We start from the raw sequence: 62,145 nt of genomic DNA, 5'->3' as shown, positions 1-62,145 counted from the left end.
CTGTAATTTCATGTCCTAACGCTTAAGTCATCCATCGCGTCATTAAGGGCGTTTTGGTCATTTGTTTTGGACGTGGGGTCGCATGCGTGCGTTGGAGCAAGTCGAGGGTGTTTTCGTAATTTGGTAAGGAAACCCGAAACCCTCCCCCCGCTTTCTCGCACAAGGAAAAGGCCAAGCACTTTCCATATAATTACCTACCGCGCCGATTCCCTCAATAATTCGGCGACTTGAGAAGGTAAGATCGGGTTCGGACTCTGGCGTTGGGAGCCCGAACTGATTAAATTATTTGGGTGACGGGCCCAGTTTGAAATCATGGCGGGTCTGGTCCAGGATCTAAGCATTACGGTATCCAATAAAATAAACGTTGTCGGATAGTTGGATCTGACTCTGATTGGATCTGGTAATTACGTAGGAATAGGATCCTGTACAACTCGACAGGCAAGTGTCTGGATCAGTCCACCTGGATTCTGATCCATTTGTATTGAACGCCTTTTCTCGTTGGGTCCAAACGATTATCAGATCTCGAATCCATGCAGGTTCTTATCAGATTTACGGACCACCACTGCTTCTAAATATACAACGTAATTTGAGTAATTGGCTTATACTATATCACCTTTTCCAACTGAAATTCGGGTCTGGACCCAATTGTTGCAAACATGTATAAATTGAGTCTGGGTCGGGTACAGATCCGAAAACCCACGAGGGAAAGAGACGGTTCAAAGCCGTACTGCCACGGCCAAACCTCATAATTGTCAAAAAGAAAAGTCAGGGAGGGGAGGCCATTTGAGGAAAGCGCTAGGGTTAAAAAGGTAAATTCTCCAAGAGGTTGCCCCCTTGAACACGCTGCTTCGGTGTGACTTGCCGCGGGTTGAAAAGAGACGGGGATGACGGAGACGTTGACGGAAGAAGGGGTGTTGGGCTAACGGCCGTTAGGTCGCCATTATTGCAAGAAGGTCGCCCAACTAGCAGCTACTGTTCCAACTAACACATGCCGATGGGAATCGCCCAGTGATCTCTCATTCAGATCCATACCCGAAACTGTCCCCACGACGCAGAAAATGGATCCAATTTCCGGCTCTCAAAATTTCAACACATATAGTTTTAAATTAAAATTAATCAGACGGTTCGTTTATAAATATTTACATAATTTTAGTGCATTTATAATTGTCTTATATATATAATATAAAAATACGAGCGCCAGCTCTAATATAGTCTTAGATTTTGGTAGCAAATCTGAAAATAGTGGGATTTGTCATTTTTGTATCTGATCCGAACGCAGTTTAGGACCATACTTTGAAGATTTGGATCCTGAAATGGTCCGTGATATTAGGGGTTGCAAATGATTTCGAACCAGTTTGAAGATTTGGTTTCTTTCTATTATGTTTGGGTCTTAACTTTAGTACCTTTTACTTCTTCCAGATCCGATCCGTTCTCGGTCCACTTTACTCCATTGATGACCAATTGACAAGTCTCCGTCTGACTCGGTCCAAACAATGTATCAAAATCCATGTCCCCAGTAAAAGGAGAGGGAGTTAGGTTTACTTTTGGATTATTAGAGAATAGAATTTTACTTTTGAATCGTAGAGACCGGAGACTCGCTGTTCTGGTCCAAATTTTGCTTTTCTCGCTTCTGATACGTTTCACGCTTCACATCGCTTCCGCAAGGGGTGAGCGTTATATTTTCCAAGGAAAATCGCTTCCCCGCTTCCACACCACGTTCCAATCTCCTGCAAAAAGATCTGGATCCTCAGCCAGATCCAGATGTAAACCACCCGATAGCGGAGGACCGTCCACGTGTGGCTGAAGTTGAGAGGCTCTAACTAGTCTATAAGTAGCTACTGGGTAGTCGAGAAAAAGGTGTTGAAGATGCTTTAAATTATAACCGGTCCAAAATAAATTTGGGCCCAAAACTTTTTGTCAGTCTGCAGATCCAATCAAGATCCAAAGTTGATCAAGTGCATGAACAGATCGCGTGGATCAAGTGCATGAACAGATCGCGTGGTCTTTTTATTTTTCTCCTCCTTCCGAGGAGAAATTACATTCTCTTATAGGTTTATTCACTTTTTCGGAACTTAAAATTCTTCAGAAATTTTTCATAAGAAAAGTTGAATTAAAGTTTTTAAAATTTGACACCGAAGGGCCCATGTGGGTCTCCCCTTAGCTCTGCCCCTGGATTTGGCCCAAGTCCGCTTTCGGACTTAATCGTAAGTCAAGATGTATAAACCCCGAGACCATTCTTTTGCACCTTGGTCTTCTACTTCGTCGGCTTTCATCATGCACTTCTAAGATTTGAACCAGTGACTGCCTGCTTATTTGGCAGTTGACCAACTAGTTGTGGACTATTTCACCCGGTAACTTTCATCCCAAATCATTCAATTGTATGCAAAAATTCAATTGATCGCAATCATACAATTTCACCAAGCTATCAAACACACCCTCAAAGTTTATTTTATTAAAAAACAAAAACAAGGATCGAAACATTTTAATTTTAATTAATGTGCAGAGCTAAAAAATTTCTGACTGAGAAGCACTAATGCTTCAATTAAAACTTGTAAGGGATAATAAGTGAAAGTTAAGGTACATTTATTTCGTAGAAGAAATTGTCCGCAGATAACTTTATCTAGTGACGGGTATTGACTGCGTTTGGTGAAAGAATATATATATATATATAGACTTTTGTTTTCACGTGTCCATGGGGTAAGTGCCTGCAGTGGGGGAGCCACATGGGGGCTGTTGGTGGCATTTGCCCACACTAGCCACAATAGTCTTCAAATATACATTATTAATACCTTGGACTATTTGCTCCTTTGGTGTATATATTGGTGAATTAAGAATCTAAACTTGTCTCGCTTGATGCCTTTCAATCGACAACTTCTGGCTCCGCTATTAAATCCCACTTACCCATGCATTTTCCAAAAGAGGGATAGAGAACAAGTAGGACCCTTCCACGGTGGACTTTTTCGACGTCTTTTTCCGAATAAAAGGTGCTCATGAATTGTTCCGTGTTTGCTTTTCCCATGTCTTACACCCAAAAGCAGGGATAATCCCACCCAAGGAAACGTTCAGCTATGAGAAAAGTTTGTTTCTTTTAATAATATTTCTTCTTAAAGTGCATGGGCTGATCAGTGATTACGTGCAAAAACATGACAAGATTGTCTTGATTTTCTTCCAAATAACCAAAGGCATAATATATATATATATATATATATATATATATAGAGAGAGAGAGAGAGAGAGAGAGAGAGAGAAAGTGCGTTTTAAATGTACTTTTAACTTAATCTACATATTACACACATATACATCTAATGTGGGTTGTCAATCTCATGCAAATGTTTGGTTGAGAGAAAAACATGAAAAAAAAGATAAAAACAAATACTAAATGATAAAAATGTCCATTACTTTTTTCTTTGTTTTTTCTTAAATTTTTATTATAATATATAAGACAATTTTGATTAGATGACTAACTGACTTAAAAAACTTGAGTTAACATTCAATTTTTATATATATATATATTCCCATCAAATATAAAAGTTGTTGATTTGTTCGTGGCTTAAAATGTATATCTAAAGTGAAAAGTAACTGATACTGATGTGAGAGAGATAGAGAGAGAATCTGTGTTTGTGGTAGCGAGGTAGGAGAGAGACAAAAAGTTGCAGAAAGTCCTTTAATAGTGTGACCATGTCAAACCCTTTTAAATAAAAAAAGTAAAAAGAAACTAAAAGATTAATAATGTAACATGGAGCTTTTCTCTTTTTGACGCATATAATTTGTGTACTAGTGCAATAACTTTTGTTTATTCATGTCCTTGATCGAATTTGTTTTTTCTAAATAAAATAACAACCGATGAAGGTTGCAGTGAAAATAGCAAGGTAGCTCTTTAATACTTTAATTTGATCATCTGTGCCTAAAATCCAACAAAAATTGTTGATCCAGACAAAATAAAGACAAAATAAATTTAGTATCCAGCCAATTCTGATCCAATATTAGCTCCTTTATTAATAAACTGAATTGAGTGGAGAAAGTTTAAGCAAAATAATAGACGGCATCTATGTATAGATAGGCATGTTCCATTTCAATGTTCAATTTGGACCCAAATCCAATTAATTGAGTTCAGTAAGAAAATTCGAACTTGAACTTGATTTTTCGATAGACATCTAAAGCTGATTACTGCCAAAACTTGAACTTATTTTAGCAATTAAGCACAGTGGATTTGAAAAAATTCGAACTTCAAGACTAATTAAGCAATATCAGAAGAAGTAGTCAGACACAGTAATAGCTATATCTCATCAGATTGACATCCCTTCTATCCCGACTTGGGGAGATAACCCACTTGGGGCAATACCCGAGAAGCCGAAGCCTCCTCCTACCCCTGCCTCCTGGGTTTTAGGGACTGTTTCGAGACCTAATTGTTTTTTGCGCCACTGTTTGCAATCCAAAGGTATAGCACCTACTGGAATCGAACCAATGACAAGTTGTTTATATGCCGCATGACTAGACCAGCTATGCTATGCCCTTCGATGCAAATGGGTCTGTGGTTGGATTTTCGGCAAATAAGAAAAACATTTCTTGCATATTTACCTTCTCGTGGGAGAGGCGTGTACCTCATGCAACTGCAAACCAAATATGGCAGTTTCTCTTAAAGAATTAGTATATAACAACAAAAAATGTTCCTTAGATGTCATCAAACACAGGACCACCTTTGAAAGTTGGGTCTAAATGTTGCTGAATGCAGGCTTTGCCGCCATCATGTTGCGTCACTAAAGAGAATATCCTCTGCAGCTGCCCCATTGCCTTGGTTTGTCTTGAAATCAGTTTGGGTCTTCCTTGAGTGGCAGCTTTTATTCCACCACTTTGCTTTTAGCAACTCTTGAAACACCAACTTTTATCAGGAAAATCCGCGAATTAGCAACTGCCCACATCAGCTAATATATGGGTCCGCCACTGTGACTTAGCGGCTCTCGCATTGAGTTGATTTGGATCCAATATTTTTGCGGTCCAGGGTTCGCATTGTAGTTTAATGTGCCTTGGTAAATCTTCTCATTCATGGAAGCCTGCCAAGATCAACATCTTTGCTTTTTTTGGGGCAAGTATTGCTTAAATAGTTAGTAAGGGAGTTCTTTTTCTGCCAAGATCAGCAACCAGTAAGAGCCTGCAAAGACTGACATCTTTATGCTGGAATCAACAAGCTGCCAAGCAATTGCATTAGATTTAGCAAAAGCAGTTTCAAAGAGTTCCTTTTGTTTTTGCTCTTTATGGATAAGTTGGGGTTAAGAAACTCACTAGACATTGAACTTTTGAGTGTATTTAACCTTAAGAGGCGTTTGATGTTTTGTAGATGTGAAATGTTTCTCAGAAAGCGTGAGAGATTTTGATCTGAGTTCATCCCTAAAATTTTTGCCCATTTAAACTGAGTGAAGTGAGTGGGGAAATATTAACATTTCAGTACCTTTTTTGGAAGGTAGCTGTGTGGCAAGTGTTCCTTACAGGGCGTTCTCAAGGACAATATGGTGTTACTGAAACATATGTTCTTATAAAAATACATGATTTAAGAACATTTGGTTTTTGATCCAAGAAACATAATGTGTCCTACACATGTTGTAGGAACATATGTTCTAAAAGCATAATATTCTTTTTACCAAACACCCTTACGGTGTTAAGCCAGACACCGCAAGCAGGGGCCGACCCAAGATTATTTTGACTGAAAGGTGCTATAGTCACAGCCCCGTATGTCAGTGGTGGAGTCAGGGGGCGGCAAGGGCTTTAGCCCCCCTTCAAAATTTCAAAAAAAAAGAAAAATTGTATGTAAATTACAAAAAAATTCATTTATCTTATGTAAAAATTTTGAGAAGTTGTATTTCTGTCCTTGTTAAAATTTTGAAACTATAATTTGCCCTTCCTCATAAAAAGTTTATGACTCCTCCTGCAGTGTCTATTATGGGCATCTTATGTAATTTTTGAAGCATCACAGTGTGATTATTAATCCTTACAATATATTTTTTTTTCAAAGTGGCCCACACTAGTCCCCATGTATATAGGAAAGCATAAATAAAGAGCTGATATAAATTGTAAGAAGGTGCCATTCTTACATAGGATAACATGGGTCATAAGATTCATATATGGTTCTTTAAATTAGGAAGATACTACCAAAGAAACTTAGAGGAATCGACAACAAAAAACTAATGAAGTATCGGCGAGCTTCCAAATTATTGAACTTTTAAATAATTAATTTCCTTGTTTCCATAGTTGTTTTTATATACCACTTAATTATTTGAAAATTTTTCATATTTTAAAACTATAATTTTTTGTGATTCTTTTTAGGGACCATATGTTTGAGAATGGCGCGCATGTGGTTCAGTGGTTGATTTGGGCGTAAAGCAGAGGCGCATTCGTGGCCGTCCATCCTTCCACACGTACGCTTGCCACTAGATATAAATGGATACGTTTTGGCTCGTTCACATCTAACACCAGACATCAAGCAAAGAGGCCTACGTAATCAATAGTTTCACTTTTTTCCACAAGTCAAATACAAGAGTTTCCATTTGAGTTACCATTAATACACAGACAACTTAGCAAAATCAAAATGTAAGTCTGGTGACTCGGCATGAACTCAATTCATAATCTTATACTTCTCTTTCCATGCCAAATTTATATTTTTTTTTTCTTCAATATAAGAGGTCAGCTGAAAACTTTAGAGGAGTGTTTGGATTGGCACCAAAACATGAGTTTATGGTAGAATTTGCCTCCAAAATTAGGTTTTTGGGGTGTTTGAGCTTCATCAAAACTGGGTTAGAATAAAACCTCATTTGACAAAACTTGGTTTTGTAGAAGGGAGTGAAAACCAGGATTTGCCTTCAAAATTAGGATTTTGGGGGTGTTTGGATGTCAATTAAACTGGTTTAGAACAAGGTTAGAGTCAAGGTAGGGCAAGTAGGGCCCCACCTAAAAAAAAAACATGTAAAATTTTTAAAATTTCACTTGTCTTATATGAAAATTTTAAAAAATGATATTTAGACCCACGTTAAAATTTTAAAACTTTAATTCCACCCCCCCTTTCCATGAAAAATTTCTAGCTTCATTCTCAAATTAAAGAAAAATCTAGTTTAACAAAACCTAGTTTTGTAAAAGGAAGCGAAAAACCTGGTTCTCCTTAGAACTAGGTTTGAGTGTGTCAAAAAAAAAAAAAAAACCAATGTTTTAAAAGTTCTTTAAGGAAAATATTATCATAAAACCAAGTTTTTATAAATCTGCGTTAAACTAGAATGTCGTCCAAACTCCCCCTAAAGAGCTTGGGACTGCCTTTATAAGTGAACTATATTAAAAAGTTGGCGAAGTTCGATGTGTCCTCTTTTTATTTCTTCATTACGGCAGTACTTCCACAAGAAAAAAAACTATACTTTTCCTGCAGTTCAGCTGTTTCTTCCCTGTTCATAGATCGATGGTGACTTCTAAAAACTGTTTTTTCTACCTGCCAACATCAGGAAAGCTAGAAGAATTCTAAACTGTACATTACGGAAAAGCAACTCATTGATGGTACTGAGCCGTCCAGATCATAGTTGTCTGTGGGAAGTACAAGGGAGAAGATCACCACGGCCAGCTCTCTGCTCTAGGCTGACCCACATAAATGGCGAAACCGTAGTCCTCATCATCACAAGGCAGAATCAGATCTACAATCGTCGGCATCATGAAGAATATGCCGTAAAAATCCATGCTAAGAAAACAAAAAGTACGGTTCGGTAAAGCAATAATCTTTTCTGGGCACAGCTTAAGGAAGTGACAGGTGATCTTCATGGATACAAATGATTTGATGCAGATATTACATTGAAAGAAAAGAAACACTTCCAAAAAGGTCATGCGTTGGATTTTGTGCTGCATCTTCTTTAAATGGGGCCTCAGTAAGTTTATGCATTTTTTATGTACATCTTGGAGTGCACCAGCAAAGTTATATTATAAAATACGGAGAATTCAGTGATCAACAATCATTTGTGAACTGAGAGTGGGGACAATGATCAACAATTACCACAGAAGTCCACTGCCAACCATGAGTTGGTGGTTTTCTCAGCATGTACTAGAGAGAGTAAATATGTAACTGTAGTATTTAGCCATTGCCAACCTTCTGCAAGTAGCCTTCATGATAAGTGACTCCTACATATTGTTGCCAATCAAGAAAATGGTGAACAGCTTTTGAGAGAAAGGGACTGTCCCGAGATTAATGGTCCCTTGTTTGCTTATCAAAAGAAAAGTACTCAGATGCCCTTGAAGGGCAAGATGTCAGGCAAAATGTCGGCTTCCTTCTGAACTTTAATAATATCTTAAGAGATTCATTCATTTAATTTACATGACACTTTTTGGTTTGCATGGTTTCACAGAACAGCGTCAGTCATTTGCTTGAGCAATTAGGAAAAGCGCATTCCTTGTCCCTTTTGCAGGTCGCAATTACTAACGATCGGCCAATCATTCCTTCCAAGAAGCAGATATTGTTCTGATCATAACTAAAAAAAAATAAAGCTTTTGATCTTGGGAACTTGTGCATAATGATTGGCTCTATAAATGTTGGTGGTGTTTGTTGAAACTTTAGAAAAGGTGGAATTCGATGCCAAGGGAGAATTTCTTTACGTGGCTAAATAGACCGGCTTGAATTGGTTTGAATAAACAAAGAATACGACTGACAGAAAATTGTGTCCAAGTTGAACTTAGAACAAAAGCACATGGAATTCAAGTTTTTCATGATTGAGAATCAGGTCCCGCATTAGAAAAAAAAAAAAAAAAACTGTCCAAGTTCTGTTTTCTACAATCGAAGTTTCACCTGTACGGAATCAAAGTTTTTTAGTGTTCATCGGCCGGAGCAGACAACGATGGCTGAGCCATAAATTTTTGGTTACGGAGTATTCCTTTTAAAAATTTTTTAGACATAATAAAACAATTAAGGGGCACTAAGCAAATATTTAAGGAGCACATTATAGATGAATAAACAATTGGTGGCAACCACTAATCTGAGTGTAAATAAAAGAAATCTGCAGGACTGTGTGTGGGCAACTGCCCATACATGCCCACATATGGCTCCGCCCCTTAGCCAACACGGTAGGCAGCACCCTTCCCGCCTGTTCCCACACGCCTGAAGGACGTGGAGACCAAGAACTCGAAGTGCAATGAAGATTTCAAAACTAAAAAATGGCTTCAATTAGTTTAATGACTTATTTAATCAATAAGTATTGGCCAGTAAGCAAACAAAGAAAAGCACATCCATGATCCAACAGTTTAGGTCTCCCAAGAAAAACAAAAGAACTTCTTACGAAAGCATGCTTAAGCTTTGTGGTACAAAAAGAACCTTTTTAACTTTATTTTTTATTCAGTTAAATGTTTTTTTATGTAAGGTTTAGGTGGTTAGATAAAAGAAATCAAGACTTAAGCAAGCTTTTAGTAATTCATTAAAAAACGAGTATGTTTTTTGTAAAATTTTCAAAAAAAAGTTTTTTTTTTCCCGTTAGGAACCTTGTATGGCATTGGTTGGCCTTACTACCAGCAGATCATGCCTCAACCAATCACCTGCCAACAGTTTACTTTATTTTAAGGAAATACATCAACTTTGAATTTCATGTGCTTTATAAGTGGACTATGGTCAGCTATTTCGGCTGGTACCAATGAGCTGAGACTAACTTGTTTGGCTGAGCTACCTGATGAACAACTCTGTGAAACCCATTCCGTAATCGCGGTGGGCTAGCTCAACCTAGCCTTGTTTTTGGAATTATGCTTTGGTCGTAGTAATATGTTTTCAATTGAAATTTTGTTTATATTACAATTTGGGCCAAGCGACATTTTTACTTGCAGAAGTACTGCATAAAACCACTTCCCTATCCAGATATATTCTGTCGATTAGAATATCCTGAAGTTTTAAGAATGGAGGCCATTTTCTTTACAAAGCATAAGCCTCTCTCTCTCTCTCTCTTTATATAGCTTCCACCTGAACTGAACTCTTTCTAGTTAAAGAATCCCTTTCTATCTGCTCTGGAACAATTAAAAGACCCTTTAGAAGAAATACAGAGTTGTGCTTTGGTGGCAACATATTATTGAGTGGTAGTTCCACTTATTGGGTAAAAAACAATGCGTTTTAAGAATAAAAGATCTGAATATCAATTTCATTGATGTCGTCCATCTCATAAATATCATACTAAATCCCATCAATTCAGCCACTTTTTTTCAAAAGTAGTAGACATCTAAGTCGTACAAGTAAAGAGATATTTGATAAGGGGAAAAAAGTGAACAGTGATTGATTGATTCAAAAGGTGAGTTTGTTTTCTTTTGTTTGTCCATTCACATGGTAATGTTAATGTTTTTTTTGGAATAGAGACGAGACTGAGTAAGCTACTATTTTCCTTGTTTGCTGAGCTCCTTTGATTTTATAGTGTCCATTTCTTCGATGACTAATTTTCAACGAAACAAAAAATCTTTTTTATTGAACACAAATTTATCATGAATTTTGCACAATGTTTTCAATGCCGGTCTACATATCACATTGGCAGCAGAATAGTGGAAGGACCCGAAATGTCACCTTCAAAATACCAGCCAATGTGGAGCCGATGCAATTAATACGATGACATCATTTTTTAAAAATTTTTGATTATTTTTTTTATAGACGATAAAGCCCAACTTTTTGATGATTCAGATACCAGACAGGATTCGAACACCGACAGTCTGAAAACAGTGAGCCACATCGTAGTTAATCGATGTGCTATCACTGGAAGATTTCATCGTTATGCACCGGCAATCACTGAATATTCATCGTAAATTAAAATATACAATAAATTCGTTATATATTTAAAAAAGCAAGAAATTCTGCTTACTTTGTTGCTCTCGCTTGAAGGAGGGAGTACAACAAATTAGCATCAGAAAAAAATGGGAAATCTTTTCGTGCAATTTTGAAGAAAAGAAAGCCTCAAGGCAAGATTGTGGCTGGTTGGAATAGGGGCATGTAAAGTAGATTTGTGATTTGATTCATATTCCGAGTGTTAAGTGGTAGGCCACAGTACATAAATTAAATCATTGGTGACACTAATGCAGCCTAGGGCTCTAAAGGTAAGTGTTAAAGATTAAGTGGTAGGACACAATACATAACATGAAAGTATAACATGAAAGTATACCGCTACCATTGCTGATACCAACGCAACCAGGACTCTAGAGGTATGAGAATAAATTTAAAAGTATAAAGAAAAGAAGAAAAAACAAGGCCTGCTTTGGCACGGAATGTTTGGTTGAGTGAATCTAGACTAATAGAAACAGAAAGTATAGTAGCCCAGGACCCTCGAGGTAGGGGAATAAAAGAGCCAAGAAGCTCATTGAAATGTTACACTGTTTCTAGCAAATGCGGTGGTATAGTGAGGATGGGTTGGGTTCCCAAGTAGCGACCATAAAAAAGGCGGATTTCTCTTCAATGAGTAAAAAGCGGACTGGGAGGGAATGAATACTAATCGATCCTCAATCCCAGAAGGGAGGTGATGCTAGAGAGGTTCAGATCTTTGTCCTGGAGAAAGCAGTACCTTCTAGATGGGAAGCAACAGATTTTGGTTAAATTCATCATATTTGGACCAACCGTGTGCACAGTAGCAGATGGCACCAGTAGAGCATCATTTGTTCCAGATTGGAGGAATCAGAACGCATTAGAGTCTTAACAGCAATAGCATTGGCAGTTCGACCTCATGAATGTGGCTTCAGGCATTTAGCCTTCCTTTCACATATATCTTGATAAAAGCACTAGTAGCCGCAAGCATGTATCCGTATACACACATACACATACACTGCTGACCATCAATGTGGAATTCCAACGAGCCAAAAAAAGGAAAGGTGCATTTGCCATTTGAAATGACAAAGAAGAGAGAACTGCCGCAAGGAAGGAAAAAACATAAAGCCAACAGCTGCATTCACTTTTGCTATGGTGTTGGACTTAAGATCTTGAAGTTCACGGTCAATAATTCAAGGACCAAAATGTGGCAAGGATCTGCTTCTCCCAGCTTGCCAACCCTAAAAGTCGAAAAGCTGAAAAAGAAAACGAATGCAGGAACAACGAAGCAACAGGGAAAAGGCAACGGGTGAAACGGTCGGCGGCACCACTATAAAGATAAGAAGCGAATAAAGCAGAAACACAAAACTCTTGAAATTTGAGCTACTTCAATAACAGATAGATCTTCGTCTCTGAACATTACAAGATCAGTCTTAAGAGGAAAGAGAGATCAAAAAGAGAGACGGGGAGAAAGAGAGAGAGAGAGAGAGAGAGAGAGAGAGAGAGGAAATACAAGGATAAGCAGAAATAACTGCATCTATCAAGAAACTACACATAATGCCAGAATTCAAAAAGACTGCTGCCTTTTAATCTGCCAGGAGAAGAAGCTTGGAGGTTTACCTCCAATCAAAACGCATTCATGTAGCACTTTGAAATGAAGTGCAGCAGAAGTGAACCCTCATCAATGCTGAATCATTTCAAAGATAGAATAGATCAAAACCATTATCTAGGCAGAAATAGATACAGACTTGCATTCAGATGTGTGCCCGTGTGCATGTGCATGTGTATTTGTATTTGAAACATGATAAAATGGCAAACATAACCACAAAGTGGCAAACAAAAGGCTTCCAAAAGTGATCCTTGATGAGGTCACATCATTATGTGGAGGCGTACAGGCTGGATTGATGAAACATCCTTTCCTTTCTAAATTACTTTTATGTTTTGGACTACATGCTGGATTACTGAAACATCCTTTCCCTTCTAAATTGGTGCAGACAAAGGTCAGCCTCATTTGGACATCACACAGGCAGTCCTACTAAAAATCTTGCCAATTTGTTGTGTACCTAAGGCTACAGTAAGATGGTTCGAACACGAATTGGCCCTTAAATAAGTATTTGCAACATGAAAACCAGAAAATGCACAGAAAGAGGTCCTGCTATAATGGTAGCTGGCTGATAACATGATATTTTTATAGATGAAGGCATGAATTGACTGCATGCCCATGCATAACCACGTCTGTTGGCAATTTGAGTGGAAACTTTTACCTTGTGGCTTCAGCATTCTATGCGTATGGACTTCCATTACATTGCTATAAAGTATAAACTAGGCCACCTCTTACGGTAAAGTAAGTGCAGTCAAAGAGAGCTGGTTCACCACATCTACAAGAAATGAAGTGGGCAGCAGATTAATGAACAATTACCTCCGGTTCAACTTTGCCATCTTCAGCCTTGATACCATCTTCAGCTGCAACCACAAATCATTTTGAGAAACGGGACACTTTGCAGTATAATGTTGAAAGTTGAAACTATCTGCAGTATGCAATATGACATGAGTTAGTCGAATTTTAGGAAGTACCTCCATCTTCAGGTAGATCAGAAGTCCAGAGAGTAAGATTATCCCTCAGCAACTGCATGATCAAGGTGCTATCCTTGTAGGACTCCTCACTCAGTGTATCCAGCTCTGCAATTGCCTCGTCAAATGCCTGTTTTGCCAGGTGACAAGCCCTGCAACATGCAGACAGTCATAACTATACATGATGTCTTAAAAGGGCATCCCCATCATCTCCCAGTCCCATTGGAAAACTGGGACGAGCACCTTACAGACATGTAAAGTAACCCATAAAATATTGTGCTTATCCCATTAAGGTGCATAAAAAGAAATTAACCTCTCAGTGCATAAAAAGAAATTTACCTCTCAGGAGAATTAAGAATTTCATAGTAGAAAACAGAGAAGTTCAGTGCAAGGCCAAGGCGAATAGGATGGGTTGAAGGAAGGTCCGTATTTGCTGTGTTTGAAGCAGCCTAAACGCAACAAAAAATAGATATTGTCATGTAGTCAAGAAACGAAATAACAACTATTCAATCAAAATTTCCCAAGTTTTTCTCCAAGTTGCCCAATATTTATTGGAGCAGTAAAAAGATGAAAGAGAGACCTCATAAGCCTTGAGAGATTGGTCTGCTGATTCTTTTCTTTCATTGTCAATTTTGAATTCTGCAAGGTAGCGATAGTAATCACCCTTCCTGCAATCAATACGGAACACAATATTAGATATTTGGAAACCAAATATTCTAGATAATAATGCCTCTCAGAAGAAACTTGCTTGCTAACATCAAACTGACATTTTGTAATAGAAGACTGTGGATTCTCCTGATCCAGATGATGGAATCAGATGCTCATCAATGATTGTCAAGATATCATTACAAATCTTTGACAGCTCTTCTTCCACTTTTTGCCTATATGCCTTAATACGCTTGACATTCTGTTCATTGCCCTTTGTCTCCTCCTTTTGTTCTATAGATGACATGATGCGCCATGAAGCTCGACGTGCACCAATTACATTTTTATAGCCCACGGAGAGCAAGTTCCGCTCCTCAACAGTCAATTCCAGGTCCAGTTTAGCAACTTTCTTCATGGACTCAACCATTTCTGCACCATCCATGGCAACAACATAAGTAATCCAGTTCTGCATACAAGTTTTAACAAAAAAACCCCTACCTATTTATTTTTTGTGACCATGGAAATACTAAATATAAAATAACCAGTATATGCATGCCATGAACTAAACTAGCCACAGTGTATTAAGAGCCTGTGATTTTGAGAGCAGCATTCAAATGCCATACACAAATTTAAAGACAGATAAATCAATCATAAATGTCCAAACTAGTAAAGTTGAAAAAACGTCACATATTTCGTGTAATACAGCAGGACCAGACCTACATGCCTGCCATAATGTCCTTGCAATGGGAAACATAATTGAGGAATAAATGCTTCATGAGTTGACCACTATCTAAAAGCAGATGCAATCAGTAGCACCAGAATAATGTGCAAGATTCTGTCACCAAAATGCTTGAACACATCCCGCTTGGATCCTAATCAGGAGATTATTTTTAATGCACTAGGTAATCCATATGCTAAAATAATAATTGCATCTCCCCAATTCAATGCTTGATGACTTGCAGATTCTTTTTTTTTTTTTCAAAATAAATTTTTATACAAGAAGTTGTTTGTCAAAACCATTTCTGAATTGAATTGGTCAGAAAAAAGACTAAGAGAATCAATTGAATTGGAATAATTAGGAACACGTTTATGAATCAGATCAAAGTAAAATACTAAAAAATCCAAAAGAGGAAAAAAGAAAAAGGAAAAATATCACAAAAATAACTAGAAAAGAGCGTAGTATGCCAAGCTTCTTCAATAAATCAGATGCTGTGTCAAGTAAGAAGGTTTCAACTTTCAATTGAATTCAAATAAGCTAATTTATACTTATTTTGACAACAGATCATGAAATAGCATAACACTCCCAAATGAACCCAACAAATCAAACAAAACAGGTACTTTAAGAACAAAGGTTCAAAATAAAAGATCATACAAGCATTAAATAAATAAAAGAATAACTAAACTAGAGAATAGAAAGTCAGCATGCTTATATCATAAACCTATGATGTTTTCACATGGGAAAGCAAATTTATGGAAATAGAATTGGAATATTGAAATTAAGGAAAAGAAAGATGAAATCTTTAAGTCTAACATGTGACAACAGCTATCCTATTCCTTGCAGGCTACGGCTATACCAAAAAAATGAGCACCACAAGAAACAAGAATTGCAGGTTCCCAATGCCAAGAAGCATTTATAAACTCCCATACGTAATACAATACCTTTCTTCTTAAAAGTAAACAGAGATAAACTTAAGAGCATGAGACAAGGACCACATAAAAAGAGTCCCTCACCAAAAGAAAATAACAAAACCATTTGATAATAAGAGAAATTAATAAGACAAATTCAGATGAAAAGACTTCCACTAAAACAACAAAAGTATAAATACGGTAAAAGATCAAAGGCTAAATAAAAAAGACTTGCATATGAAGAGTATTTGACCAAAATAAGATTGGAAATGTTCAGCTGATGAGAAAACACGTTTTAATACACTGTGATGATATGATGAGGATAAATCAAGGCAAATTGCTGGGCTAGCCAGGACACAACAGAAGGGTGAGGAAGAGAAAACCAAACCAACTAAACGTACATTTATATTAGAATAACCGAAAAAGACGACAAGTGTGAAAAAATTAATGACAGACAGCCACGAGTGTTAGTTTTGTCAACATAACCATTGCCGGCGTTGGAAGACATATGGGAGCCATGAACAAGACCCTAAGCAAACTCCGTCCCATATGACTCAATCAACTCAGCGTATCTCTTACCTCAAGATATAAGCCTCCTAAGTACCCCGAGAAAACACGACAAAAAAGAGACCGCAGGCGATTGGGATGCACCAAAAATGCCACACGAAGAAAAGTCGATTAGGACGCCTCTCAGCCAAATTGCGCATCAGCATATTCATATTTATGCAATCAAATGCAGGATAGCTCCGTGACGCGATCAGAAGACACCTCTGACCACAAACAGGGCATTTGACCCTCTACCAGATCTTTGCTTTCTTTGTACGCCGTCCATAGGAGAACTCTAAGTCTCTAACAAAATGACAATTCACGTCTCCAAATCCAAGCCACTGATGCATGACGCATCAACATCAATGTCAACCTAAAAGAGAAACTCTAACCTGATTCTCACGGTTTTCTTTCTCTTCAGAAGAACAGACAACGCATTAAAAACATCATAAGAAAGCAAAGAAGCGAACCAATCGCAGTAACGATCGATCTGCGTTCAAGCCAAAACAAGAGATTTTTTTTTTTTTCAGAAATGCAGCAGTGCATCTACTATCCTAAATCCTAAATGACATGGGTGAATCAATACGGAATCACGTACAAACTACGGGTCGACAATCAAATAAATAATTTCACAAAAGAAAACAGCATTATCTACGAAAATCGGGCAAAATAAAACGATCCAAATGATTCACAATAAAGCACAGTGCAGCCACAGAAATACTAGTGCAGACTGCAGAGAAACAACATTTCTACATAAAGCAATGAAAAGAAGAAGAACAAAGTACAAAAGAAATAAAAAAAAAAAGCCAGCAATCTTATTAGTATCCACAGATCCGTAAGAATCCAAATGAACCTGATGGCAGAAGTTTAGGATCAGAAACGCAAACACATAAATGTTGGATCAACAAACACAGAACCCACAAATTCGAAGAAAAAAGATGCAACAGAAATGCTCTTGCCTTCGTATCGCTCAGCTTGCTCTGCAAGCTTCGCCATGTAAACGTGGTTCTCTCTTTCTTTCTCGGTCGACATCTCGATCGATCGGAGAGAGCGAGGGTCAGAGAGGGGAGGAAACAGGGAAAATGGAGAAATAAGAAAAACCAGAAAAAAAAGGGGAATACGATGAGATCAGGAAAAACACCATAAAACGGGCAGGCCATTTATAGAGACGCGGTGGCGTTAATCTTGGCGTCGACCACGGGAGCCCATCGGGCCGTTCGTTCCACGCATCGGAGGGCCAGATGTGGCCTCTCGTTCAGGCGAGATCGCATCTCAGCCGTACATTTTTCTCGCCACGAAGCATCAACCAAATTAGGGGGTTGCACGCTATTTTACTTGGTTGACCCAGGTGTCATACAACGGGTCGTATTCGAAACGTGATTTGGATAGTGATCCCGACTTTTGTAACTCCTATTTGGCTCCGTTACATGAGGGCCCCGCACACGAGTCCAGTGGAGCCGAGCTTGAACTTGGTCAGTTCGAACTTGACTCGGCTCAAAAAACTCGAACTTGAACTGGACTCATTTAACTCATTTAAACGATAATTCGTTTAACATTAACTCATGTAAGCATTAACTCGTTCAACTTGTGTAAGCGTTAACTCGTGCTTGTGATACTTCGTTTATCATTTCGAGTATTATTATAAGCTCGAATTTCGCTCGTTTACAAACAAGTAGAGTTTTTTTCAAGCGAGTTCGAGTTGAGCCTCGACTAGATGTGCAGCCCTACTCAATACCTGCTTCCTACTCCGATTAAGATTCAGACTTTTATTTGAAAAAGTTCAATAGAATTCAATAAATAGGTCCAACGTGGGTTATCTGTTAGGCTTGAGGAGACAAGTGTGTTATGAATCAGAAATAATTAACATGCCGGTGATGGACCTCTTCTACGAGAACAAAAATGGAATCCAAAAAAATTATTAAAAAAAAAAAAACAAAATTACCGCTCACGTGAAAGTGTGGAACACGGGTTTGCTTCGCTGGAACACGTATACCAATTTCGGCCCATTTGCAACCACTTTTTTGAAATAATTCTAAACACTGTTTGGGTTCATGGAATAATGCAAAAAAGAACTTAATATTGAGTAACTGCTCAAATTCTAAAATTAACAAAGAAGGCTAACTTTGGGAGAAAAATTTCTCAAAGAAGCTCCTAAGAATATAAAACCTTTGTTTTTGATGTAAAATGACAGACAAAGTAGCTTTCTCCAAGAGAGTATTTGTTGTCAGCCAAGGAAGAATGATTCTTCAAAGGGGAATATTTTTGTATTTTATATTGAACTTTAATATTATTTGTTAGCATGCGGTAATTTGAGAATTTTTTCTAAAACGAAGCACCTATTTGCAATTTTTAGAAGATAAGAGGACAAAAATACACGCATCTTACCTCTTATTCCGATAGAGGAATAAGCGTGAAATTCGTTCCCCTTTTTGACCGGTCAACAGGGAAGGGAAGGTAGACCGTCTTCACGCTCTTCCCTCTTAACCGACTTTGCTTCACAAAGAGAGACCTCTTTTTGTGTGTGAACTTCTTTTTCACGTAAAATCTTTGGTTCCTTCGCCATGTATTTGATGACTTCTTCTGTAACAAGAAACCAAGGTTGGGTTTCGTAGTCACCGATCCGCCGCTGATTTGAAATCTCTTTTTTAGGAGACTTAGATGGTAAATAAGCACTAAGTTCAACTTTGAATAAAAATGAGGATTTGAAAAAACATGGCATTTGGACGTCGAGCACATGTCAATGTCTCGGGTAGCTTAGGCCCGGGCCCACTACCCGACATTTGGGAACGGGATTAAAATAAAAAAATATTTTTAATATAATATAAAAAAAATTAAATATAAAATATATTTTTAATAATAATATAAAATTATTAATTAGGCCAAATAAAACGCCATCAGGTTGACCCGAGCTGGCCCCGACCTATTAATTTTCTTCGCTTTTTGTATACATTGAGAAATGTCTTAAACCAATTTTACTTTAGAACTCACTTTTTGTGTCCCTTTCATTTGGTAGGTCTGCTGAGTCAGTCTGGAAATAATTTTCTAAAGCAGAAACAGAAGGGACAAATAAAAAGTACAGTCTTAGGAGATATATACATGCATGCATTATGAGAACTTAAAATAAGCGGGCTGACACATGCGTCCGAATGGATTTTTTTTTATTAAAAATTGGTCACTAAAAGCTGATGCAATAAGTGCATTAAATTTGAAGAGCTAGAGCTATGATCAAACAAAACTGTCACTAATGCACACTACAAGCAGATTGCCATATAACTTTATCAATATTAAGAATAAGTTAATGGAAAACATATATTAAATCGATCATTTTTTTTTTAGTTTAGTAGTGTATTTATAATAGGGAAAAAAAATGAATGGCTCCTATAACAACAACATTATCACAATAGAAAAATTCATATTTTTCAAAACGACAACTTAAAGCAAAACATGTTTTATAACAAAATGGTTTTTATAAATATTATATTTTGTTTTAAAGTATTTTTTTTAACAAATGTATATAAGGCCTGGTTTTTTTATTCCTGACCTAATATGGGATCTACCAATTATGTATAAAAGGTAGATGGAACAACTATATTTGACTGTGAGGTACCCATCTATTGAGCATTGTCCCATACAATTTTGTCCTCTCTTCCCCACTTGCTACGTCCGTCCTCCGCTGCTGCATTGTTTAGCTAATGATCCTTTATCTTTACTTTATACTTTTTATTGTTTTAATGGAAGTCTTTTCATCTGAATTTATCATAGTATTTTCCAATGATTTTGTTGCTTTCTTTTTGTGGGGGCATATTTTTCATGTGATCTTTGTCTCATGCTCCTAAGTTTATCTTTGTTTACTCTTTATAAGTAGCTGAGTCAACAAAATTTGGTTGAAAGGCATTTAAGTCACCAACCCTTGTCGGTCAAATTGGGGCGTTGTGATGTCAACAGATTGGATTCAGATAAGATATATCCTTAGTCATATCATCTTTTTCGGATATTCACATATTCAGATTCGAACTAGAATAAAAAAAAGAGTCATATCCGAATCTAAAATCCTATTTATTTCAATATTTATATCAAAATCCGAACCCAAATTTTAAACCGGATGTTGCCAAGTTTCAAAATTTAATAGCATTGGATACAAGATATTTGTCTAAAAATGAATCTGATCTGAATCTGATATGATATTTATGTACATCCGAATCCGATTGGATGTCATTTATTAAATCCGAATCCGATTTGATTTCTTAATCAGATATTAAATTTTTTTTCATATCTGATTTTTTCGGATCGAAACGGTTGGATATCCGATTCAAATCGAATATATAACCATTGAACTTTAGTCTCCAACCATGTCTTGACGGCCACCCTGCTGCAGTCCTGCCAATCTACTTACGGATGTTCTGTAGTTTCCACAAATACATGGAAGACATTTTTTTCCAACATTTACACAGTTCCTTGTTTTTAAAATGTTTCTCCATCCCACATATTAGCAACTCATTGACACTGCTATTTGGATGAATGCTAGAACCAAAATGCGCTCTCACTTTGGCCCAAAGCTGGAGAGCTAGAGGCCATTTGAAGAAAATGTGTTCCATTTCTCACATAACCAACATCTCGAGGCGAGGGATAGACTCCCCTGCTTCTGCTTCTCGTCCACGATGACTCGATTCTTGCAGCAGATATAAAGCGTCAAGGTCTTCAGCGGAGACAAGCTCTACTAGAGGTCTATCACTGACACCGACGCAGCTCAAGACCCCGGAGGCAAGAGAAATGGGGGGGGCCTTCGGGCCTTTTTTGGGCGGTGGGATTAATACCTCTCGCTCACCCGAAAGCTCCACTAGAGGTCGGTCTAGCCAACAATCCATCCAAATCTTGATAGCTTTGCCGTCACCAAGGGCCTACCTGACCTTATTAGCAATTAGTTTCCATGCATCATAGACAATGACCTTCTAGCCATCACACCAGTTTGCGGACTGAGTGAGAGACCACATCCCCTCCATGCCAAAGTATTTCTTCCTTAGGAAATCGGTCCAGAATGATTGCTTCATCAAAATTTTGCAGGTCACAAAGCTCAAATTCGCCATATTCACCTTCTTAGGTTTCCTTAATCCAAACTTTCCTTCAAATTTTGGGAGAACTCCACCTAACCAGATGGACCTTTCGGGCTTGGTCTACTTTCTTCCATAAGAATTGAGCATATAACCTCTCAATATAACCTCTCAATATAACACATTGTGTTGTCTAGTAGCCTCCACACTCTACTTCAATACTGTGTGACACCCTCCAAAGCATATTTGATCAAACATGAACGATTTGCATAGGAGAGTAAATGTTGTTTCCAAGTGCCAAGCTTGCTTTGAACCCGCAAAATAAGCTAAACTCCTGAGCGTGGAAGTTTGAAGCCAACGATCACACACTTATCCCCATTGATTTGGAGCCTTGCAGGAGAAGTAAAATCAGCAATAATATTTTGTAGCTTGGAGATATTTCTTTTGGAAACTATAGCAAACAACAAAATATCGTCAGCATAAAGGATGAAGCCGTAAGCCACATTGCATTAGCTCTTAGACTAGGTGCTTTCAACACACGCCCCCTAAGATTGAACTTCAAGCTGCTCGAGAGCATCTCCATCACCATAAGAAACAGATAAGGGAATAGAGGATCCCTTTGCCTCAGACCTCTCGCAGGGGAAATCCTCTCCCCTCTGCTGCCATTGATAAGCATAGTTGTGGAGACTGAAGATTGAACTTGAGGTAGCGGCCTTCACTTTTTGAGGGGACAAGTCGTGAACAATATCTCTAGCCAACAAAATGTTGAGGCAACGGCTAGTCTGCAGCAAGAGGAATGCAGAAGTTTTTCCTTTTCGTTGTTTATTTCCTTTGTTCCCATCAGTTCCCTCCATTGTATGTCTGTAAGGTGAACCATCAAGAAAACAAAAAAGAATGAAAAAGAAAAGGTCTGGTTTCGTTCGTCCGTGGATGTAGGCAGCAATAGCCGAACCACGTTAACTCTTGTTTATCTGTGATTGTCATCTTTCTTCAATATCTGACACAAAAAACTATCCTAAACACAATGACAAGAGAGAGCGACACATTCTGATTCTCAAAAATAATTCTAGAGAGAATATGTCTCATGTGCTTAACAATGATCCTACTAATGAATTTGTAAATAATATTGCACAAAAGAAATAGGCCAAAAAATTAAATATGCTGATCTCACCAGTCTTTTTGAGAATTAATACAATATGCGTCCAGTTAATTTTTTTCACTATCCTCCTAGAAATGAAGAAACCACATATGACCATACTAATATGATCATTGATCAGCAACTAGTCCCTGTCAGCCAACAGCACAACCCAAGCTATCTCATCATTCTCAATGCTGCGCAGCAAAGACTCACATTCACCTACTGACACTAATGGCCCCTCAACAAGAGGGGAAGGCAGAGCACCACTTTCCCCCCTCTTCGTGAGCAGGTCATTAAAAAACCGAGCACACTCCTCTTGAATAAGAACCAGGTCTTCCACAAGCCTATCTCCTATCTTCACCTTTGAAATCTTATTCTTCTTCTCTTCCCTTTCACATATTCATGGAAAAACTTCATATTGGAATCGCCTTCCTTGAGCCATTTGATATAGGATTTCTACTTCCAATAGCTCTCTTCCACGGCCAGCAGGTGACTGAGCTCATGGTGAAGATGGCGTTCCCCCTCATTCCTCTTCACGATATTTGATTCATTCACCTTTCAGAGGTCTCCAATAGATTTTGGTGGCCAAGAGATGCACTGTTGGAGGTGAGAAATTTCAGAGGTCTCCAATAGATTTTGGTGGCTAAGAGATTTCAGAGGTCTCCAATAGATTTTGGCACCCGCATGCTCCATGCATTCTTCCATAAGGCCACACTCCTCAAAGGAATTCCAATGGTTACAAAATCTGAAAACCAGCATGTCTTAGCTGCCTGCAATGAGACTGAAACAAAAGGGCGTTGTGATAAGAAGAGGATCTGTTTAACAGTTCGAGGCTAATATTATCATCAAATTAAGACTGCCAACTACAATTGAGAAAAGTTATCTCAAGCTTGCACATCACATTATTATAAGTTAACTTGAGAAAGCTTAGTGTCAATCAGAATACAAACTTGTTTCCATTTTCTTTTTCAGGAACCCTGGCAGTCCACTACTTCTGCAGTTCCGCTAGCAAACATAACGGCGTCATTGTCCTCAGCATCGACGGGAGTGCCACTCCCGATCCCCTGGCCAGTCATTGGCATTAAAACTTCCATATCAGAAGCGTCCTTATGGTTTACTGGGATCCCTCTCAGTATCTCATATACCTCACTTCTCCTGCTCTTTTTCTGAAAACGGTGACTTCATGGTGCTTTAGGAAACATTTCTTCGCTTCCACAGACTTGTGCTTTCTCCCGAGTTTGCCAAGGAATCTATCTGCATTAGCTTCCATTCGCTGCATCAGCACCTCCCCTTCTTCCCCGAGGACTGGCCTTCCCTCTGCCGCTTAGGCGTCAAGTCTTCCAGATCCATCCTACTCGACTCCGCCTGAGGGCCTTGTTCTACCTGAGCATGCATGCTCTACGCCCTGACTCTCCCCTGCGGAGCCACTCTCACCCGCCTGCTCTGCCAACTTCTCGACATGCTGCCCACATTTTTTCTATTGAATATCGACGGTGCCCAATCGAGCAAGCGATTTCCAGAATTACCTTGAATTGGTGAGATCCATCATCCATTCCGGAGGTGGGTTGGGCCCAAATGAAAACCAACCTGATTGAATTGAATTTTTGAAGCTTTTTACTTTATGCAGGTCCCAATTCATTGAAGAAGCTTGGCATAATATACTGTTTTCTAGTTATTTTGTAACACAGGATGATGTTATAGGATCTGATTCATTGAAGATTGACATATTTTTTGTCCTTTTAGTTTGGCGCCGCCATGTATCATTCACCTAAAACATGACGTCCATGAGAATCGAGCTAATTTCATCAACATGTCAATTCGATCAAACATGCTACACCGTTCGAGCTCACAAATACTACGCCCTTCGAACGGACAAATTCGAACCCAGTTAGAATGGCTCGGACGGACGAACGAGCTCCGTCCGAGCCGAGCCTAGATGTTGCTTTGTTGGTTTGACGTGAACGAGCAGCCACCAGACTCTGCGGGACAGGCGCCACAGGGTGGGATGCTCCAGAGACTCGCGACGTTAGCTCGTCGCCACCATCATCGTCACCTGCATCTCTGCCCTCACCATGTGCTCAGAAGAACCCTCTGCGACCAATCTCAAGCCGTCAATGGCATCGACCCCTCGCAACTCCTGCGCGTCTGCACGGTCCTGTATCAGCAACGCGACGCTCCGGACGCCAATCTCCATTCTCACCTCCAAAAATGCGAATTCGACCTCACCCACGAGTTCTTCCTCCAGGTCTGCAACAAGTTCCTCTTCTCATGGAAGCCTCCCTTCAGATTCTTCAAATTCACTCAGACCCACCACCCATCGTTCGTCCATACCACCACCACCTACAACAAGATCGTGGACATCTTGGGCAAGTCCAAAACCTTCCATCTCCTCTGGGAAACGATCACGGAAATGGCACACAAGGGTCTGGTTAACGACAGAAGCTTTCAAATTGCTGTGAAATCTCTGGCTTCGTCGAGGGAGATGAAAAAATCGGTGGAGATATTCCACTTGATGGACGCCAACAATTTTCCTTACAGTCTGAAGACGCTAAACCGGGTGGTCGAGTCGCTGTGTGGAGCTAGGCTTGTGGAGGAGGCGTGGACGATTGTTAAGAAGCTCAGGCAGTGCATAAGACCCTCTGAGGTCACCTACAAGTTCTTGATTGTTGGGTTTTGCAGAACCGGGAATCTGGTTCAGGCCTCTAAGATTTGGAACGTGATGGTGGATGAGGGGTTTGTGCCGGAGGTAGAAGCTTGCGATGAAATGATCGAGACCTTCTTCAAGAACAACAAGGGCGTTGAAGCTGTGAAGCTGTTCATGTCAATGAGGGAGAAGAAACCCGATTTGGGTCTCTCAACTTACAGAATTTTGATCACTTGGTTCTGTAAGCAGGAGAAGGTTGAACAGGCATTCCACATGTTTGATGAAATGAATAAGAGAGGAATCGCTGCAGATAATTGTATCTATGCTGCTCTGATTTTTGGGCTTGGTAACAAGGGGAGGGTAAAGGAGGCGTACAAGATGTTGGAAGGAGTTGAGAACCCTGATGTTGGCGTTTACCATGGGATGATCAAGGCATTGGTGAATCTGAAAAGGCCTGGGGAGGCCACTGAGGTGTTTAGGAGAATGATATTAAGGGGCTGTGAGCCCACAATGCACACATACATCATGCTTCTGCAAGGGCATCTGGGGAAGAAGGGGAGGAAAGGGCCACATGCTTCTGTCAATTTTGACACAGTCTTTGTTGGTGGTTTGGTAAAGAAGGGAAAGTCTTTGGAAGCCTGCAAGTATCTGGAGAGGATGATAAACAGGGGAACTGAAGTCCCAAGATTTGATTTCAATAAGTTTCTGTATCTGTTTTCTGATGAGGAAGGTATTGAAATGTTTGAGGAGATTGGGAAGAGGTTAAGGGAGGTTGGTTTGAATGATCTTGCTGATATTTTTGTGAGGTATGGAGAGACAATGACAACCAGGGATAGGAGGAGGAGGAGGAGGATAGAAGCTGTGCCTCTGAGTTCTTGTTGATGCAATCCAATAGTTCTGTTTGTTGTGTGGCGAAGTGAGTAGGCAACGTCAAGTCCCCGAGTGATGGTTTTTCCTGGTGTCATGTTCAGTTTTCTGGTAGATCTGATTGCAGCCGTATGTGTAAATGATGTTGTGAAAGTTACATATTTATAAAACCTTGTATTCAAGGGAAAGATACTCCAAAAGGGCCGAAGCTCCTTCACTTTTCTTCTCACCTTTGCAATCCAAAGTTTGCCTCGAGACATGAGTAAGAAGTGATACACCAGTTAATTATATTGTTGTGTATCTATCATTTGTAGTCCAAAAGAGTAGCGTCTATATGAAAAGAACTGATAAGCAGACTTTTACCGGCCCACCAATCCGATTAACTAACTATATTATGCCCTTCGGGCAGCCATCCAGATAAAGCTTGTAGGGATGATGCATTTGTTTTAAAACCAGCCTCTTGATCATGAGTGGAGAAATCCCACCTAGAATGTGCTTCTACTTCTAGTGAAAATGGTCCTTGGATAAAATGAGCATCAATTTCTAGGTGCTTAGGCCAACCATGAAACATGGGATTAGTAGGTAAGTAAGCCATACCATTGTTATTGCACCGGATGCAAAGCATAGTTGAAGAAGGCGTCCTTTGCTTACTAAAAACTAAAAAGATTGCAAGTTACAAAACTCTTGCAGCAATATTAGCATGCATGTGACCTATATTTCGAGGTAGAGCCACAAATTTTTCATGAAAGGGGTTGATATCATTTTTTAAAATTTTTATATAAGATACATGATTTTTTTTTAATTTATATGTAATTTTTTCTTTTACAATTAGTTGATTTTCTATCATTATTGCCCCCTAGGCCAATCAACATCCATAAAAGCTGAGATAAAATGCAACTATGATTACTAAACAAGAAAGTAATTGCTTGATGTAATGAAGGATCCTCTTGATTGGCCTAGGGGCAGAGGAAAGAGGGCCGGCAGGGGCCTTAATCCCCATTCAGATGATTTTAAAAACTTTAAAGATTTATATGTAAATTTAAAATTTTTTAGTTTAATATATATAAAAAATTTAACAATTTCTATTTCGGCCCCTATTAAAATTTTAAAACTATAGTTTGGTCTTTGAGACAAAAAATTCCCATCTCCACCCCTAGGTGTGGCATCACATATGGTAACAAACCTTGTACCATAGAATCGATGTCCAATATCAACAACTTCATGATGTTGAGTGGGATTCAACAACTTAGAGTCCTTTTCATGAATTGAAAGCTTTGTAGAGCTGGCTATAGATGTCGTCGCAGACTGAGCTTTAAGCATAACAGGTCTAAGATATAATTATGATGTAGACAAGACAAGCCTTTTATCAGTAAAGTCGCCTTCAAAAAGTGGATTAGTAGTAATAAAGCTCTTCGATGAGCGGCGGAACTAGGATTTTTTTTTTTTTTTGTTGAAGGGCACTTGAGTCATAAGGCTACATCAGATATTTTCGGCATAGTATGTAATTTTTGAGTCATCGTAGTATGATTATGATTTATGAGCCCATCCAATGAAACTTTTTCATGAGCTGGTGTAGATAGAGGATATCCTTAAGATCTAAAGAGCTGGACATGGTCCATCCATATCCTGATATGCACAATCACCAAGAGAGACATAGAGAAAGAGGCACTAGAGAGCCAAAAATATTTTTTTGGTGATAACATTCATTCAATACTTTTAATTTATTTGGGGCATTTATATGTATAACAATCGAATATATCAAAACATTAATATATATATTAAGCAAATTTTGTGAGGCTGGTGTGAGCAGTCACCATGTGGCTCCGCCACTGGATAGAGGGCCCTCCCTATTTCAGCTCTTTAAAAGAACTTTCCTTATGTTGCATCTCTTTGCACAAAAGCAATTATCATAAAATTTAAAAAAATATTATAATTATCTTGAGTAAACTATCTACCATTTGCTAGTTGCGAGTAGTTTCATCTTAGAAAAGCCTGGAACTTGGGCACTTGGTAGTAGAACGCTGGTTTATAAACCCTCCAAACTTCCCAAAGCTATAGGCATGTTCACTGGCGTTAAGATACAAATATCTTAAGAAATTAGTTATGTACTAATACGTTGGATCAGAGTAGGAGTGGAGCCAAAACATTTTGGTTAAGAGGTACTAGTTATAAACTTTAAATTTTTAAAGGGCACCAATATGTAAATCAAGAAAATTCTCAAAATATCAAATATGAAACTGATTTTTTTTTTGGGTGGGTCTGTGTAGGCAATTGCCCACGCGGTGTCTACACCTGCCTTCACTCGTGGATCAAAGTTTAAGTGTTAAATATGACCATCCATCTTCTTCAAATTCTCATGCATAAGCAATTCAAGCAAGATTCAAAGGTTTGGTTTCAGGGGGTCAGGTCTACTCACGAGCTAAGTGGGCTCAGGCTCGAGTTTGGATTAGCAATTGAAATACTTGGATTCAAAAAATAAGTTCACTTGGGTCCAAAATATGAGGTTCAGAATCATTAGGCAGTGCAGAATGTGATTGGGTCGAAAATAAGGACTATCATGGTTTATAGGGATGTCAATAAATCCAATTTAGATCCAGTATCCAACCCAACTACATAGAAAAAGAGATATAAAAAAGTTTGAACATCCCATTAAGAAGTCAGATCAGATTCAGATATAAGAAGTGACATCCGATTGGATTTAGATTTAAGTAAATATTGACTGGATTCGGATTCATACTTGAATCGGATATAGATGGTTTGGATTCAGTTTAAAGAGATCACATTCAGATGTTCATCTAAAAATGGGATTTGGATCAGATTAGGGTTATGAATTCAGATTTTGGATTCAGGTATGGTACAGATTTTTCTTCATCTGAATTTAAACATGAATAAAATCTTAGTATATAGATGCCTGAAAACACGGATACAATAAAGTATAATATCCGATGCGAATCCAATCCGTTGACATCCTTAGTGGTTTAGGTTGAGTTTGGCTTGTTGACTGTGTTCAACACCTGCATCGATTTCATACATGGCGGATACAGTAATGTGGGGTCTTCCTAGCAACAGTTTGTTAAACAGAAAAGGGAAAGTTTTGTCAAGGAGTTTGAGTCCCAGTGTAGATATCAATTCCAAGGGAGAAACATAGAGCTGAGAGACAAAAGGTTATATAGAGGAGTTTCAGTCCATTTTCAAACTCAAGGGAGATGCAAAGATCTAATATCTTTGTGATTGTCTATTCTCCTGCCCTCAAGATCAGAGGAGAACTAATCTAACGAATCTGTTGTCACCATATTCAGATCATTATTTTAATTAGAATTCTAGCATATATACTTACATTTTGATTTTACAAGTTGAATGCAATTTGGTTTTACATATATGTAGTTTATCTTTCATTCTTTACAATCGGATGGCTTTTATCTGGATGAAAGAACAATAAGAATATGAACTTTACATGTGCTTTCCGCTGCTTCTTATCTGACACATTTCTGGGCAGCGTTGTCAGATCTGGTAATATCAAAAGATTTTTGGGTATGGATTCAGAGCTAATTAGAAGTATGTGTGTGTGTGTATGTGAGAGAGAGAGAGAGAGAGAGAGAGAGGGAGGGAGAGAGAGATTACACTAATTGGAGCTATGGAAATGAGAGAAAAATAGAAAGCGTTAATCTTATAATATATATATGTATATAGACAAGAGACCACTTGGGTAAGGGATAGAAAATCAGACCTCGTAAATTTATGTTAAAAAGTTTTAAACAAAATGTGAAACTTTATGTTTGTAAATACTAATTTAATGTAAATCATGCTCTAGTTCAAGTCATTTTTGTAAAAATAATTGATCTCTATACTGTCAAAATTTTGATGCTATAAGAGCCATTTATTTGTTGATTACTAAAAAACATTATTTAAGTAAGTAAATAACTAACTTAATATACATGTCTCATCAATTCACTGTTAAGGTCAGATCTATAAGGTTAGGTTGCCAAAAAAAAAGTTTCAATAGCTTCGGTTTTTATCTCTTACCCAAGTGGTCTGGTGTACACACACACACACACACACACACACACACACACACATATATATATATATATATATATATATATATATATATATATATATATATATAGAGAGAGAGAGAGAGTGGTAAAAAGTAGATAAAATACAAACCCTTTGATTTTGATTTTTAAAGTGTACTTTTTGCAATCTAACCTTATCGATATGATCTTAAGAATGTGTTGATGCAGAACATATACTAAGTTGATCATTTGTCAGAATTTAGTGGTGTTTTTATAATAAGAAAAAATGACCACCCCCCATGACATGATAATAAAAAAATCAACATTTTTCATTAAAACAACTTGAATGAAAGCATGTTTTATATCAAAATAGTCTTTATAAACATATTCAGATATTTACATTTTATTTTAAATAATTTTTACTATCAAAATCAAAGGGTCTAGTTTTTGTCCCTAACCTAGGTGTCAGGTTACACATATATATACACACACACACACACACACGCACACAGACGACCTTTAGGTGCATATGTACTCAAATCATGCGTCTCATTGACATCGAGATGTCCAATCCTTTGTAGCTCACAGTCGCACTTGAATGCAAGGTCTAGAACCAGCAGAATCAGTTGAAAATTGTTAGAGAATCCTGAAACCTCAATGGTGTCCTCTTAAAGTTCTGATCATAAATAGTGATAGCACTTCTTACATAAGTTTTCCTGTCATTCTCTATACACATATTTTTGCACCTACCAGTTGAAGTTGGTACTTTTAAGGCAAGCTAAGGAGAGTTCACATAGTAGAAATCAGATTGTATTTGAATTGTGTCAGCCTACCGTCAAAGCCTTTGTTCACCACACAACCGCATTGGCACTTACCTTTGCTTGTTAGGTGGAAGAGAAACTAAAGAAATATCTTCTCATACTTGTGAGTGAATAATTTGATCAGTTTAGATTGACATCTTTTGTCTATATATTTCCACTGATATTAATAAATAATTAGATATTATGTCCAAATAATTTAGCTTTTCATTGATATCTAAAAACCAACAGAAACCTAATTGGATCAACAATGTTAGGTAGTTTATGTAATTCTTTAGACCATAAAATGATAAAGTTTCATGCTATTTTCATAAGTAATTTGACAAGAATAATTTGAAATCTTTTGCACCAACCATGAAAAGACTTGAGTGTGTTCTTAACAATATCGGAAAGTTAGATGATTTTTACTGTTGGGAATTCTTTAAATGTGTTTTTGGAAGTTTATCCTTTCTTTTGGGAAGATGGTGTTGAGTACTCGAATGGCTTTCATACGAAAATCTCCATTTCCTGCAACTTTATATATATAATTATAAATAAATAACTTCTCTAAAAGAGACTTTCACTTCCTCATTAATTTTCATAATTCATTCTCATCACATACGAATACTAGCCTTTTTTCATTGTTTTATCCTTACTTTTGTTCTCAATTGTCTTTGTATTTGTCACAGCAGTTCATATGATATTGGTATATTGTTATAATATAAAGTACTGAAATTTTCATTTATTTTTATTTTTCACTTATTTTTATGCTTTTAATTTGATTTCTTTGTGCTACCATTTTTCACCCTGACCCTTTGGTGGGTAGTCTCTAATTACTGCACCATCTCAAAGTCCACCCATCAGTCAACCCGAGATCAAGCCTGCCTAGTTATAATAATGGACGAACGTAGCTAATACCCAATGCACCTGCGCTCAAGATTTCTTGGTCAAATGAAAGACCTGACCTAACCTATTGTTCGTGCCCCCCCCCCCAGACCTTGGAGCGGTCAAACTTGCACCTACCATTCAATTCAATTAGGTCATGCAGTGAGCCACATGGGCTCGAATGATTGCATCTCATAAAAGTAAGAATATATACATTTCCCCTTTTTGCCTAGTTTTTTTCCAAATGCCCTTTTCTCTCTCACTATTTCATCCATTTCACTTGCTTCTCTCTCTTTCTTCTTCTATTTTGCTTTCAAGATTGATGGGTCTCAAGAAATGGAGGGAACAACTTAAAAATATAGTCATTCTCATTTCCTATATATATATATATATATTAATGCCACCCGAGTGGTGGATAGTTGTTAGATGATTAAAATTTAAAAATTTATCGCTAAGCGAATGATAAATAATTGTTAAAAAAATCACCATAAACTGTTCGAATGATAAATAATTGTTAAAAAAATCACCATAAACTGTTGCCACGCCATAACCGATTAGTCTAACGACTTTTTTTACTATCAGATTTTTAAATTTTAGCCATCTGGCTAGACAGGTGTGAGTAGTTCTATATATATTAACTTTAATATATATGATGAACCGAGCAATGTGGTGTGGAACTCCATCCCACCATGCATTGATGGACAAATGTGGTTGAAATTCCATCGCTACAATACATTGATTACTCTCCATATCAATATTTGCGGCTTGCCCGTCCCCTTCTTCTGTGTTGGCAATTGCAGTCACTTAATAGGGCCGACCTTATAGGATATTAAAGGAGTATTTGGCAACAGAAATACTTAATATAATGTTTTATGAACTTGTTTAAAAGATTGAGGCAAGTTCATGAAATACTAGAATTTGTGGAACATTGTTTTAATTTTTTAATTACCAAAGGCTCCTTAAGGGAATGCTTGATAATAAGAATATAATTTTAGTATTTCATAAATCTATTCCAAAAATTAAGGATCTTTTGTTCTATAAATCTATCACAAGGAGCCGTTTAGAATCAGTAACAGAATCTATTCGTGAGACACTATGTTATGTGGTTACATGAACCTACCCTACATTTTGGGACATATTCATTAAATATTAACAATATGTTAATAGTGCCAAAAAGCGTCTAAGGTACACTAACATAGTGTTTGTGTTATTTTTATGACTAGATTTTGAAACAATATGTACCTATTCTAGCTGACAAACAATCCTAGAAAGAGAAGAGAAGAGAAGAAACCATGTAATGATTTTATTTATTTTTTAAACAAGTTCCTGTATATGATATTCTTGTAATTTTGTTGTCAAAGCTTCATGTGCCCATGGCATCTACTAAATGCATCAAACGGTTTAGAAACTACATGTTATATGTAAAGTTTAAAAACTTTAGTTTAATGTATATAAAAATTATAAAAAATTCTACATTAGCTTCTTCTTAAAATTTTGAAACTATATTTCGGCCCTTGCAACAAAACAAACTCCTGGCGCCACTACTCTCGAGTTGAAAGGAGAAACCATAAGTCCACCTACATCCTCTCTCTCTGCGCACAAAATTTAAAACTAAAAAAAGGCAAGTTTGTATGCTTTCTTAATTTAATCATGGTTACCAGGAAAGTAGTTCTCGACTTTTATTTAGATCCGTTTTTAAGGGCGGTGTTCCATTATCCGAACGACCCGGTCCATTATAACATTTGGACCAGGAGGGAGGGAGGCTTCCGTAATTGAGTGGCGAACTGGGGGTTGATTCTTTAGAAAACTGTTCTTGCCATTCCCGCTTCCTTCGTCCGTTCGAGAGGCGAGGGTGGACGATCATGGCAGTTGGACCTCACAATCCCATAAATCCCTTCTGAATTTAGAAGGAAAGAGAGAAACCAATCGCGCAATTTCCTCCCTTTCTTTTATCCTGCATTTTATAGGATTCCTCCAATTCCCACTCTCCATTTCCCCCAGCAAAGAGCCCGAGCAGGAAGAATCAGAGTCTCTCTCTCTCTCTCTCATTCTCTCGGTTAGTTGCATTTCGTGAGGCTTCCTATCGACAACGCTCAAGGGCAACCTGTTAGGACAGTCTATAAGCTTCCTGAAGCTTCCTCGCCATGGCCTCCGGCCTCTCGTCTCTCTACCTGACGCCCGCCTCCCAGGCCTCTCTCTCTCCCGCGGTTTTGAGATCACGTCGCCTCTTCTCATCACCACCATTGCCGAAAGCGGCTGCCCTTGTTCCTGCCGGGTTATCGATAGGAATCTCTGTCCCATATTCTCGGAGGCAATGCTCCCCCAGAATCTTGGAACTCCCCTCGGCGCCGTCCGCCGCCAGGAGGAGGGTGGTGGTCGCCTCGGCGGCAGCAGATGCTGGCGATCGCGAATTCGAGGTTGAGCTCCTCAAAGGGTTGGTGCTCGAGTCCTCCTCCTCTGCTTCTGATTCTTACGGATCGATCGGAAGCGAATCTCCTTTTTTTTGTTTTCGGTTTTCTGATTGGTCCTTGCTTCGGTTTTCCGTCTTCATAATTTGTTTCAAGGGTGCCTAAACGTCCGGAAGGGTTCTTCGATCGATATCCGGCGCTCGTTACTGGCGGATTTTTCTTCATGTGGTGAGTTTCTGTTTATGTTGATACGTTTCCAACTTATTTGAAAATATCGTGATATTGACGTGAAAATATCGCGTTATTGACGACGTGAAAATATCGCGTTATTGACGACGTGAAAATATCGCGTTATTGACGACGTGAAAATATCGCGTTATTGACGACGTGAAAATATCGCGTTATTGACGACGTGAAAATATCGCGTTATTGACGACGTGAAAATATCGCGTTATTGAACCTTGTCCTTAACTCTTAGACCTTGAATCGTTGCGTGTAATGTTTTTCTATTGGTTTGATTGATTGTAAATATGTGTTTCATTAGCTTCTTTGAGAAACCTTCATCAAAACTTGTGGAAGTTATCGTCATATTGACGTTAAAATATCGTGATTAGTGACCAGATATACTGCTGCCATAATCTCCAACTTCCTAAAAGCTTGGGCATTTGCCGGTTTCTTTTGTTTGTATATTTTTTGTAATTTTAAATGTTTTATTCGGGCTCGCGAGGAATTGGGAAGGACGGTATGCGACATTGGTTTCTTGAGACTCTTCATCTTTTGTCTATCTTTTTTCTGTTGACTCCATAATGGCAAAAAACGAACTGTCAAAGCGATTGGTTATGATGATCATAACTTGTACCAGAGAATGATTTTAGTGATGAATGTCAGCACACCTAATACCGTGTACATAGAACATGAAATCTGTCACAAAAATCTATTGACAAGTTATAACTGAATAGTTGGAAACTTGACTCTCATGAAATCAAGCATTGATCTCATCGCTACATTTTAAAGTCCAAACAATTGATGTGTACTTTTTAATATCACAAGAATTCTTTTTTAACAAACACTGGCTTGGGTAAACATAGTTTTAACAAGTCTTTGTCTATTTCAGTTTTTGATCTCCACACTTTTTATTTTTATTGCAGGTACTTTCTGAATGTCATATTCAATATATTGAACAAAAAGGTGTACAATTACTTTCCATATCCATAGTAAGTTCTCCTGCCCTGTTGAACACTTTTTGCCATCGTAATTCTATTCCATATGCTGATTGTCAAGATATCACTAGCTATCGTTTCTGTCCCATATGCTGCTTTATGTTTTCTTCTGCATCATCTTATGATAAGAGTTTCATGGAGCTTTCATGTGAATTTTAAATATTAGGAAGAAAATACTGGAAACTTCTTTTACTAAAAGTCGATGAACTTTTTCCAGTTTTGTTTCTCTGATACATCTTCTGGTTGGAGTTGTTTACTGCTTTGCTTGTTGGAGTGTTGGCTTACCAAAACGGGCTGTAAGTTTCTTCTTCTACAATCATCTTTGGATACCTATATTTTCATCTTTGACTGAGTTCCAGTAATTTATATCCATGAATTTTCTAAATAAAACCTTGTATGCTGTTTTCTGAATTCAGCCAATCAATAAGGAACTTTTGAAGCTTCTCACGCCAGTTGCTTTCTGCCATGCACTGGGCCATGTAATGACCAACGTCTCATTTGCAACAGTTGCCGTTTCTTTTACTCACACAATTAAAGGTATGACTTTACTTTTTATATCTTTTCATCCTTTTGCAAATATTACCATCGATTATTTGTCTATTGCAAAAGGAAGCCTGCTGCTTCACTATTTTCTCAACGTCTATCTTGGTGATTGCATTTGAAGCTAAGGAAGCAATTTACTTGTTTGAATACCTGTGCGCTTACTTGATGTTTTGCAAGTACTTGATCAGTCAGTATGCTATCCCTTCGTGCATATGAAATACTGTAGGAAGATGTACACTCGTCACCTTGTCAACTTCAAAACCTCATTCGGCCTTTATATGTGAACCTTCCTTTTAAGTTTTAATTTGTCATGAACATTTCAAAACGAACTCTCACATTGTATTTGGAGATCCCATATTTCTATCAAAAGGCAAAGAAACTTATGTGACAACCAGTGGAACCTCAGAATACATCAACACCTTGTACAAAGATCAGGCGTGCTTTACTAGGAAGTAGGTCAAGCCTCAAAAGTTTCTTAGGTAATGTAACCTCTTTTTCCATCTTCACTGAAGATGGAAGGTACACTTGAGGTTGTGTCATGCATAATTTGAAGATCTTCTGGAACGTCGCTGGATCTGATAAAGTTTACTTGGTCCTACAGTTAGCCACTTCTTTTTGGTCTTTTCCGCTCTCCTGTCATTAATCTGCTAAATAAGTCTTGATTTCACTTTGGGACGATAATAAAGAATTATATCTGAATGAAAGATCTAAAATTTAACTCCACACATGTAATCTGGACCTTTCATTCTCTTCTGTTTAATATATTCCATCTTATGGCGTTTATTTTTTATTCCAGAGAGAAAAGTATGGCTTTCTGTTTGACTTCTCAGATTGATGAGATCTCTCAGACATCAAAAGGTTCAAATGAGGGAGACCAAATATCACATAATATTGTAGCAATTTTCTAACTAAGGCTGTATTATGTGCATGTGCAGCACTTGAACCCTTCTTCAATGCTGCTGCTTCACAGTTTGTCTTGGGTCACCGGATTCCATTTCCTCTTTGGTTATCCTTGGCCCCCGTTGTCATTGGTAGGTCTCTATTCTTTCCATTTAATTTTAATTTTGTTGATTAACAAATTATATATAATTCAATCTTGAATACGAACCAAGTCATTTATTTGATGTTTAATCATGCTTCCAGGTGTGTCAATGGCCTCTCTGACAGAACTTTCCTTTAACTGGACCGGTTTTGTCAGTGCAATGATATCTAACATTGCTTTTACATACAGAAGCATCTACTCCAAGAAAGCCATGGTAATTCTGTCTGTGTCATGGTCCTGTCAGCTGGTTCAGTAGACACTAATGAACTTGATAGTTGAACAAGTTTGTGCTGGTCCAGCACTGGTCTCTCTTCAGTGCAGATTGGAAACTTTAATTTCTTGCGATAGTGGTCTAGTTACATGCTGCAACATGGTTACTAAAATATATATATATATATATATATATATATATATATATATATATATATATATATATATATATATCTCGTCCATTCTGATACATAATCTGCTTCATTTTTGTAACAGACTGGAATGGATAGCACCAACGTGTATGCTTACATTTCAATAATCTCCCTCTTGTTTTGCCTACCGCCTGCCATATTTGTGAGTTAAACTATTCCTCCATGATTCTCTAGCTTTTTTTTTTCCCCAATAATGTTGAGAGATGCAGATTCATATGTGATGCCGTCGGTATTTGACATACAGATTGAGGGTCCCAAGTTGATGCAACATGGTTTTGCTGATGCTATTGCAAAAGTCGGACTGTTTAAGTTCCTTTCTGACCTCTTTTGGATTGGAATGTTCTATCATCTTTACAACCAGGTGACTGACTGTTTTCTTGAAGCTGTAATTTTATTCTCTTTATGTTTGGATTGATCCATATATGCTTTTTCTTGAAGATCCATACAGATGCACCGATCCAGTTATGTTTTGGAAACCTTCTCATGTATAAATAAGAAGAAACAGTGGACTTATAATGCATGTGCCTTTCAAAAGGGAGATGGAATACAAATATTATTGCAAACCTCGTAATTAGAGATACATGTTTATTTGGATTCATGACCTAACATGAGAGTCCTGAACCATCTTTGCAGCTAGCAACAAACACTTTGGAAAGAGTTGCTCCTCTTACCCATGCTGTGGGAAATGTTCTGAAGCGAGTCTTCGTGATCGGCTTTTCGATAGTTGTGTTTGGTAAGCTCCTGCCCATGTGCCTGTTTCAATTGTTGAACTCACACCATGTGTTTCATGCAAGAGTAACCAGCTGCCATGTACAAATGTAGTTAACAAATACAAAATTCTGACCATTATAGTGCAACGCGTCTACTAGTTTATTGTAGTGTCGAGAACTTCTATTGCTTTCTTTGTTTCTCTTCTTGCTTTCTTTATTTTTTCCCTTTCCCCTTTGCAAATTTGATGGATTTGGTCCTCAAAAGCTGGTCTCAATGCTCTTTCGAGCAACTTTTCCATTGCTAGTTAAAGAGTTTATGGGAGTTTGAAATTTATCAAAATCAATGTTGCTGACTTGTGAAAACTCATTTTTCAAATTGCAAAGGGAACAATCTTTTCCAACATCAGTCATGCTTCCTTTTGAAGAGTGTTTTAAGAAGCTATTTTCAGAAATATCTTCAATTGATGTAAAACAGTCATCTAGACACTGCATGTAAGAATATGTCACTCTTCCTCTGCTTGCTTTATTCCTGTTTTGGGCATCAAAGACTGTTCAATGGAACCATTCAGGTAATAAGATCTCGACCCAGACCGGCATTGGTACAACCATCGCCATAGTTGGCGTTGCCATCTATTCACTGATAAAGGCAAATATGGAAGAACAGAAACGGGTAAATTCTCGACCGTGCATCACTGTTGATTCTTCAATAATATTTCCAAGTGCTTATCCTAGTTAACTTGTTGCTGCAGAAGGCCACTGCTGCTTCATCATAATCGATGTCAGCAGCTTCCCATTTTCATTGTCTATCAACAGGTCGGCATCACCGTTGATTCCTTAATAATATTTCTAGTTGGTTATCCTAGTTAACTCAATGCAGAAGGCTGCCGCTGCCACTACCACTGCTGCTACAAACAGTTCGGTTGGGATTGAGGGGCTTTATGTGGTCTTTAAATGTTATGGTCTCTACTGCAATTAGCAACATTTTTGGTATAAACAAGTGTGATTTGTTGTACATTTGCGATCTACGCAGAGATCTCATATTTTTTGGACCTTTTGGCTTAATTTATATAGATACGTGCATCATTCTTGGAAAAGATAAAAACCATTTTAAAATCGTCATTTTCTACCCTTCGCTATGTATTACTTATAAGAACATAAAATCAGAATTTCCGAGGATGTCAGATGACATTAGCAGTACCTTGTTTTCATATTTTGTAGTATCACCTAAAGATTAGTGTATCCTGTCTGCAGAATCTAGTTTCTCTGTGAAGTACATAGATATATAAACAAATAAAATAAGAGCACAAACTAAAATAATATTGATTTACAGGTCAATAGATGCTACCATGGGGCTGGGGATAGGCAGATTCTTACCGGACTGGTACCGTTCCAGGTGTATGATGCTCTAATGCTCTTGTTGGCTATCGCAGTACAACCTGGGGGTTCTTTTTATTGAAGATAATTAAATTAATCGTTCAACCAAAAAGAGCTATCTCGATGCTGATGGTGAATACAAAATTCTAGTTCTTGGACCGGAGGACAGCCTTGAAAATCTAAATAATCTGCATCGTGGTAGATCTGAACACAATCTTACGCTCTCTCTCTCTCTCTCTCTCTCTTTAACTTGTTGCCGTAAAGGTGCCGAGTTTCGCCTCAAGGTGACCCTTTCATGCGTCGTCCAAGCAGCCTTCTCAACGTGACCCTTTTCCGGTGGCGGCGGAGCAGTAGCAGGCGGCAAGCCATCTCTCTCCGGCGACCCTGTTTTTTAGGTGCTACTTGGTTCCACTTCTTCTTATCAAGTCGGTGTTTCATTTAACCGTCCCTGCACTATCTTCTCCCCACTCATTTTTGAGGGTTACATATTTTAAGGGGTCTGATAAGATGAAAATGAAATTTATATTGTTGACACATCTTTTTAAAACACATTCAGCAAACACGTCTTTTTTCAGAAAAGATGGTGTAATTATATCAGCGTCATAAAAATAACACTTACAATCTTGTCTTATTATGTTTGTTGGGACAAGAATATATAGTCGTTAGAATAGGTATTTCAGAAATATGTATTCTAAAAGCACAAGGGTCTTTTTATCAAATGAATGCTTTGGGTAGGCACCTGATTTAAAGAACATGAAAAGACCATTTCTTGTCGAGTTTTTCTTCCCCACTTGTTTGAAGGGGACCTTTTTTTTTTGGGTAGTTCATCTCTGCCATTGTGGAACTTTTGGTGGTCGATTCTTGTGTTTAAATTTCTTCTGATGAAAAACTTTTGAAATACCCTTTAGTTGGCAGCGAATCTAGTAAAATTTGATAAGACGAAACGTAGGTTTCCTTTTGAGCTTTTTTTAAAGACATTCTTTGACGTTCATGTTTCATTAGTGTTGTCACATTTTCCACCCTAGGCAATGAAGCAATGAAAACAGTTACACTGTTTCACGTACCTGCTTCAAAGATCAAATTAGAATAGATTCATAAAACATAATGTTGCATTATTTCAAGAATCTACCCCAATCTTTAAGGTAGATATATAGAATAATAGTACATAGAGTAGACACAATCATAGTCGACAAAAGCCCTATTCTTAATGTCTTCCTTTATTAAAAAACAAAACATAAAATTCATGATATCATATCCATCTTTCTCCACCACAACCAATGTTATCTATGTACACCATGGATACCGCCAGAAGACCTCACAACTCGGTTTCATTTTCCCGAAATGTTATCCACGTTGATAGGCATCCAGTAATCAAACACTACTTCGTTTCCAGAAAATCTTGTTTTTTTTTTTTTTCTAATGAATAGGAAGTTACTGGAGGCAAATTTGTTAAGAGCGATAACGTATCACTTGTCTGCATGTGCTCATGTAGTATCACGTTTGGTCAATATATCCGAGACATCCACGGGCTGGACAGGCGACAATAGACCTGGAATTTAGATGCCTACAAGGCAGTGAAAAAATGTATGGCTACAATCTCAGTCACATATCAACTGATAGCGGTCACAGTCCCAAAGACCGATATATTGATAAAATGATATATTTCAAAAAGTTTAAGATCCTGATAACCCTACTTCCCACTAATGCCTGCAACTTACAAAAGTTGGTACTTTCGGGATGATACTTCCTCGAACCAAGGGTGGAGCCAGAAAATTCTGGCTACGGAACATTACGTATAAAATTTTATTAAATTTTAAAACGCACCAACATGTAATGAAAAAGATTACTAAGTTATACCACTATAAAATTAAGAATTCCATGTGAGCAATTGCCCACACGAAGCCACACTTGCCTCTGTCCCTGCCTCAAACACAGGACACACCTTGACCCTCATTCATCAACTCCTCGTTGCCATCTCTCTCTCTCTCTCTCTTTTTCCTGCCATGATGCATAGCCTTTTCTTATATTGTTTATTAAGCACGCCTATTGAGATTTCAGAAAAAGAAAGCACTGTGTGCCTCATGGAATGCCTTTATTCTTTCACTCGCCGGCAGAAAGAAAAGGGAAATATACAAGACATGCATAGGGCCTCTAGGGAAGATGGAGAGCCGATGTTTTATACGTTCAAGCAACAGAATGATCATATATATGCCTTGCTCCCAGTTGCAGTGCCAACTTTGAAGCGCTTCGGTAATAAATTGAACATCAAAATCGCCAATATGAATTTCAGGAAGTTCATAAAGTTTTAAACAGATGTGTGAAAGGCTTGAACACAAGGACGTCATTAGAACAACTAACATTTGCTTTCATAGACATGAAGAGGAACGATTCAATCACATAGGCGTCCTTCCACCTGCAAGCCAAAGCTTACCCCACAGGTTGGGAGAACCTCCAGGATTTTTTAAGATAAAAGAATGAAGGACAAAGAACAAAAAGAGAATCGCTTCAGGTATGTAGGGAAGGAGAAGTTACTGGGACGCAACAAAGTGAAGGTCTTAACTAATTCGCAGGTTTCAAGCAGTTATTTTCTGAAAGTCAAGACATTGACTTCAGCAAGCAAAGATTTTGAGCTTCTGACCATGAAAATTCAACTTAATGCTCATCCAGGGCATCTCAAAAAGTCTACAAAAAATTTGCTATGAAGTAGACACCAGAAAATAAAGATTTTGGACTTCTCAACATGAAAATGCAACTTAATGCTTATACAAGGGATTCCAAAATGCTTTTTGTATTCACGGTAACTTGGTGCTCATACAGTGCTCACACAAAAGCCTTCAATGTTTAGCGCAATCCATGTAAATATGTGCCAAAAACAAAGACGTATGTCATTCCAATGACCTACAGCTGTTGTCTGAGTAGTATTAGATTTGAATTTTCATAGAAGATTAGCTTCAAGCCAAGGAATGGTCTCCAAAATGCTCGTGGAAGAACATTAATAGATCGAATTGATCAGTTCTTACAAAGAAAAAAAAAAATCTCATTGTTCTCTTATCCGCAGTACGGTCTGGGTGCACCAGCGATCCATATGCAAATAACAACTAATAATGGACAATTATCATACAGGAACATGCCAACTAGTTAAGAGACTCATTTACTTGAGCAGCTAAGACCCAAGCTCATTAAGTCATTGCTAGCTTTAGCATCTCTCTCTCTCTCTATATGACGCACAAAACAGAAATCACTAAAAGAACCAAAATAAATATAAAGCTTAAAATGATCAGAATGTCAATGGAGAGAGAAAGAGAGAGAGAGCATCGTTCATTTCTGTAAGACAAAAGAAGACAAGAAAACATAACAATCTAGTGATGAAAATGAACAAATTTTTGTGCAAAATTATGTTCACAACCTCCTAATCTCAAGTATTGGAAAAAAAAATTATTAGGAGAAGGATAAAAAGACAGGAAAGAGGACCAACCTCAAATTTCCCTTTTCAGAGATCTAAGAGTATGACATTTACTTCACAGAGATTGCTACGGAATCTTGAAGGGGGTAAACTTTATCTTCCAAAGTTCCCCAATAAAAGGAGAGTCCAACATCACACCAATCAGCTGAGGCAACTGAAAATAGAATAAACCAACTTACCAAGTAACCAGAGGAACACAAAAGATAGGCATTCTATGTAAGCAAAAAAACTGTTCACCAATAATGAAATGAATAGATCTGATCTCACCACAGTCTCTAAAGGAAAGGTTATGTTCATGTGAATGATGTTATAGGAGAAAAGTCCAATTTGAGCAAATGCCAGCTTTATAAAAAAATTAATTGCACATGAAAGGACCTGATGAATTGAAGATAACACAAGCTAGAGTGGGGATTTACCTCCTAGGTGTAGTCAGTGCTGTACTCCAGCGAGAAGAGCAACTCTCGGCGAGCTTGACCACCTAAACGATATTTAAACTTTCGAAGTAAAGATTGAACCTGTTGATCACTTTCATTGTCTAGCTCCCGAACACTCCGTCTTCTGGCCTTCATCAAGGTGTCTCTAGAGGGCGTAAATCCAGCCTTGATCTGTTGGCATCCAAGAAAGAAACCACAAAGTCTTGGGTATATATAAAGAGGAAAAAAAATTTGTGATGTTCATGGTTTTCTAATAACCTCAAACTTCAAAGCACAAATGCTAAATAGGACTGCTTTAATTGTATATGTGCATGTACCCATGTCATCCATATGGTACGATACACATGCGTATCGTAGGATACGTATCGTATGAGTTTAGAAAACCTATACGGTACGCTTACGATACACATGTATCGTAACCGTATCGCCCGTATTGTACGATACGGGTGATACACCCCCCTATCATACAATACGGGTTAAAACACAAAAATTCTTTATTTTTTAAAGTTTAAACACTCCTCCCTCTCTCTTTTCTTGTATTTAAAGACTCCAAGAGATGTAGGAGGGAGAGATTTTGCCCATTTTTATAAAAAATAACCGAGGATTCATCGATTTAGGAGATATTATCGTTGAATCATGAAAGATAATAACTATATGTTTTGAACTTATAAAATTGTGATGTAATCTAAGTCCTAAAACTCCAAGTACTAAGACTCTAAGTCCTAAGATTCTATAAAATTTTCAAGTTTAAAATTGTGATGGATGCTTATTATGTTATTTTGAATATCTGATTTATTATTTTTGAATGTGTTGTTGATACACATGAATGTTCCTTATGTATGATGATCTTTTTTATATTTGAATACATTTTTCTTGATTTCTGATTTTTTGTATATTTTTTCTGATTTTTAATGTTTTTTCTCTATTTTTTGTGATTTTTAAATATTTTTAAATTAAAAAATTAATTTTACGATACGCTATGCGACGTTTGCGACACATAACGATATGGCGTATAGGTCGGCCCGACCGATACGTGTTACGCTACACCTTTTACAACATTAGCATGTACATATATATATATATATATATATATATATATATATATATATATAAAGGAAGTGGTAAATACAAGATCACTTAGGTAAGAGACAAAAATCAGACCTCTTAAATTTGTATTAAAAAAATATTTTTAAAAAAATGTGAGCATGCTAAAATTGGTAAATACCAGAGAACTTAGGTAAGAGACAAAAACTAGACCTCTTAAATTTGTGTTAGACATATTTTAAACATTGTGTGAACATCCTAAATAAACACCAATTCACTCAATTGCCCAAAAGTCCACCACACACACACACACACACACACACACACACACACACACAGAGAGAGAGAGAGAGAGAGAGAGAGAGAGAACCATTTCATCAACTATTGCTAAAGCAGCCTTTGGATCACGATTGATAAGGTGTGCATCAACAAGCAAGGCATACGTAGTCTCAGTTGGTTTTACTCCTAAACTTGTCAAATGCTCAAAGACCCTCGAAGCTTCAAATGTCTGGAAAAGGCAACAAGGTAGTCCAATTTGGTAAAAAGCATTTCCTCAAAAATTGCATCTCTAAACCAAAAAAAAAATGGTAATTGCAATAACAAACTTCAAAAAACCTTTTTCAGCTTTCCAAATGCACTCATTAAAGCATTATACGAATGGATGTCGGGAGTCAGACCAAAACTGCTACTGATAGCTTCAAATGTCTGATATGCGCGGTCCAAATCCCATATGTTTGCACAACCAAGTATAATACAGTTTAGAGCAGCAACAGATTTATAAGGAGGATCTGCCTGACTCAAGTTCTCCAATTGAAAATACACCTGGAACAAGTTGCACAGTAAGAACCTATTAACTTACAAAGCTAAAGAACATGTGCTTTCAGTAAGACACGTGCATTTGATTTTTGTGTGTCTCAAAACTTTTGCAAAAGATTTGTAATTGCAGATCCAGTACAGCACTTTTGGGCATCGAGTTTAGATCAAGTTGTTCTTCAAAACCAGTCAAACATACAAAACTATTTCCACAGCAAGAAGGGAAATAAAGCAACTTGAATCAAAAGTTTACATGTCAATGATTTTCATAAAAATAGCAATCTAAACCAAGTTCTCTATCTGAGCTGATGCAGTTTCGACATATAGAGTAAACACACTGGCTATTTTTGACATCTGTGCTTGCACTTTTCAAAAACTAAACCATAGCAATGTGACAGTAATGCTTAAAACCTAGAACTTTATATAAAAGTTACGTTTTTTGATGTGTATAACGAATTTTTAGGGTTTAAAACAAGGACAAATTTATGTTGATTCATATATCTTGGAGCGTGGAGGTTACACCATGCACCACCACCCATAAAATCAAGAAAGTGCTCTCCGTCTGTCAACCCATGCAGTTAATTTTGCAAAATACACATTCATAAACATCAGAACAGCTAGACTGTTTTGGATTGAGGCACATACTAATCCTTCCCTCCCTCCCCCCTTCTCTTTCTCTCTCTCTCTCTCTCTTTCGATATATATATATAAATATAAATAAAGTATGTGTGTGTGCATGTACTGTGGACATACACATCTGGTGCAATACATGCATGTATTGTGTGTATATTCCTACATTCTGGTACCTATGTCACCAAAGTGTGGGGTGCAGGTGCCGGTGCAGCACATCTCAAAAAATTTAGGTGCAGCGGTGCGGCAAGAGTATTTATTATTATTATTAATTTATAATAATAATAATAATAATAATAATATAATATATATTAACAATGATGACCCTGCATTAACAATTTAACCGAGACAAGTGTAACTCAACCTCCAACACAGGAAAACCAAACACGTGCTCGGCAATTAAAGAATCATTGGATGATTTTCCTGGGATTAAGGCTAAGTTGGGTAGACTCGGATTTGATCCGAGATCCGTATTGCCATGAAATCAGTGGGTTTCATGAGAATGACTTTTTTTGGGTAAATACTAGAAAGTTGGAGGGCCTATAAGTAACAACCATATAAACTTTAAGTAGCTAGCCCTAGCCCCATTCTCAAGTGCTCGCGGTCTTCTTCCCCTTTCAAGTTTCAACAAGCGCCGCTCTCTCTCTCTCTCTCTCTCTCTCTCTCTCTTTTTGCAGATCTTGTGGGAGGGGGCACAGTCGTCGGTGGGAGACCCGGCTGGGGAGCCGAATGCATCTTGTTCGGCAAGCGGACGGAACGCCGGTTGGGCTTGAGGAGGCTGACCGTGTGCTTCGTGGTGGAGCAAAGGAGGGAAATGGCAGGCGCTCAAGTTCAGAGCAAAGAGGAGGAGGCGGGAGGAGAACTGGAAGCCCGTGGGGTGGAAGAAGCTGAAAATGAGGGTCTGGGATTGACGATTCCGGTGGTGAACGAGAGGATGTTGGAGCGGGCAACAAGGAAGAAGAAGGAAAGAGCCACCTACCTGCTTGCGGCCATGATCGTATAACTTCAGTCGGGTGCTTGTTGGGTGAGAATCTGGGTCGCACCCGTACCCACACCTGCATCGTGTCGACGTGGGTGTGGTTTCCCAAACAACGCACCCTGGTGACTTAGTCTCGTACTATAGCACTGGAATATGAATGCATCTATGTCACATTAGTACATGTATAGATGCTGGTATGGCCAAACGGCACACCACTTTTAAACGGGCTACGGCTGTATATACATATATAATAATAATAATAATAATAATAATAAGTTTTTAAACAAATAAAACAATATAGAAAGTTCTGTTAAAGAAAGAAAACTAAGTTGCTGGAAAATCTTGACAGAAAGTCCTACTGAAAGGGTGCAGTTAGACTGTAGAGAACATGAAAAGCCATTTAGTTTCTGTTGAGGGCTCTTCATTTTGATCGTATATACATGATGATTTAAAAGAAAACCTAATTAGTGGGCAAAAATGGACAAACCAACTATGATTGAGCTCAAAAGAGGATGAATATGGCCATGGTTGTGTTGACCGCAACCAACACAGGTCTGACCATGTCCGCGCTGTGTCCAAGGGCACACCTGTACCTGTGTTAACACAGTACCTACCCAAATAGAGTACCCATGTGATATAGGCATTATAGTTACCACTATCATTACCAACAATTTCTCAGGAGCTTTCTCAAACATACTTTAACTTTCTCTTGTAAAAATTTCTGAAAGTACGAAAATATGCACATATGTATAAAGTTAAAAGTTTGTCACAGCAAATGCGTCTTATTCGAAAAAAACACGTATAATACGCAAAAAATAAGTCCGCCGTATAAAATGTGAAAAAAGCATCTTTTTAAAAAAAACGCCAGAAAAAAAAACGTGCAATTCTCCGCTGCATAAGACCCGAAAACGATATATGTGACAATGATATAAACTGTTCAAAAAAAAGTTGTGAGATAATGAAAACATAAAAAGGAGTTTCAAAAAGGGGCCAACCTTTCAACGTACCCAGGTAAGAAAAGGAATAAAGATAGTGGTAGACATAAAGTATCTCATGGTGGAGTTTGTACAAAAGACAATAAAGAAAATTGAATATGTCATGTCAGATTTCCTTCTTTGATTTTTCCATTAGAAGGAGCTCGTACATGTTCTGCAGTACCACCTGTGAATGCTCAACCGGTATGAAAAGTTCTTAATGTTAGTTGAGTCCCTTTTAGACATTTTATGTTAAAAAATGGAAGTGTTCATGGAGTGACAAAGAATGCACAAATTTGATATCAGAGTTCAATAGTATAAGACACTAAAGACTTGGCCTTAAGTGTCCAGATAACATAGTTTACAAGATACAGATTGAACACTAATCCAAATAGAAATCATATTCGAACCAGCAAATATGAAAGGCATAAACCAATTGATAAAAAAGACAGCAAATCAATTAAATTCTCTACAGATTTAACAAAAACAAATAAAAATTTCAGAATGGTCATTTGACAACATTCAGATCTTACATCTTAAGTTGGTGAAAGATGCATCTACCCCAAGAACCATAATGCAGAAAATCAAATGGAAGAGGTGAAATCTAAGACAGCTAACAAAGATGCATTTGGCCAAAAAAAGGTAGAACACATTAGAATATAAAATAGCATTGGAGGGACATAAGAAATTTCTGATACAATTTAAAGGGAAAAAACTTACAGAGTCCAGTGTTGCAAACCCATTTTTAGAACAAGCCACAGCAAGTGGATATAAGGAGGTAAATGGAGAGAACATGTCTTGTTCCACCTCTGTTGAATTTCCATATGCATTCTCAAATTCATTTAAAGTACTAAAAGCCCGCTGCAAGTTTCCCAAAGAAGAATATGCATGTATTTTTCCAAGGTATGCCTCAGGAGTAGGTGCCCTTCTCTGGCGCAAAGAACGACGTAGGATTGCCCATGATGCATCCAAAAGATTAGCATTGTAAGTCCGTGCAGCAGTTCCCAAGGCTGCCACCGTCAAGCCTTCATCAACAGACAGAAGAACTGCAGGTCTGGCATTTTCACCACAAACAATCCACGAAGCCAAGAATTTCAAAGCATGGAATGCTAACTTGCTATTATCTGCTTGAAGTGCAACATCTGCAATAAATGTGCACAGGTTCCAACTGGGACATAATGCCTTATTTTCATCCATAGCCTGAATGTAAACTCAAAGAGATCAATTGGCAAACTTTTTCTTTAGATTATGTAGAGCAACATAAAACAGACACAGAGAATTTTACATTTTGAATAAACTATAAGAGCACCATTGGAGGTGAGGAACCAGCATTATGGAGGTGAGGAACCAGCATTATGGAGGTGAGGTACAAAAATAAAGCCATAAGCAGAAGATTGGTCAACAAAACCCTGCCAATGGTGTATCATCCATTTTGGGAGCAACTATCAAGAAGTCAGCTAGTATGCCACTAATTTGTCTCTCTATCCTGACAAGCATAAACCTGTAACCAGGTTTGACAACAACTCCTCCTCAGCTCTAGCTACAATAACTCAAGTTTCTCAGATTAGGTTAAGGTAACCAGCCATCAAGTAGCCATTGCAGTGATTGCAAGTAAGAAAATAGCATCAGGAATACCTTGCACCTCTCGATGATAGATGTCAAAGTATCCAGTCGCCCAGCATTAACACAGCTGCTCACACAATTTGTAAAGACACTCGTTGATACCATATAACCAGATTTCAGCGTCAAATCCAAATATTTTAGAGCAGAATCAATCTGATTCAGAAGGAACAGCAAGCTAATAACCAACTCATAAGATTCAGCATCTGGCAAAGAATCTTTTCCTGTCTGGAGCATCCTGGAGTCAATCAAGTGAAGATCATTATCGCACTTGAAGATATCTACATTCATGAATATCTTGCACAAGGAAATGAGGATGAATTATTTCTCTCACAAATATAAATACAAATTGTAATGATGTAACCATTTTAGTTTCAACCAGCAAATATGATTCTGGGCTTGAAATGAAATAACCAAGATAGGACGAACAAGCAACTTAAGTGCAAAATAGGTTCAACAAATCATTCTGCATACAGGAAAATGGACATGCTTATTTATTTCTTCAGATAGAGAAGAAAGAACAGTGCAACTAAAAACTCATTGCATTAGACTTATACTGAACAAACAGAATGCAAAAAAAAAAAAAAAGTATCAGCAACTTGGATATTGTAATAAGAATCAATTTGAATACTCCATCTTTCATAGCCATCAGTATATCAAGTAAATGATACATTTGAATGCAATGAGCCTAAGCATGGCTCGGCATGCTGTGTTTGAATGGGTCATTAAGTTTGAGGAGCATTTCTCTTACGGTTTGAACTGTAGAAGTTGAACAAGGATACCAGCAAAGTATAGCAGCATCACTCAACCAGAAAGAGTGAAACTCAATCAGTTGGAAGAGAATAACAATGCAAGAGTAAAATGTAGTCATCTACGTCTGAAACCATGAATGATATTAACCTCTTAAATAATCGTGCTATTCTTTCACTGGCTATAACTAAATAAAACAGATTGTAAACAGAATGTCACTTTAAAGTTTAACCATGCCAAAGATGCAAACTAAGCCAAAATAGTCAAGAAGCCGCATCCCTCTTCAGGTTTCAGGTCACAATGAAGACATGTGTGGCAATGGTCTTTGTGAGCCATTAGCAGATCCTCAAGGCATTTTTCTTCTTATATATGACAAGCACCATCATCATTTTTTCCTTGTTTTGTTAGTATATTGGTTTGTCAAATTTTTTGTTTTCCACATGTTTCTTTTATTTGACATAATCATGTGGAAGTTTTTTATTTGATATACCTACTTGATTTTTTGGCCTTCTGAAGACAGGACTTTTGACTAGTATTTAGTGGGAAACACACTGTTATTTGTTGTCATTACCACTTTTTCATTTGATATACCTTCTTGATTTTTTGGCCTTCTTAAGACAGGGATTTTAACTAGTACATAGTGGGAAACACACTGTCATTTGTTGTCATTATCAAACAGACCAGTACAGTTCAAGTGCTTGATTTTGAATTGGGACTTTTATTACCGTTATCACGTTTGATTTGGAACTATCGATCGAAAATGCCATTTGGCAGTTCCTAACAGGAAACATTTTTTAACATTAAGTTAATGGTAACTCGAATTTGGAGTGCATAAGTGGACATATTTCTCTCCTTTAAAGAAATAATTTCTTAGCTTGCTTGTGGGGGTTTGGGCTTGGCTTGAGGCAACACAAACGAGCCTTTTTGTTGCACATTTATCCATACTTCCTACTTCCTCTCCTGAAACCAGGCACCTCTTGTTGACTGCTCCATTTTCTAACATCTGACAGGAACTAGTTCAGTAGAAAATGCAGGGTCTCAATTCCCACACTTCATTCAACTTGTCCCTCTGCACAACGTTTTTAGAATTCAACGCTTGTCCAAACACATCAGTTGGCAGTTTACCACATATTTTCTTATGTATCTTATAAAACTACAAACAGCTTACGAGGTCTATCGTCGCCGCAACTATCAAGCAAGGCATACAAGATACCCACGAAGAGGAAACCATTTGGCACGACAAAACACTGGAAGAGTATAGTAAAATTAAAAAACATCCATCTCCTACAGCATCAAAGTTCAGACCACTACAGAAGGGAGAGACCACTGGCAATTTCGATAATTCAACCAGCTTCCATAGATATTCATGAAAATCAAAGACCAACTACATTCAAACACCAACAGCAACCATATGTAAACGCAAGACAGAAAACCGAAAACCGCGATTATACATTCCCAACATATCAACAAGAATTGGGAGGGACAAACACGAAAAATCATCAAAAAATAGTCTACTATGAGTAGCATCCAATGAAAAGGTATGATGTCTAAGCTGTAAGAAGGTAAAGATAAACTTGAACTACTATGTATTGATCAACTTCTCCAAAAGATTAAAAAGGAAGACACAAACTTAAATAAGAAGAAGAGCAATAAGAAAAAGGTTCTCCTGAACTAAACTCACCGATCAAGTAGCTTCTCCGCGGCCTCTGCTTCCCTAGACTGATACATCGCTTTGAGCACGAGGTTGTAGGAGGCGGTGTTGGGGGATATACCGTAACCCTCCATCTGCGCCACGAGGTCGAGGAGCTCGCCGGCGGAACCGCCCATCATGAGGTTAGCACGGAGGTAGTGGTTATAGAGATCAACGTTGGGACGGTTAGGCTTGCCATTCTTGTCGAGTGATCGGATCCAGAACTCAAACAACTGCTTCAGGTCGGACCACCTCTGAGATGTCATCCAATTGGCAAAGACATTGAGAAGGTTGGGGAGGTCAAGAGTCTCCGAGAACGCCTGGATCCGGCGGGAGGGTGCCTGGTCGATAAGCCCCAGAGGGACCAGCGACTGCGACAAGAGAGGGTCCGGCCGCGGGCTCCTCCAGTTCTCCTGGTAAAGAGGGCTGCCGGTTGATGGGTTCGGAGGCAGAGGCGTGGTTGGTGGGGGAGACGGGTCGCGAAGTTCTGGCTCCTGGAGGAAGAATGAGGTGGTGGTGATGCTTCTGCAGGTGGTGGTGCTGGTGGCGGGACACAAGCATTTCAGGAGCAGATGGGCTCTGGTCGCCATTGCTGCCTTTGCCATTGTTGTCTTCGCTTTCCTTTTGTCGGCTTTGGGGATTGGGATTGTGGTGTTGCTCCGTTTCTGGGTGGTGGCAGGTGTGTATACTGGGTTACAGTGGACTTGCAGAGTAGGAGGGAGGAGAACCAGGTGGGGAGGTGATTGGGTGATGGTGGGGTTAGGGTTTTGATGGGTGGTGTCAACTAGCAAGCAAGGTGACCTTCATGGCTCTGTGGGTTCGATTTTTCGGGGCTGTGATCAGGTGGCCTGTACATGTCACAAGAGACTCAAGAGGAGTGGCCACTGGCCGTCACACCCTTCCCCCGTCCGCATAGACTCAGAAGCAGATGGGTCGGATCGATCCAGAACATAAGGTCACTGGATAACTTCAGAGCGAAAGACGAGAAAAGAAATGTCTGCTGAAATGTCGTTTCACCTGGCAAAATGATGCGACGCGGATAGATGATACTGAAAACACTGCCGAGTCCATTTATAGCTAGAGCAATTTTTTTTTCCTTTTCTAAGGGGTGTTTGATGCCCACGTTAAGGAACCTTCCAAGATTGAAGACTCTGAAAACTCCAACCAGCAGAGCTCGGGGCACAAGCCATCCCTGACTTTCCAAAATCTCCATATACATAGTATAAGTACCTTTATATGCTCTTTAAATTTAGTTGGCATAACTTTGCTGGTCCTGACTTTTTATCTAGCCCCACCTTTTTTTTTCTTTCTTTTATTTGTAGAGTTAAACATTGAGTCTTCCGGTGCATAGGAAAGGAGGAAGGCTTCGGCTCTCGCTCGAACAATGAGATAACTCGCTCACCCCTGAAACTTTAGGATGCAGCTCAAAGGTTCATGGAGGAGAGGTTATTAGGTTTTCTTAAAAGCAAAAGGTTTGTAATCCTCAATCCAAGGATTGTCTAATTTCATCATGGAAAGTAAGATAAGACCTGATTTTCAATTTTTCGATAGGTAGTTGTGCCCCAGCAAACTCCCATGCACTTTGAGTTTGTGAATTTCTGACCTCTTTTGATTGGAAGATCTTAAAATAACACTTAATCAAGTGGATGAAGTTTAACCAGATCGAACAATGGTATGTTTAAGCATAGCAAAAAAAATAGTGCAGCTTAGGTCATAAGAACTGAGAATTTGAAAAGGTATTGCATTTGAGAGAATGAGAGTTAGTACAAAATCAGATTAGTGCTCAAGTTTTCCAATTGTAAAATCTTGTTCAAGCTTATCAGTTTGCACGAGTAAGAGCAAACATGTTTGAAGGTGACGGGTTCTTTCAAATTTACTACAATTTTCTCCTTAAAAAGTGAGATTTGGTGTCGCTCCACACCTATCGACAAAACAATGAATGTACTGTTGACATGCATGACTGACTAGTGGCCGAGCCAAAAAAAATTTTGCTGGAAGGGCATTTCTTTCAGAAGTTTCAATATCCTAAGGGGCCTTCATATGAACAAGAAAGCAAATATTTTATTTTATGTTGCTTCTTACCTCAATTTACTAGTTTCTTTCATTATTAGTAACAGTTCTGTACTTGGGTGGGTGAAATCTTCCTATTCCATATATACCAATTACTGAACTTTTCGAAATAAATAAAACTAGTGAAGTCTTTGGAACAACAATTAGTCTCCTCATTACAGTAGCTAAAGCTTATTTGTTCCTGTTCATTCCTATCTCAACAAGATGGACTTTACCTAGGCTGAGAATGGATCAACTATTAAATCTTGGGTGGAAATCTCTTTTACCTATTGCTCTCGGTAATCTATTATTGACAACTTCTTCCCAACTTGTTTCGCTATAACAGAATAGGATATTCCAGATTCTTATCCTCTCTCAAGCAAGAGAAAGAAACATCAAATTCTTCATGGATATTCACGATATATGTTTCCTATGGGCTGTCAACGTAAAAATAAAGAAATATTGAGGGCCTGATGTGGGCAATTGCCTACACTAGATCACATGTGGCTCGACCATTGTTCATCACCCGCTATTTTTTTTAATCTTAGTTTCTCATCCGAATAAACTGCATCGGGGTAGAGAGATTTTGTTGCTTGCCTCGCATAAAATTCTGAGACTAAAATCCTGCCCTCAGAGACTATGCCTGCTTTGGCTTGTGCAAAGGGTTGGCTCCCCTACTCTAAACAATTGTGGCGTGCTTCCATATCCCAAGGAAACTCACCCCTTGGTTTGACTATGTGATCAAGTATGTGCTAGTTAATATATAGTCACAAATATCATTATCGGCATTTAAACAAGAAATGTTTTCTCACATACTTTTTGATAAAGGTGAAAATTTCGAACAAAAAGGCAGTTTTTTTAGAAAAAATCTTAAAAATTGGAAAAAATAAATTAAATGAAAAACTAATAAGAAAGCATAAAAAATTTGATAAAATGATAAAATAAAGTTTTAACAACGTTAGAATGATGATTAATAATTTAACTTAAGTTTTAATCTTGACATAAAAATAATGTAAAAATAATGAGAAAAAACAAACATAATAGAAACATGAAAATTCATTTTGGAGTTTGTTTTAGAAAAAAAGGGTAAAGACAGGCTTTTTTCGTTTTTATTGTTTTTAATATTTTTATCAGTTTTTTTGGAAGAGACAAGCTTTCTGTGATTATGGTTGCAACTGAAACTCTTTCTAATCAAAGCATGAATTCCATCCGCATACTGCACGCTCTTATCGGCCGATTGAGATTTCTTCATTTCTCCAGAAATATCAGAATCAGTTTAATTCATAGGAGGAATTTCATCTCCTCCTGCAAAAGGAGAAGAAATCCTCGAAGATCTTGCAATTGCTACAAATTTTGTAATATGAGTGGCAAGATCCGCTGGCTATGACGTAAAAGCATGTCTAAAATCATAAATATGTCCAATATATATGTCATTGTTCTAGAAAACATGCTGTGATTTTAGATATGCTTTTACGTCATAAACATTATATATATATATATATATATATATATATATATATATATATATATATATATAGAGAGAGAGAGAGAGAGAGAGAGGCATGACAAACTACTATTTGTCCAAACACGGTGATTTAGGAACAAAGTTGGTTTCAGAAATGCTTAATAAGTTCACGAGTCACGATTTATGTGATTAAAAATGTACGTTGATATGCAATTGGCCCTTACGTCAGGGCACGCGTATCTTCGTCATATTATTATTTGAGACTGGCCAGCTTATTTGTAGAGAGAGGGAGGGGGAGAGGAAAAAAAAAAAAAGCAAATGAGTTTTATATAGCTCCCTTTCGAAAGAGAGTTATTACAATCAAAATAAAAGGTCTTAGGGGCATTATTGTAAACTAAGTTAAATAATTTCATTTTTTTCTTTTCCTTTCTATCCAAACAAGCTAACTTCTTGCATGCCCTTCCTTTTCCTTTCATCCCCTTTCATTTATACCTTCTTTCATTTCATTTTCATCCATCCAAACACTGTGTAAGGTACCTTCAAAGAAGCAGAAATTGATGGAAAATCCAATGGACCCAAACAAATGAGTTATAATTTCTAGCAACTCGTTCTTGGTATAAAGTATATACTATATACTTATTATACAACTGAATTAATTGCTACACACACATACACACACACAAATCCTGAGGAAAAGAATAAAGCAGCCTAAGGTCTACATTCTCTTTTTCGGGATGTTCTCACCTGTCTTTTATCCAAATTGATAAAATGCTGCTACCTTCTTTTTGAATTTTCTGATGTAAGGGTGCTCCATGCCATTATTTAAGATTTTCCTTATTCTGATGTGGATCTATACATTAGTAAAGGTTGGGAGTATCATTCTGTTAGGGTATTGCCATGGGCTCTTGTATTAAAAGAGGTGACCATTCTAAGAATGATGTTCTTGATCAGGCTGGTGAAACGCCGGTTCATCTCTACAGGTCCTGCACCAAGGAGCTCACCTCCTCAACTCAAATTCACTCATTGGCAGAGCCAAGGGGCACCAGCAAGAGCCATGCCCTCCCCTCAAATTAAAAAGGAAACCTGTAATTATAGAAAATTTTCATTGGCCGATATAAAAATTTTAAAAAATTATACTTTGGCTCCTGTTAAAATTTCGAACTAGAATTCGACCACCCCCAATGAAAAATTCCTAGCTCTGCTCCTGAATGCACATGAACAGGTCAAGTTGCATGTTTGATAACAGTATAGTATGTTCCTTATGGACTGTCCGCAAATGTAGCACAATCGTAGCCGAAGTGTTTTTGGTCACTGCTAAAGTACGCAGTTGACCTAGTTGAAGGGTAAAAAAGGCCCGTGGTTCATAATATTTTCATCATTTTCAGCCAATAACATGTTAATACAACTTGCTCTGAAATATGTGTTTGCATCCCAAAATTTTCATTGGATTTGGAGTGCTCCAGAAAAATAAAGTTTTTGTTTTGAAAGAGAAAAGAAAGGGACTCGCCCGTCGGTACGAGGATCGACCGTTCCCGGCGCCTTTAACGGGGGTAATCAACCCAAGGACTATGTTTATCATTGATGCATTTCGTTTTAACTTAAACATCTTTTTGATTTTATATGCGGTGTAGAAAATATTGAAAGTTTGGAGTTTCAAACTTTTGAAAAGGTTTTTGAAGAGTTGCTTGAAAATGTGAAATGTTTTGAGGAAAAAGTGAAATTAGTAAATATCATTTGAAAAACTTGTGAAAACATTTTGAAATCTCTTTAGTGTTCTCTTAAGACTTTAAGTAGGTTTGAGATTTTGCTCTAATTCGGTTACCACCTTGCTAGAGCTCCATCCCTTCTTGCTTAAGTTCCTTTGGAGAGGTGCTTGTGATCATAAGTGAAATAAAGTGGGTGAGAATGCGTGAATGCATTTACCCTATATGATTGAAAAAATGTAAAACATTCCTACCACAACATTCATCTAATGTCATTCCTACCACAACATACATCTAAGATTTCGTTGTTATAATTATTGTATATAAGAAGGAAAAGTTTTTGAAAATGGATAGAGATTATAGACCATCAAGCATGATTTCAATATTGGGTCATTACTTGGTTTGTGGTCTTATTGAAGTTGGTATATAGAAAGTTCATGAGATGAGAGTGTTAAAAAGAATATAAAAGATAAAACACTCTTATGAAAGGAAAGAGAGAGATATAGAGAAAGACATGCATACATGTGTACATACCATCACATATACACATATATGAAAGCTTAAGAGAAAAAGATGTATTGATTCGAAGAGAAAGAGAGATTTTAGAGGAAAAGAAAAATATCATACGCATATATGGGTATGAGAAATTTTATAAGAGAAGATATTTGTCTTGAAAAGAGGAATAAATATTTGAAAGAGAGGAAATGGAGCACATGTACATACGTATTCATGCACATATGAAAATTTATAAAATAGAAAATGAAAGCATAGAGAGAGAAAGATGAGGGTCATCATGTTGGCATAAATGTATATAACATGTGTATATATCCATACCTTCACAAGATTAGAAAAATCAAGGAACAACTTAAAATTACCAACTTCAAATTTAATGTGGGCCGGAGGGGAGCTTGGACTCATGCAAGAGTCTAAGCTAAGTCCCTAAGGAAATGTTAGAAGGTTCTTTTTGAAAATGTTTTGGAAAATATGATTTATATAAGCATAGAATGATATTATTTGGTTTGTTGTAAGGGATATACTTCTTCCACCGTTGGGTATGGAAGAAAACAAGCAACATAACGAGGCACTCGTTAGGGTTCCTAATGTGATGATTAAGAAGGAAACTAGCGCAAAATGATGTGAAAATGCATATTAACATGTACATTTTCGTGAGGGTTTATCTCGGGTTGGACAAGTCCCAACCTCAAAGATTAATATGAAAATAAAGAGTCCCCAAACCACACTCTCATTCTCGACATGCATTCACATGTAAGTAAAGAACCAAGCAACTATGCATGCATAATATATAGATAACTTTCAAGGAAGGAAAGAAAGAAAGAGGATGATGAAAAAAGTAAAGTTCAATTAGGAGGGAAGACATGATGTAACTATGAATTGATATACCACCTCATCTTCTCATGTTCCCGGTGCACTTGAGTATAGCCTCTTGACTCTAAAATAGAGATTGAGAGCTATCTCTTTGGCCATGGAGAAATGAGGAAGAGAGGAAAATAAGAGGAAACAAAAGAACAATAAGAATGTATTCATGAAAAGAAAAAACATGATTAAAATGAAAGATCATCTCATCTTTCCATGCTCCCGGTGCACTTTGAGTATAGCCTCTTGTCTCTAAAAAGAGATTGAGAGCTACCTTCTTTAGCCGTGGGGAGATGAAGATGAGGAGAAAATGTAGAAAGAGAAACAATGTTATATTTAATAAAAGAGAAAACATGATTCAATTATGAAATGAAAGATCCTCTCATCTTTTCACGCTCCCAATGTACTTGAGCATAGCCTCTTGTCTCTAAAAAGAGATTGAGGGCTATCTCCTTTGATCATGGGAAGATGAAGAAGAGAAAAAAAGAAAATAACAAGAACAAGACTATATTGAAGAAATGAAATAACAATAACAACAAAAATATATTCATTAAGGAAAAGAATAACAACAACAAGAATATATTGAAGAGAAGAAAGAGCAAGAAGATATTGATAAAGAGAAAGAACAAGAACAACAAGAATACTTGAAAGAACATGATTTAATCATAAAATAAAATATCATCTCATCTTCTCATGCTCCTGGTGTATTTGAGCATAGCCTCTTGTCTCTAAAAAGAGGTTGAGTGCTATCTCCTTTGGCCATGGGGAGATGAAGATGTAAAGAGAAAATGAAAACAACAAGACTATATTTAAGAAAAAAAATAACATAATAATAAGAATATTAATGAAAAGAAAGAAGAGAGAAATGAGAGAGATGAAGATTACATACCTCTAATGGGAAATGACCTAAGAAAGATGAACACCTTCACTTGAAGATCCCCTTTTGAATGAAGCTCCAAGAGTGCTTGCTCTAAGTTGGAGAAGGAAATAGAAAGAGGAAGAGGGAGAGAGAGAGAGCTCAAGAGAAACTCTAAGTCTTTAAGTGAGAATATACTAGAGTTTCTCCTAAGGACCTATCTTGCCCAAGAGGGAGGATATGGGGGGGTATTTATAGAGAATTTTGGAGCCAAAACCCAAAATTTGAATTTTTTGACCTAAAAAGACTAAAATCACCCTCCAAAAGGAGATTTTTTTGGCCAAAAGGAAGGGCAAATGAGTCGTGTCCATCCAAAAGACTAAAATTACCATCTAAAAGGATGTTTTTTTGGTCAAAAGGAGGGGTAAATTGGTATTGTTTACCAAAAGACTAAAATCACCTTTTAAAAGGAGGTTTTTTGGTCAAAATGAGGGGCAAATCGGTCTTGTTTGAAAAAGACTAAAATTACCCTCTAAAAGGAGGTTTTTTGGTTAAAAGGAGGGACACATCGGTCTTGTTTAAAAAAAACTAAAACCACCCTCTAAAAAGAGGTTTTTTTGTCAAAAGGAAGGGCAAATCGGTCTTGTTTAAAAAAGACTAAAATCACCAGGAGGTTTTTGGTCAAAAGGATGGGCAAATCGGTCTTGTTTGCCTAAAAAGACTAAAATCACTCTCTAAAAGGAGGTTTTTGGTCAAAAGGATGGGCAAATCGGTCTTGTTTGCCCAAAAAGACTAAAATCACCCTCTAAAAGGAGGTTTTTGGTCAAAAGAAATGGTAAATTAGTCTTAAATGATTGATTTGGATCTGAACTTGGGTTTTGGATCTAAAAGTAGTATTTTGGATTTAATTTGGATCTGAAAGTTCTATTTGGATTTAATTTGGATCTGAGAGTAGTATTTTGGATTTAATTTGGATCCGAAAGTACTATTTTGAATTTAATTTGGATCTAAGAGTAGTATTTTGGATTTAATTTGGATCTGAAAGTTGTATTTTGGAAATCTTGTGCCTAAATTTGAATTTCGCACTTGGATAAAACATCATAGTCCTTTAGAAAAATTTGGGGTGATTACAGATGCCCCTCTTTGTTAATAAGCCGGTGTTAGCCGTGCTTAGTGACAAAGATAAACGCCACAAATTTTTCAAACAAGACATTTTCATAGAAATGTTTGCTTTACCCCTTACCTGAATGGGTTGTTTGAGCTTAAATTGCAGGTTTAACCCCTTACCTGCATGGGTTTGCCAATTTCAAATTCAGGTTTAACCCCCTGAATGGGTTGCCTTGACTTGCATCACAAGTTGAACCCTTTAACTGTGTGGGTTGCTTTGGCTTGTAGCACATGTTTAACCCCTTTGCCTGCATGGGTTGATTTGGCTAGCATTGCAGGTTTAATCCCTTGCCTGCATGGGTTGCCATCATATTGCAGGTTTAACCCTTCACCTGCACAGGTTGCTCTCAAGCCCTGAGCGATAAAAAAAATAAAAAAATAAAAATGCCCCAGTGTAATTGTCATGTTTTACAACTGGGAAGAATCTAGATTGAATAGTCGATGTGGAAACACAAATGTTTTGACATTGATTGAAAAATGAATACAAGAGAACTAGGCATAAAATTTCTTGAGGTGAAGGGCATTAACAGGATCGGCAAATTCCACCCCATCAGCATCAATTAGTCGGTATAAATTGTGGGGCAAAACTTCCTTAATGACATATGGGCCTTCCCAATTTGGTGCCCACCTGCCTCGTGGTCGTCCTCTCAGGTACACTGCAGATCGTAGGACTGAATCATTCACTTTGAACTGTCTCTCGATAACTGACTTGGCAAATTGTCTGGCTACCCTTTGGCGATAAGCTTCAGCATGTTCAGCCGCTTTTTGCCTCTTTTCATCTAGCAAATCGAGTTGCATTAGCATTTTTTGTTGATATTGAGTAAGAGGGAGCTCTATGAGAGAAGCGAACTTCAAAGCAGGTTTCAACACATGTAATGGTAGAACCACTTCTGTTCCATAGACTAGCTCTGCTGGAGTGGCATTTGTTGGAGTTCTCATAGTGGTGCGATATACCCATAGAGCGTTGTGCATCTTTTCATGCCAATCTCTTCCAGTTTCTACTGTCCGTTCCAAGATGCGGATCAGGATCTTGTTGGTAGCCTTTGCTTGCCCATTGCCTTGGGGTAATAAGGAGCTGAAAAATGGTGCGTGATGTGGTACTTGCTGCACAATTGCCTCATCTTTTCATTCTTGAAATGAGTTCCGTTGTCTGATACTATATCATGAGGGACTCCAAATCAGCAAAGAAGATTTTTGTGAATGAAGGACACTACATGACGTCATTCCATTGTTCTGAGTGTAACGACTTCTACCCACTTGGTAAAATAATCTGTTGCAGCAAGAAAATACATATGACCGTTAGAAGCTGCAGGGATATCGGTCCGACTACGTCAAAGGCCCACATTGAAAATGGCCAAAGAGATGTCACAGAATGCAAATGAGAGGCTGGGGCATGAATTACTGGAGCATGCAGTTGGCATTCTTTGCATCTTTTGACAAATTGGTGACAATCTTTTTGCATGGTAGGCCAATAATACCATGCTCGAATTATTTGTTTGGTGAGGGTTTGGTAACCAACATGGCCTCCACAATCTCCTCGATGTGATTCTTCGATTACTTTCTTTGCCTCATCTTCATCAAGGCACCGAGAGTATTCAGTGCTAAATCCACGTCTGTATAATACCCCTGCTAGGATAAAGTACCTCGCTGACATACGTTGTATTGCTTTTTGTTCATTTTTAGACATTTTAGTCGGGAATTCTCCGCTTTCAATGTACCTTTTGATGTCATGGTACCAAGGCGTATTCCCCCCTTGGATATGATGAACATGCGTCATCGTTTCAAAAGCAGGGTGTTCTAATCTTCCAATCTCAAAAAAACGGATTGCTTCATTGGTTCGAAAAGTGATGGTCGATCCTAA

At 37.8% G+C, this 62,145-nt stretch overlaps 4 protein-coding genes across 6 annotated transcripts; 2 read left to right on the top strand and 2 right to left on the bottom strand.

The window, feature by feature from the left end:
* Window positions 1-12,140: 12,140 nt before the first annotated feature.
* On the bottom strand, window positions 12,141-17,305 carry LOC116259246 (14-3-3-like protein GF14 iota). Its single transcript, XM_031636967.2, has 7 exons — window positions 17,119-17,305; window positions 14,110-14,416; window positions 13,923-14,010; window positions 13,682-13,791; window positions 13,346-13,494; window positions 13,191-13,234; window positions 12,141-12,458 (listed from the first exon to the last, which is right to left on the bottom strand). The coding sequence occupies exons 1-7, from the start codon at window positions 17,189-17,191 to the stop codon at window positions 12,453-12,455; spliced, it is 777 nt and encodes a 258-aa protein (XP_031492827.1). The 5' UTR covers window positions 17,192-17,305; the 3' UTR covers window positions 12,141-12,452.
* Window positions 17,306-24,157: 6,852 nt separating this feature from the next.
* LOC116258501 (putative pentatricopeptide repeat-containing protein At1g26500) lies at window positions 24,158-26,144 on the top strand. The gene has a single exon (XM_031635667.2). The coding sequence runs from the start codon at window positions 24,282-24,284 to the stop codon at window positions 25,869-25,871; it is 1,590 nt and encodes a 529-aa protein (XP_031491527.1). The 5' UTR covers window positions 24,158-24,281; the 3' UTR covers window positions 25,872-26,144.
* Window positions 26,145-33,333: 7,189 nt separating this feature from the next.
* Window positions 33,334-38,948, top strand: LOC116258463 (triose phosphate/phosphate translocator, chloroplastic-like). 2 transcript variants are annotated; one of them, XM_031635629.2, is made up of 12 exons: window positions 33,334-33,988; window positions 34,119-34,190; window positions 35,111-35,176; window positions 35,400-35,478; window positions 35,599-35,719; window positions 36,661-36,756; window positions 36,869-36,981; window positions 37,254-37,331; window positions 37,434-37,550; window positions 37,823-37,922; window positions 38,469-38,569; window positions 38,652-38,948. In XM_031635629.2, the coding sequence occupies exons 1-12, from the start codon at window positions 33,699-33,701 to the stop codon at window positions 38,670-38,672; spliced, it is 1,254 nt and encodes a 417-aa protein (XP_031491489.1). In that variant the 5' UTR covers window positions 33,334-33,698; the 3' UTR covers window positions 38,673-38,948. The 2 variants fall into 2 exon arrangements, with proteins under 2 accessions (XP_031491489.1, XP_031491487.1); XM_031635627.2 differs by having other exon boundaries at window positions 33,335-33,988; window positions 38,649-38,948.
* Window positions 38,949-42,237: 3,289 nt separating this feature from the next.
* Window positions 42,238-52,703, bottom strand: LOC116258977 (pentatricopeptide repeat-containing protein At1g26460, mitochondrial). Of its 2 annotated transcripts, XR_004173853.2 has the most exons (8): window positions 51,662-52,703; window positions 49,246-49,468; window positions 48,331-48,810; window positions 44,830-45,036; window positions 44,585-44,722; window positions 43,153-43,341; window positions 42,749-42,890; window positions 42,238-42,597 (listed from the first exon to the last, which is right to left on the bottom strand). XR_004173853.2 is itself a non-coding variant. In XM_031636535.2 (7 exons), exons 1-6 carry the CDS (start codon window positions 52,273-52,275, stop codon window positions 43,156-43,158), a joined length of 1,848 nt encoding a protein of 615 aa, XP_031492395.1. In that variant the 5' UTR covers window positions 52,276-52,703; the 3' UTR covers window positions 42,516-42,890; window positions 43,153-43,155. The 2 variants fall into 2 exon arrangements, 1 of the variants encoding a protein (XP_031492395.1); XM_031636535.2 differs by having other exon boundaries at window positions 42,516-42,890.
* Between the last annotated feature and the right edge of the window lie 9,442 nt (window positions 52,704-62,145).

The sequence above is a fragment of the Nymphaea colorata genome, chromosome 8 (genome assembly GCF_008831285.2).
Source record: "Nymphaea colorata isolate Beijing-Zhang1983 chromosome 8, ASM883128v2, whole genome shotgun sequence".
NCBI lineage: Eukaryota > Viridiplantae > Streptophyta > Magnoliopsida > Nymphaeales > Nymphaeaceae > Nymphaea > Nymphaea colorata.
This window is presented reverse-complemented; position numbering and strand designations above follow the sequence as displayed.

Excerpts from the sequence above, each read along its gene's own strand:
- LOC116258463 (XM_031635627.2), top strand. The coding sequence starts at position 33,699 with ATGGCCTCCGGCCTCTCGTCTCTCTACCTGACGCCCGCCTCCCAGGCC. Across the intron at positions 36,757-36,868 it reads CTTGGCCCCCGTTGTCATTG|GTGTGTCAATGGCCTCTCTG; the intron begins GTAGGTCTCTAT and ends TCATGCTTCCAG. Across the intron at positions 36,982-37,253 it reads TCTACTCCAAGAAAGCCATG|ACTGGAATGGATAGCACCAA; the intron begins GTAATTCTGTCT and ends TTTTTGTAACAG.
- LOC116258501 (XM_031635667.2), top strand. The coding sequence starts at position 24,282 with ATGTTGCTTTGTTGGTTTGACGTGAACGAGCAGCCACCAGACTCTGCG.
- LOC116258977 (XM_031636535.2), bottom strand. The coding sequence starts at position 52,275 with ATGGCAAAGGCAGCAATGGCGACCAGAGCCCATCTGCTCCTGAAATGC. Across the intron at positions 45,037-48,330 it reads GGTTTGCAACACTGGACTCT|GTGTATTTTCAATTGGAGAA; the intron begins GTAAGTTTTTTC and ends AACTTGTTCCAG. Across the intron at positions 44,723-44,829 it reads CATTTGGAAAGCTGAAAAAG|ACATTTGAAGCTTCGAGGGT; the intron begins GTTTTTTGAAGT and ends TGCCTTTTCCAG.
- LOC116259246 (XM_031636967.2), bottom strand. The coding sequence starts at position 17,191 with ATGTCGACCGAGAAAGAAAGAGAGAACCACGTTTACATGGCGAAGCTT. Across the intron at positions 13,792-13,922 it reads AATCTCTCAAGGCTTATGAG|GCTGCTTCAAACACAGCAAA; the intron begins GTCTCTCTTTCA and ends TGTTGCGTTTAG. Across the intron at positions 13,235-13,345 it reads TGATCTACCTGAAGATGGAG|CTGAAGATGGTATCAAGGCT; the intron begins GTACTTCCTAAA and ends TTGTGGTTGCAG.